Below are 72,089 nucleotides of genomic sequence, written 5' to 3'. Positions count from 1 at the left end.
TCCAGCGAGTCCTTCAGAATGCAGTAATGCCAAGACTTGCTCCTCCAATACAGTGAGCTGTGGGGGAGGAGGAGGGCGTCCACCGCCAGTCCTCTGTATTGTGAGTTGGTACCTTGCTGCCACGGAACGCACCTTCCGCCACAGGTCGTTCCACCTCTTCCTGATGTCGTCCCTTGTTCTTGGGTGCTTTCCCACTGCGTTCACCCTGTCCACGATTCTCTGCCGTAGCTCTATCTTCCTTGCAATGGATATCTGCTGTACCTGTGCTCCAAACAGCTGTGGCTCTACCCTGACTATTTCCTCCATCATGACCCTTAACTCCTCATCAGTGAAACCGGATGCCTTAGTGGGGACATGGGTGTTGTGTGGTGTGTGTTGGTGAGAGTGTGTTGAGTGATGTGGTGGGGTGTGTGATGTGGGATGCGTGAGGGATGTATGGGTGTATGTAGTATGTGTGTCAAGTTGTCTCTGTGCTCTTCGTGTCAATCTCCTGGCAGTTATTGTTGTTCGTGAAGGGTTGTGGGTAATGTGGGTGTGTGTTTTATGGTGCTGTGGGTGGGTGGGTGCAGTGGGTGTATGAGTGTCAGGTGTGTGTTTTTGGTATTGGCCAATGTAGTGTTGTTTTGATTTGGCTGTCCATTCTGAGTGCGACGGTATGTACCACCAATGGTTTACCACTGTTGAATGTCTGTTGTGGTGATTCACGGGTCATGATGTGGTGGGTGTTGTTTTGTTGGCATAACGGTATGGGTGTTGGTACTGTCAGTTTAACACTGTCCTTTGTGCTGGCGGATTTATGTGTGTGGCAGTATTCTGTCGGATTGGAGTGCGTGTGTCATAATATGAGGAACAGATATTCGCCACCGCAGCGGTATGTTGGGGCCGTCACCATGGCAGTAAGTGGGATTTACCGCCAATGTTAAAATGAGGGCATTATCTTTTGTACAGTCTTGTTGCGTAATTGGCTTGGCTCCATTTGGTAATTGCAATTCTGGTTTTAGAGACTGTTATTGTATTGCTGTTGATATCTGTAGCCTTTTTGTCCTCACTCCTGTTCAAAGTATTACATTTCAGATGGATGGTAAAGTTACAGACCAGGGAAGAAGATTAAAATGGGCGAAAGTTGTCCTGATGATCTGTTGAGGACCCTCATTATCAACAAAGGTAGAGAATTTGAAATTTGTCTGGGGATCAGCCTGATGGTACTGCCTTTTGGATTACATTTCAGGTGATACAAGCTGATGTTTTCCCCAGATTCATCCTTCCTTCCAAAAGACTTACCAGCAACAAACCCAAATGGTTTAATAAAGAATGTTCCCTCAGTCACAAGCTACTGCTGTCTGCACTGAAAGCTAACCCCAAACATTGTTGTTTCATTTCTTGCAGACGTAGAGCCTATGAGAAGATGATTAATGTAAAAAAAGGGAACTTAGAGGGATTGCCTGGGCCAACTTGGTGGAGGCGTCCAATAAGGCACACAGTGGCCAGTTTTGGGAGGTAGTGAATCACCCTCTTTTTAATGAAAATGGACTCCATGTCACTTCTTACCATATTACCCCAGAGGAATGGATTGAGCATTTTGAGGGTATCTACGGTGTTGAGCATGGTGAGCCTCCTGTTACGATTGTAGCATATGACCAGAATAGTTTAATCTTTTATGTCATAGAGGTTGAGTGAGCTACCTAAGGGATGACTAGCTACAAAGCCCCTGGCCTGGTTGGGATTCACACCAATCTGTGTAGGTTACTGTCCAGTTTATGGGCTCCGATTTTAACCAGAATATTTGATCTTACCATTCGGAAGGGATTGCCGCATTCTTGGTCAGAGTCCATTATCATTTCTCTTTACTAAAAGGGTCCTAGGGATCTCCCCAGCTGTTATTGGCTCATTTCACTGATATATATGGTTGTGAAGGTAATGGGCAGGGTAATCCTCAAGAGGGTTATGACTTGGGTGAAGGATAGGTCAATTTTATCAGATTTTCTGTATGGTTATCGTCCAGGCTTAGGCACATGCGATCAGTGTCTTGTTTTCTATATGCAGATCAACAAATACATTATAGCCAAATCGGGGTCATTTTTCGTTGCCTATATGGACTTATCCTCTGCTTTTGATAAGGCCAATAGGTCTAAATTATGGCAGATTCTTCTGGACATGGGTATGGATGCGGCCATAGTTGGCTTCTTTGCTGACCTGCATAGAGATATGCGGGTGGGAGTGTGTTATAATATGGATGGGACTTGTTTTGGATCTTTTAAATTAAAGATTGGAGTAAGGCAAAGTTTTATACTGGCTCCTTTTCTGTTCACGTTGTATGTGAACAACCTTGGGGCCAGGCTGCTGGACAAACCAGTGGATTGTCCGTGAATAGGTTCTCACCAGAATCCCCCACTATTCTATGTGGGCAACACTGTATGGTTGGAAAGGACAACCCCGGAGCGTCAGTCATTACTTGACGGTTTTGTAGAATATATGAATAATTTAGATCTTTCGACTAATTACAGCAACCCTGATGGTCCTGGGTCCTAAAAAGACTAGGCTAAGATCATTCCACATGCAAGGTAAGAGGCTGTCCAGAGTTCAGACTTACACCTTTTTGGGTGTTATTTTTCATGATCAAACCATGTGGGTGTCCTTGGTTTAAGCAAATAAGCTAGCCTTGCTAAAAACCATTGGTGCCCTATTCTTCTTTTCTACAAACACTTTGCAGTAAGCCACTTGGGGCCTTGTTGAAGATCCATCACGCAAATGTGTAGCTACTTATGGCAGTTATGTATGGGGTTACGCTAAAGTTAAGGAAATTCAAGTGGCTAAAAATGGTTCTGCAGGTGTCTACTAGCAGTTCATGTCTCTACATCGGCTTATATGGTTCATGAGGAATTAGGGATATAATTTTTATCAGACCTTATTGTCCTTCGACCCTTGATTAGGAGGTTGACCTGCTAGGTGCATGCTGAAAACCATTTGGAAAGGGAGATTATGAAGGATTGTTTTGATCAGGATGGATGGAGATTGATTAGTTGGTTGAGGTATATTAGGGACACTTTTGTGAAACTAGGATGGCCTGCTTTGATTGAGTCGTCTCCATCTATAATGAAAGCAGATACTGCGTGGAGCCGGGAAATTTTTTTGTTGTGGAGAAAAACTGAGAGGGAGGCAATTGAGCTTAAGAAATCTCTGGTTCGTGGTCGCGCCTTGCTTGTGACATGTCCCACTATTGAACCTTATCTGCTTAATTCTTCCTATCTCCATCATCGAGTTCTTCTAATTAGATTTAGATTTAACAAGTACCACCATTTGCTGTTGGCATACCCAAAACCTGTTTCATGGACCAATAAACTGGGTCCTTGTATGTGTGATAACAAGACTTGCTGTACTTTGTTTTCTTCTGTAGTTTTTAAGAGATCCCTCAAAGAATGTTTTTATTCCCATTATTCAAATCCATGCATTTTGTACAGGCGAGTCCTGCCCTTATATTTTTACAGTTACTCCTGGATGTTCATACAACTTATGCTGTTGCTTTTTTCCTAGCCTCCCTATTAAGGCTAAGGAAATTGCTGGATGCAGGGAAAGACCCTATCTGAATGCGTTTTATTTGTTACTTGCACAATGCGCTTTATTATATGACTGCTTTGGTTATTTAACTCGTTTTAATTGTTCTTTCAGAAGAAAAATTATTAAATGTCTGATGAATTACGTGTTATGTGGTCTGACCAGATTACTTGCATATACCATGCACGGGGTTGATAATGGAAGATTTGTTTGGGATCACACTACTTACTAACCGTCTTCTTAAGTCTTTTAATTATTTTATTGTTGTTTTTAATGCCGCAGTAATTCATGAACTGTATGTTTTATCTTGTTCACACTTTTATGGTCTTGTGTAGACCAAAGTATTTCTTGACTACAATTTATACGGAGAAAGAAAGGAATAACTTCAACAACCATAGGCCCTTCTTGGCCAAACACAAGCTATGCCTAATATCTTGGATCCCAAATGTTCTAGTTCTGTAATGTCTGAATTACACCCTATGGCCCTCATTCTGACCTTGGCGGGCGGCGGAGGCCGACCGCCAAAGTCCCGCCGTCAGGTTACCGTTCCGCGGTCGAAAGACCGCGGCGGTAATTCTGACTTTCCCGCTGGGCTGGCGGGCGGTCGCCTTCAGACCGCCAGCCAGCCCAGCGGGAAAGAGGCTTCCACGATGAAGCCGGCTCAGAATCGAGCCGGCGGAGTGGAAGCTGTGCGACGGGTGCAGTTGCACCCGTCGCGTATTTCACTGTCTGCGCAGCAGACAGTGAAATACATTTAGGGGCCCTCTTACGGGGGCCCCTGCAATGCCCATGCCAGTGGCATGGGCACTGCAGGGGCCCCCAGGGGCCCCGCGACCCCCCCTACTGCCATCCGGATCTCGGCGGTCCGACCGCCGGGATCTGGATGGCGGTAGGGGGGGTCGGAATCCCCGCGGCGGTGCAGCAAGCTGCGCCGCCGCGGAGGATTCAATGGGGCCGCGGTACACTGGCGGGACCCCGCCAGTGGTGCCGGTCCGACCGCGGCTTTACCGCCGCGGTCGGAATCCCCATTGGAGCACCGCCGGCCTGTCGGCGGTGCTCCCGCGGTCCTCCGCCCTGGCGGTCAAAGACCGCCAGGGTCAGAATGACCACCTATGTCACACCCAGGGGTTATGCATACCATCAATGTCATGCCCAGCGGTCCAAGCAAACACACATCTAACTTCTTTCAGATGCTAACAGTGTTTAGAAACCGTTATCACTGAGAAAACCTCTTTAGCCTAGTTAGATTGAAGTGTGGACCATATATCACACTCAGAGCCTATGCGCACCACCTGCATCACGCTTAGCGGTCCAAACAAAAGGCACCTGTTACAACAGAGGTGTTGTGCCTATCTCATACCCACGGCCTATGCGTCTCATCTGTGTCACGCCTAGTGTTCCAATTGATCATCAACTAAAAAAAAAACGGATTCAAATAATATTCACCTTCCGTGACGCTGATGATCAACAAAAGGTGATTTCCGTAAATTATGCAGGTTATTCTTTTGCCTAGTTTGCCACACACCAAATGCTAGGACTAAGGCTCTGATGTTATCTCTTACCCTTCGGATGACGGCTTCAGGGCAGACCTCTGCCCTACACATTCAGCAGAGTTTTGAATCAGTTGTAGCTTCTGCTCATCTTTATTCTGGGCAAATATGAATCTGTCAATGCGGGGTCTCCTTCCTTTAGTCACACTTGGGTTCGAGGAACCAATCAGCTCCGTTCTGGCTCACCAAAATGTTGCTTGAATGTGAATTTACCTTTAAAAAAAAGACAAGAGTCATCTGGCAAAACAGGAACAGTTACTTTAATTAGACATTACGGCCGGTAGAGCAGTTACAGAACCCCGGTCTGAGCACTGTCTCTCGATGTTCAGTAGATTGCAGTAGGTTTTTATACATTTCTCTGAGTACCATAAAGTGATAAAAACATTATTTTCTTGGTCAACAATGTAAACAGTTGTCAAGAAGTTGCAAATCGGGTCCAGATAACAAATCCAAGTGGGCCTCAACCTTGTGTGACACAATATTGGCCAGCAAGTATGTGACCAGAGGTGCGCATGGTTGCTGCATGTACTGTGTGTGCTCTGTTCTGTTTAGCTAAGTGTTCCTAACTACATGTAACATCTAAGTTTATGGTGTTTTGGGAATGCACCATCTGGCCCTCTGACCATGTGTGTTAATGGGGACAATATCCTGGGACCATTGTGCTGCACCTATCTGTTTTTCTGTTTGTGCGTTTGTCTGCCAGCTAAGTGTTACCCCACCTGTGACCTGTCAGCTAGTAACCTCAGGCCTAGGTCTCAGAGCCTGCCTGACCGCGTATCCACATGCCGGGGTTGACGGAGAGTTCACAACAGGGAAATATAATAAAGGTGATGCAATTACATTTGTGTATATGAATGTATTGTTATGGGCATCAATATTGATTACTCCAATATTAACAATGATCTTTTGCAAAAGACCAGGGTAGTATCCAAAATACTGCTTGTTAAAAAAGAACTAAGGGCCAGTTGTATGAAGAATTTGCTTTGCGAGTCCCTAATAGCGAATTTTAAGAAATCGCTATTAACGCATGCAAAATGTGATGTAACAAAATTGCGAGTTGGAAATAGCGATTTCTTAAAAATCGCTAATGCAATTTGCGATGTCTAAATACCGAATTGCAAACAAAATTGCGATTCGGTATTTGAAAATCGCAAATTGCGAAAACGGTCACCTGGCACAGCCTGATGACATCACAAGCAGGAAGTGAGTCAGCCCATGCTGTTTCCAGGTACCACACCCACAGGAGCAGTCAGAGAGTCACAGACCAGCCCCAAGGAGCAAGTGTGTGAGCAAGCCATGACCTAAACCCAACATGGCCAATGCTGGCAATGGGAAGGAGAAGGGAGAGAGGAAGAGGAAGCTGAAATCCAGTGAGCAAGAATTGGAGGTGCTCACTGAGGAGGTGGTCAGGAGCCATGACCGGCTCTTTTGGAAGAGCTCACTCCAGGTACCAGAGAGTGAGAAGCGGAAACTTTGGGCTGACATCCAGACCAAAATCTGCACAGTGGGGGTTTTGCAGCGCTCGGTGGAAGAGATACGCAAGAGGTGGTACGACCTGCGTTCCCGTGCCAAGGAGAGGGTGGCCAGCAGGCTAAAGTAGGCATGGAGAACAGGAGGCGGATCATCCACCCAGACACCCTCCACCCCTATGGAAGACCTGGTGGAGTCCACACTGCTTCCAGAAGCTGTCAGTAGGGTCACTGACATTGACACTTCCAGCACACCCAGCACCAGTAAAGGTAAGTCCAATAATGATATGCAACCCCATATGTGCATGTACAAATGCCCCTTAGGAAATAGCAAGTAGTGCAAAGCATTGTGAGAAGTAGTCCATTCCACATCTTACATGCGGCACAACAATGCCTTATGGGAGTGGTAGCCCACAACCCTGAGATGAAAATAGCACATAGATTGCAATGAAGTATAGCGACACACAGAAGAACAATACACACAGTTCATAGTGATACGATGTAAGTGTACATTTATTACCATTGTGCTACATTTGGTGATACATACATAAATGACATGCTGCACATTGTCGTTGCAGATGGCTCAGGCCCAGCAGCAGCAGAATGTGCCAATGTGGGGGATGCAGAAACACAGCCTCTGTCCGACTCTAACACCAGAAAGTCATTGTGTATAGCACCAATCAGACGCAGGGCAAGGGTGTTACCTCTAAACGATTTGAACCAGGGCTCCAATGACATGCCGGATGAAGGCCACACACCACCCCCAGAAGCTAGATCCACAGGAAGGCAGCAGTCCCTGCCCCAGCGTCACTCAACTCCCCCAGGAGGCCTCACGATGCAGGCACACAGCACACAGATGAAGGTGAGGGCCCATCATTCTTTGGTGGCCTTGAAGCGTCCATGCTCAAAGTGCAGTGCCTGCAATGCAAAAACATGAGGGCAATGCACAGGCAGTTGCAGTCACACAATGCCAATATGGGGGGCTGCACAGGCAGTTGGAGTCTCTGAATGCAAACATCTGCAAGCTGCATGAGGGACAGCAAACAGCTGCGGATAACACCAAGGAACTGACAAATGCCATTAAGAAACTCTGTACTGAGATCAGGCATGAGCATGTTAGCCACCACAGGCGCGATTGGCAATTCATGGGAATGTTCAATGGCTTTTGCAGATTTGTAAATCGTCTTGCTATATCAACTGCCCTGATATCACGGCGTGCTGTGGCCGCACAGGTGGAGGCAGCACATAGCAGTTGGGACGTTGCCCAGGGATTGGTGCAAATAACCAGCGAACTGGGAGTTGGGGATACTGAGGAGTCATCTAGCCTCAGCAGTCTTGCAGTCCCTGTGATGGATCCTAGGCGTCGCAGTGCCAGGCACAGTACTGCCTGTGAGCCTGATACAAGAGGTGCCGGCGAGGCCACTGAGCACTCAAGTGGAATGCATGGTCGTAAGAAGTGACATTGAGGGCTACAGGGGACTAACTTCACATGTAGCAATACAGTAAACTATGATGATAATAGTGTGACACTGTTAATGGCTCATGTCCGACTCATGTGTATTGTTTTGTCCTAGTGACATGTATGTTACCTGAAGTCAAGGTAATAAAGGTGCTAACTACCGGAATACATGTCAGTGAGGTGGTGTTGTCATTACTTACATCTGAAATGGTTGTGCGTGATGTCAGCACGCCTTTGCCTGCCTTCTGCTGCACTGGTCCTGTCTGCTGGCTGTAGGGGGGTATGGGATCATCATCCTCATCTGAGTCTGCCTCCGATATTTCCACAAGTATGCCCCTGGTGGTAGCTATATTGTGCAAGATCGCACATGTGGCCACTATTCTACAGGTCGTGTTCGGGCTGTACTGTAGTGCCCCTCCACTTTTGTGGCTGCACCGGAAGCGACTCTTCAGCAGGCCAAAGGTGCGCTCCACAACATTGCGGGTTGCCCTGTGTGCTGAATTGTATCTCCGCTCTGCTGGTGTTGCAGGATTTAGGTAGGGCGTCATCATGTAGGTGCGCACTGCGTAGGCAGTTTCCTGGACGGAACAGAGGGTATAATGAGTAGCTGTGCCATCTGACGTCACACTGCCATCAATGCAACATTGTAAAGTTGGAAATTACCTAGTAGATATCCTTCCCCAAAATCCCCATCTAGCAGTCTTGGGTGAATCCCGCTGTGGCGAAAGATATACGAATCATGTGTGCTCCCTGGGTACCTGGCCACAAGATCAGTTATGATGTAGGAGGCATTGCATATCACCTGTATGTTCAGTGAATGTTGGTATTTACGGTTGCGGTACACATACTCTGTATTTGATGGTGGACAGATTGCAACATGTGTCCCATCTATGGCACCTAGGACATGGGGGAACTGTGCTATCTGGTAGAAATCTATTTTTGTCTGCTGTATTTCCTGTGGGGTGTGGGGGAATCTGATTTACTGTTGTATCCTGCTCAGCATGGCATTTAGAAATGCATTGAAAAATCTAGAGAGGGCACTCTGTGATACCCCTCCAGCTGCTGCTATGACCCCTTGATAGCTCCCTGAGGCAAGTAGGTGCAGGGAGCATAATACCTGCACATGGGTGGGTATGCTATTGGTCCTGTGTGTTGTGCGCTGCAGTATGAGTTGTAGCTCAGCTATCAGGTCAAGTATCATGGCTGACCTCAACCTGTACTTATCAAAGATTTCCTCCTCAGTCTGGTCAAAGAGGGTAATGTGCACTCTGAAAATGCGCTCCTGTCTCCTCCTCCCTCTCCTCAAACCTGCCAAGATCCTCATTCTCCTCGCCATGACGTAGAGTGCAGCCATTGTGGAAAAGAGGCTGAGGCATTCTGGGCCTCTTCATATAGGTTGCACCTGGTTTCAATCCGTGGTAAATTGCATGTGCAAAAGGCCAATCTGTGAATATTCGCAATTTGCGATTTTTTGATGCATTGAATTGCAACATGGTTTTGCGTGTCGCAATCTGCGTAACGCAATTTGCGACAAGAAATACCGAATCTGTATTTGCGAGTTGCTATTCAGGCTCGCAATTTGCGATATGCAATTAGCGATTCGGTATTTCATGTCGCAAAGTGCGATACGCAGATTGCAACACGCAAAAACATGTTGCTTCACAAAAAATCGCAATTTGTGCGATTCCTTGGTTTTGGCCTGTGAATGCCTTCCATACATCGCAAAACACGTTTTTGCATTCACAAACGGCCGATTTCTGTGAATCGCACCGTTTGCGAATGCAAAAACGTATGATACATCTGGCCTAACTTTTTTTTTTTTATATTAGATGAGATATCACTTATATATATATTAATATAAAAATATAATAAATATTTAAAAATATATAAGCATTGCAACAGAAGTTAAAAAAATCCTTGGTAAAAATAATTAAAGACATTCTATCGGTAATAATGCGACTAGAGGTAATGAGAGAAGGTAAATGTAATGTAAGAAAAACATTTGAAGCCAGCAATATCAGGAAAGCACTGCCTGCACACACCCCTATCCCTGGCTTTGAGAGATGCATTAACAGTAACAAAGCATAATTATCGAAAGAGTTGCGCTAGAAAGAAAGAAGGACAACAGGCCCTACACGTTTCTACTCAACTGCTGGAGAGATGGTCCAATCAACATCAAAGAGGTTTCTGGTGCAAGACTCAGTAGGACTATATACCATGCATCCAACTCCAACAGACAGACTTCCCGAACACAAAAACATGAAGGATGCTGCTAAAGTCACACCAACTAGGTAGGAATGACCAGGGCAAGACATGAATAAAAGTGGTAGCACAATCTTTAACTATCAGCAATGAAAAAGGGGAACATAAATAACCCCAAAGAGAAATCTTCCTAGACTTCTTGACACAGTGCCCTGCACTGCACCCTACTTACCCAGAAGTCAAGCATAGTGCCTCAAACTCTTTCTTTCCAAAAGGATTCGCCCCACAGAGCTTACCATGCTATAGGTCTTGTGATATCTTTGTAGAGCAGACTAAGAAAAGAGGACATGGAATGGGTTCTGGCCTCCTTTATTACCATATCAGAAAGGGGGTGTTTAAAGAAGTGCACAGAGGTGTTTTAATCTACTAATATTGTTTAGTTGTGCTAGGTCACATGGTGCCTGCATAGAGGGTGGAAAGCGCATATAGTAAATCATAGTATGAGAAAATGTGTTGAAGTTGAGGAGGTAATACAAATCATTGTTACATTATTGTAATTCAAAATAGAATTTTAAAATATTGTATGAATAAATAATACATTTGTGGTATTTTTATATTTATATTCACATAAAATCATATTTATGCATATTTTCAGCTATTTAAAAAAATGTATTCAAATTTAACTGTAGTGTCCTATGAGGTTTTAATTGTATCCCCTACATGCATTATGTTCTATGGGAGGATGTTACAGTAGCTGGACCAACTACTGTTTCTTTAGAAGTAACTTACACTCAGATGTTGTGAATAGCAAAAAGTAGTAATCTTACTCAAAAGTATAAATTATTAAAAAGGTGTGTTACGTTTGTGAATCAGGCGCATTGTGCTTTTATTACTCATGTTGTTGAAATTACATTTGTGCAGTTTTCATATAATCTGCCTAAAAGCCTCAGGATCTCCAGTAAGAGGTGGCCAAATGATAAACCTCAAAACCCTCTATAAGAAAATGCCTTTTTTGAGTGGCCATTCCACCACTATTTGCTGAATTTTATTGCTGATGTGTGTTTTTTAAACACTGGGGACTGCTATCAGGTGCCTATTGTATGTGCCTCGAACCCTAAAATATGTGGTATTGGCCAATCACTGATTGGCACATTTAATTAACCTATAAATTGTACTGTGTGTACCAAGGGCGTGTAAGTTAAATGTGATTAGTGGAATGCAGCCCTTATTGTAGCTCCACTGAAGTGACAAGTGAGAACATGACTCTAGGCCTGCCGCTGCCACCTAGCTGTGGAGCTGTAAAACTGCAAATTCGACCTGGCAAAGTAAACCTTCCTTTTTAGTACTTATAAGTCACGTTTTAGGTAGGCCCTAAGTGCCAATAAGGCAGGATGCATGGTATTTAAAATGAAGGACATCTTTACTTAAGATTTACAGTGGCAGTGAAATACGCCCCAAACTCATTTTTTACTGTGGCAAAGGCTGGCTCTCCCATACAAAAGCACTGAGTTACATTATAACACTTTATAATGCATTACTTCAGTTTGTAAATAGCTAGAATCGAATATACGTCGGAACAACGCATGCTGGAAACACCCAAGCCTGAACAACGCGGTCAGAACAACAACCACATTTTTACCCTGAATGCCTTAACAATGATTTTTCTTTGAATAGGCATGCCTGGTAAAGGCATGCGTGGAACGGCATGCATGGTTCCAGCATGCAACCCCCCTGACTCCCGCTCCTAAAACCTAAGACTACCCCGACCCCCACCCCGGCCCTAAAACCTAAACTATCCCAACGCCCGCCCCTAAAAGTACTGTGACACCCTCACCCCGCCCCTAAAACCTAAAACTCCCCAACCTCCCACCCCATCCCTAAAAACTAAAATGACCCCGACCCCCCACCCTGCCCCTAAAACCTAAAACTACCGACCCCCCACCCCGCCTCTAAAACTTAAACTACCCCAACCCCTCACCTCCCACCTTAAAACTACCCCAACCCCCCAACCTGCCATCAAAACCTAAAATTGCCCCGACCCCTGACCCTCACCCTTAAAAACTAAAATTACCGCAACACCCCACCCCTGCCACAAAAAAACGAAAACTACCCTGACCCCCCACCCCAGGCCTTAAAAATGAAAACTACCCCCCAACCATACCCCAGACTCACTTACCTGACCACGTTCTCTCTGATACTGAGTCTGTTTTCCTCTGCCTTAACCACGCATGTTCGTTGTTCAGGACACGTGAGGTTAAGGCAGAGAAAAACAGGGTAGTTGTTCTGCTTTCGTGGACAATGCACGTTGTTGTTCAGCTGTCGTTGTTCAGGCTGTTTCCCGCTAGAATCCTGATTCAAGGACTCAAATTAATAGAAATTTTGAGTTCCAATCCAATGGTCAAGCTAGATTTTAAATTACTAATTTCAAAATACCACTTTCAGAAAGTTGCCACTTTCAAACATAAAGGGGGTCATTACGAGCTTGGCGGGTGGCTACCGCCGCCCGCCAAGTGGTAACCGCCGAGCGGCTGCCAATGTGGCCCCACTCCCGCAGACCCCATTACGACATCCCCGCTGGGCCGCCGGGCGCAAAACAAGTTTACGCCCGCCGGCCCAGCGGGGATGAGGCCGCAACATAGGAGCCGGCTCCTAATGGATCCGGCGGTGTTGAGGCCGTGCAACGGGTGCAGTAGCACCCGTCGTGCTTTTCACTATGCAGACAGTGAAAAGCTGTCCGGGGCCCTGTTAGGGGGCCCCAGGACACCCCTTACCACCAGCCTCTTCCTGGCGGTGCAAACCGCCAGAAACAGGCTGGCGGTAGGGGGTCATAATCCCCAGGGCAGCGCTGCTTGATTATCACCGCCGGGGCAAAAACAGCAGGAAACCGCCGGGCCCCGGCGGTGCGACCGCAGCGCTACTGCCGCAGTCGTAATACTGGTCTCCGTACCGCCAGCCTGTACACTCCAAGGGCTAGTTGGATAGCTTCCTGTTCAGCTCCATGAACGCAAAAGCTGCAAGAATCCCAAACCTCTGCTGAGCCTAGCTGTTCAGTTCCAACTGGATTCCAACTGGATTTGCCCAGGACCATGCTGGTAGCTTCTGGGAGATTGAGTTCTAAACCCCAAATGTTGGCCAAAAGGTTGTGGACCCTTGGCTAGTGCTAGTGTGTACTCCCCTTTAAAAGCTGTAAGACTAGTAAATTAGAAACAGGAGCTGCCAAGCGGATCACCAGAGCTGCAGCCACCAATGTCAAATTGTCAGTCAGATTAAACTTGCTGGTTTGTCCCCCTGAAAAGTTTCTAAGTCCGAGCATTGAGGACTTTACGGGAACCAATGACAAGCAGCAATCCAAAGGTGACAACACCTTCATGGGCCTGACTTTGAACTTCACCTGATTGGAGCTTTGTTGCCTTCAATGTTGAGACCCTCATACTTCTTATGAGAGCCAGGTTTACCATTGAAGTCCTCTGCTTCAGGCAGCACCATTGACTAGTTCTTCTCAGGATCCAGCTGGCACCCCACCACCGACAACATTGTTGATGAGAAGTTTACTCTAAAAAAAACGACTAAGTCATAAGTTAAACTTTCCACCGGGATGAACCTGGACTCTGTCTATAATCCAAACTCCATTGCAGCCAGCCTTAACTTTTGACTTAGACCCAGTCTAGCATGAACAGATAGCCACAGTTGGTGCTTTGTGATTTTTGGCATTCAAATGATTTAACTATTTGAAAAATAATTTCTTCAGTTTCCTCCATCCATTATATTGTTGTTTTCGTGTGTATTTGTTCATTACAATTTCATCTATTTTCATATATTGAAGTGGGAGTTTTATTGTGTTGTGTTTTCCACTTATGGACTGTTTTGGTACTGAGAAATGCTATATACATTTTTCATAAATTAAACCTGTCTGCTCTATGCCTCAGCTACCAAGAGTTGAATCATTTTTAGGGTCGAGCCTGCGCTAGCATGCACTTGCACATGCGTATCTCTTGCAAGACGCTGTAGTAGTTAGAAAAGGGCTCGGAGCCCCATCAATGTCACGTCAGTGTCTTTCATTGGTTCGTGGGCTTGCCTTTTAAAACCTGCTTGCTTTCATTAGTGGAAGGCATGCATACGTCATGTCTTTTCCGGTGGTTAGCCCTCCTCGAGCGCAGCGACCAAGTACTGAAAACCTACAAGGCTTGCTGTTTTCCATCCGATTTGTGGACTACTTTTTCTCTTTTTGCACAGCGCGATCTCACTTGGCTGAAGTCAAGCGCTTTGCATGACATCGACCCTGTTACATAGTTAATTGCACTTTTACCAGTTACGAAGATAATTGCACTTTTGCCAATAGGTTTCACTACAAGTGAACTGTAGCAGCGCGATCAGGGCTCTTTTTTTTCCATTTAATGAGGCAAGAAAAGTCAGGTTAGAAGTTTACAACTGCTAATACCACTAACTCGGAGAAATGCAAGACCCGTTGCATTGCAAATGCTTGTGATAACTTGGTGAAATCCAAGGATAGCCGAGGCGCATGCAGATCATTGAAGGGGAGAAAGACCATGTACCACAGTACTGCGAGCACCCTCAGCAGTTTGCAGGGGTAGTTTGCATGGTGGCGATTTTGGATGAGGGACGAAATATAAAACATCAACAGCCAGTATGGTCACGTCAGAACTGTATATAATGCACAGGGCACATTACATGGGGGCTTTTGCACACCATTTTTAGGGTCGAGCGCGCACAAGCGCTCTGGACAATGTTGTAATCTCTCTGTGGGCTTCTAACCACACCCATCACTTTCATTAGTTTGACATTTGCCTTTTAAACATCGATTGATTCCATTTGTGAAAGGCGTGCATAGGTCATGCCTTTTCAGGTGTTTAGCCCTCCTCGAGCACACCGGTAAACTACTGAAAACATACGAGGCTGTGTGTTTTCAGATGGTTTCTGGACTACTTTATATTTTCATTTCCTGCTCACCGTGATCTCGCTGGGCAGAAGTCAAGCACTTTGCATGACATCGACCCTGTTACATTTTGCACTTTTGCTGGTAACATGGATAATTGAACTTTTGCCGATAAGTTTCACTGCGAGCAAACTACTGTTTCCTTTTCTGTGTCTCCTTCACGCTCATGGCGACCATCGGCTCGCATATGTGAAACTGTTTTACTTTTAATTATTAGTTTATGTGGCAAGAAAAGTCCGGTTAGGAGTTTACAACACTAATAACTCTAGCGCGAGAAAACGTGAGACCCGTTGCATTGCAAATGCTTGTTATATTATTGAGACCTAACTGGACCTATTAAAGAGTAGTGTCATTATTACTTGAAAAGGACTACCAACCACTTCAATTAATAATCCAATCTCTCACACCTATTTCGAACAAGAGGTATCTTCTTATCTGTGTAGCCAATTCCTAAACTGTGTCTGCCTGTTTATGGAATCTATATGACATGTTTTGTTCTTTGAGTAACCCTTATACCCTTTGAGGGAGGAACAGATGTGTCTAGAAGGGAGGTGAATTTAATTTCCTTTTCTGCGGCCTACAAGAAACTTGATTTGGGATGAGTTATTTAGGTGGGAAGCTGAGCTTTCATTTGGAAACCTGTAACCTTAGGCACTGTGGGATGGTTGATTATATGACTCATCTGTAGGAACTGGGTCAAATCGAAATGAAAGTTAGGCAGAAAATATGGAAGCAATTTAGTTGTATTCACTTACAGACTTTATCCAATCACATCTGAGATCGATCATTTGAAATTACCATAATCAGGCTTTAGTGGGACAGCAGAACAGAACAAAATTATGCTTTGAGAATACCCATTCAACTGGTAAAATAATATGGATAGGTGTCTCCAATGTAAGCCTGAATCTTGGAACCTGTAAGCTGCTCCATAGCTAGAGAAATTAGCCCCTTGCCGACCCATAGGAACAAACAACTAAGTCCTCTGAGACTCTATGTAACAACTTTGTGGAGTTCTACGACAAGAAAGTGAAAGTCAAAGACATAAACTTCTTCCTCCTGGCAACTTTCAACAATAAAGCAGAGGTAAATCTATCTTGCAAGGCACTGCTGCTATGGTCCTACTTTTCCCCAGTCACAGAATCAGGATAAAAACCCTAACACCATTCCTGGCTCCATCAGTAAATCCCACACCAAACACCTACCTCTCCATGAACAACTCTTGTTAACTCTGCACTTAAACTGGATTCATTCCCTGTCAAATAATGGATCGGATCTCCCTTCTAAGATAACAATCATTGGATTCAAAGACTTGAACAACTTCTGTCAAGTCTATACCCTTCCATTCATAGGTAAGGGGATCGAAAGCTGCACAGTCCTGCAGTAGTCATCCCACATCCACTTAAACAACCTCTTTGATGATCTCCAATCAAGCTTCCATCAACCTGAGCATTAAATAGAATTAATGTTAAGTAAATTACCATGGAAATTCTAACTTGTTTATTTGTAATGTAGTTTTGATGTTGTAGATGATGTACTGCTTGCGGTTTTAATTGCGGAAGGTTGTGTTGCATTTCCCAAACTGCCAAACGTCATTTGTTTTTCATCATATAGCAACATGTTTCTTTTTAGGAATTAGATTGTTTGACTTCGTAGGAGCTCAGCCAAAGTTCACATCAAGAATGTGGTCTCTATCTCCCATAGTATAACACTGCAAAATCAAACACTGTGTGTGCTGTTAACTTGGTGAATGGTAGTAAACTGCATTGTTTGACTCTCAAATTGTTTAACTTTCCAATAACGTGTTAGACTTTTCATCCTTGGCGTGGACACCCTTAACTTTTTGCCTCTGTTTCCAGGTTGTTGATGTGTACTGGACTCTGTTTTTGCTGTTTTAGTTACTCTGGGCACTTTACCACTGCTAACCAGTGTTAAAGTGAAAGTGCTCCTATACAAAAGGTGTAAGTAATTGGTTCATCCATGATTGGCATACCTGATTTACTAGTAAGTCCCTAGTACAGTGCACTAGAGGTGCCCAGGCCCTGTATATCAAATGCTACTAGTGGGCCTGCAGCACTGGTTGTGCCACCCACATTAGTAGCTCTGTAACCATGGCCCAGACCTGCCACTGCAGTGTCTGTGTGTGCAGTTTTAAACTGTAACTTCGACTTGTCAAGTGTACCCACTTACTAGGCCTAAACCTTCCCTTTTCTTACATGTAAGACACCCCTAAGGTAGGCCCTAGGTAGCCCCAAGGGCAGGTGCAGTGTATGGTTAGGGTAGGACACATAGTAATGTGTTTTATATGTCCTGACAGTGAAATTCTGCTAAACTTGTTTTTCACTGTTGCAAGGCCTGTCCCTCTCATAGGTTAACATGGGGGCTACCTTTAAATATGATTAAAGTGTAGATTCCCTTTGGAGCGGATAGACATGTGGAGTTTGGGATCTCTGAGCTCACAATTTAAAAATACATCTATTAGTAAAGGTGATTTTAAGATTGTGTGTTTGAAAATGCCACTTTTAGAAAGTGGGCATTTTCTTGCTGAAACCATTTCTGTGACTCTGCCTTTTTGTGGATTCCCTGTCTGGGTCAGTTTGACAGTTGGGCTAGTTGCACCTCTCACTATACAGTGACACAAAGGGAGCTGGGGTGTAGTCTGCATTTCCTGATGAGCCATCTGTGCTAGGAAGGCGGGAAGAGTGGCCACTTACACCTGAAAGGGCTGTGCCTGCCCTCACACAATGCAGTCTCCAACCACCTGGTGTATGTCTGGGGCCTGGCCTGGGCAAGGCAGGGTTTCACAAATGAGAGACTTTCCTTTGAAGTAAGCCTACTTCAAAGGGCAAAATGGGTATAAGAAGGGCACCCAAAACCACAGACTTTAGAACACTTCTGGAAACCAAGAGGAACCTTGAAGAGAAGAGTGAAGAGCTGAGGAAGAAGAGCTGCCCTGCCTGTGCCTGTCATTGTGGAGCTATCCTGCAGTTGCTGCTTCTGCCTGTGCTAGAGGACAAAGACTGGACTTTGTGTGCCTTCCTTCTTGTGAAGAACTCTTCAAGGACTTGATTTAGAGCTTGCCTCCTGTTGTTTGAAGTCTCAGGGACAGCAAAGACTTCTCTTTGCCAGCACCTGAGCCTCTGCTGAGACTCCTACTCTACCAAGTGGGGCCCATCCAGTTCCTGGGACCCCGAAAGGAGAAGATGGCAGCCCAAGAGTAGGAAATCCAGGCACCGACCGGCGTGCGGGGAAAAGATCAAAGCAGCTCCGATCCACAGGTAAAAAATCAATGCTCTGCCCGCTTTGAGGCTGAAAATTGACGCTCGCCTGCAGCGTGGATGGAAGATCGATGCACGTGGTGGAGAAACGACACGCAGCATCGCTGACGGAGGCTGGTGGGATCACAACCAGCACTGGTGGTTTTCGGATCATCGTGTGGCAGAATTTCCGACGCAAACATCGACTAGAGTGAAGGTCCTTGCTTGGACACAGGGTAACCTGACTGAAGTTTAAATGGCAGACTGAGATGGAAATTTAGCTCGATGCAAGCAGACCTCCAATAGCTTGGGTGGTGGTGGCACTCCATACTGATAGTTACCTTCCAGAGTGAGGGAATATGTGATTATAAGGGCAGTCACAATGAAGGTAGACCCCACAAATTAAATCTGTCTCAGAGATAATTTGATACATAGGCGCTTGAAGTAGGGAAGCGGGGAGTGCTGCAGCACCCCCAAAATATCTGTGCTAGAGTTCTGAAGGTGAATGAGCAATAAAGATGCCTTTAAAGTTTGTTTTTATCTTTTCACGTTTGCTGTGCTTTCAAAGACAGGGATCAAATGTCAGGCTGCATTTTCTGAAAATTTCAACTTATTCTTTCAACACCAAAATTGATGTTTACTTTTATTTCTCTGACTTGAAAGTGAGAGGATTTTGTAAAATGAACTATGCAACAATCTTGCGAGTGTGAAAGGAAAGGAAATTTAAATATCTATAAATAAACTATACATATATTTCAAAATATCGGTAGTTTGGAAAGGACACATGAAGAGATTTATTTGTAATTCTCAAGTGTAAAGCAAACAAAGATTTTAGTAGGATCACAACAAATCAAAACATTTTATTTGATGATATCCATATGACAAATATTCACTGAACCCCGATTCCCACAAACGTTTGTTTTGTGTTACATAGTTTCCTCATTGAAAGTGTATGTCTTTGTGAATTTAGAGGAAATTTCATTGGCAAATGTGCTGTCTGTATATAGCAGTTCGATGCCACACCATATATTACTAATATATTTGCAACAATGTTCTCCAAAATACACCACTAGCTACATAATGTACCCTTACCATAAGTATGCATGGCTTATTGTTACACTTTGTGTGACGCTTGGATTTTTCACACTTCCTATGAGTTCATTGATGTACCGATGATGGCAGCAGCCCCACTCTGAAAATTGCTCCAGCACCACTGCTTCTATAGTGAAGATTGTCTTCCTATCATATTTTGGTAAATGAAGGTGGCACTCGCCTCAAAGAAAAAGGAGAGTATGTGATGTCAGGACTGGAGATGAGAAGTGATGTGTAACATATGGTAATGACCTGCCTCATGTGTAACATTCCTGGACAAGAGGTTTCTCATGCCTGTACAGCAGGAAGTAGAATAAGTTTGTGCACATATGTCTGGTCTCTGTACATCTTATGGGAAAAGAAACACTGAAGGTTCACTATTTTAGGCGGCAGAAGGCAAGCCCTGACATAAAAACATTTTTAGACAATGACGCAGGCAACTTTACAAATGTATTCACTACCTCAGAGCTAATCCTCACACGACTCACTCTCCAAGACAGCCCAAATGTGTGGTTTAAATGGATAAACTGACAGTCATTACCCAACGGACATTAGCATCCTTATTAATGTGAAGATAGGCTCACAGAATAAGAAGCTACAGCTTTACTGCAGGGTGGCACCTTCAGAGATCAGACATTTTGCATGTGGAAGTATGGTGGTGTCAAATACACCTCACTGCCTGGTGCCATGTCATGTCAAACTGCCTAATCAAAAAAAAAGTATGTATGTACCATGTGATTCTGAAACACAGCAGCATCTCTTGGTTTGATCCACTTTTGATGCCTGTGCAACAATGCAGAAAATAACCCTTACACACTAATGTGGTTATGTGGAAATCAGTTGGATGAAATCAGATGTCCAAAACAAAATCAGGCAGATATGTGCATCAATGTCATGATTGCACCCTCAGCTCTTTGCTAGAGACTTGTACTTTTCAATATGAGGAAAAATATTGAATTGTAAAATCAGCAAACAATGAGTACATTAAAAGAGGTGTTTAGTCCAACACCATTGTAATTGTAATTGTATCTATATAGCACTTACTACCCCTGACAAGGCGTCAACGTGCTTTTTGACGAGTATCACGCTACTCCAGATCCCAAAAGGATCAGTGGTAGATTAGTATAGGGAAATATGAGTTAATTTGGGCAGTGGACTTGTGCGTCTGTTAGTTGAACTGAATGGAATAATGGAAGAATAGAAGATTGAAGAATCTAGAAAGTTTTAACTGGGAGATCATAGTAGTAAGATGAGGATTGGGATGAGTAAAAGGAGAGATGGGGGAGGGAAGAGTCTGTGGAAAGGGATTAGGGAGATCATAGTAGTAAAATGAGGTTTGGGATGAGTCAAAGGAGAGATACATGAGAGAAGAATGTAGTAGGGTTGTATGGGAGATCATAGTAATAAAATGTGGTTTGGGGTGAACCGGGGGGTAGAGGAGGGAAGAGTCTATGAAGGGTTAATTTGGAGATCATAGTAGTAGAATGAGGTTTGGGATGAATCAGAGTGGAGATAGAGGATAGATTGAGAAAGGTATAGGTTGGGACAGAGTGATTTTTTTTTCTCTTGTGCTCTTGGCACACTGTCCGTGCATGAATGAGTGAGGATAGAGGCACCAAAGACATGTATGTGGCTTGGCAGCTGCCTCACTCACCTGATTTTGAGGTCTGGGCCCTCATCTTCCAAACAGGTAGCCACATCGTAGGGTCAGTGATTACACACTAGCCTTCCCAGCACCTTCAATGTAATTTAATAATTGTTTCATGAAGACCCAGGTCTTCAGCACTGTAATTTGTCCTGAATATAGTGCAGCTCCAAAGTTATATTTCCACAAGCAATCTAGCACCCTCCCAAGATAGGTGGCTGGGTGCAACAAAGAACTCTGTCTTCATGCAGTACAGGTCACCCCTGCAAACCCAGGCACTTCTCAAGAATGTTCAGCCACAGTCCCCCTCACAGACCTCTCCACCATCCCAAGACTGAAGAGGCATGCATGGGTAGACAGACTGAAGTTTACAACCTGGGAAGAGCACCCCCTAACGCCCTTCTGGGGTTGAACCACAGTACACCACTCCTCATTTGTGCTGTCTGTGCTTACAGCAGTCCAGTTCTTTAACTGAGATGAAAAAGATGGGGGGTCTCTCAAGAGAGCCTGGCCTAGGAAGTGTAACTAGAAATTATTTCCAAGAGGTTTGGCTGATGTAATTAGGAGCACAGCATCGAATATGTAAATGTAAATCCTGTGCATGACCTGGTATGCCCAAGGCTTGTCTCTGTGAGGTTTCCGTTACAGCATCAAGACATAGAACACAAGAGAGATCTACTCCGAAAGCAAACCAAACCTCTTGTTTTTGCAAATGATTGTTAGCAGTATCCAGTTAATTAGTAACAACAATAAATTTGTTCTGACTATTTAGAATTGAAATAATTTCAACCTTCAGTGGGTGGATAAACCAGTTCCCGCAATTTCCAATGGGTGGATAAACCACACTGTCCCCGCAACATCGAGTGGGTGGATAAACCACTGTTTGCACAGCATGCAGTGAGTGGATAAACTACACTTCCCCGCAACATCCAGTGGATGGATAAGCCAGTGTCCCTCCAACCTCCAGTTGGTGGATAAATCACACAAAGATAACCACACTGGCCCCCCCCAACCTCCTGTTTGAAGATAAACCACAGTGACCCTGCAACTTCCAGCGCATGTATAAGCCACACTGTGCTTGAAACCTCCAGTGGGTGGATAAACCACATTGTTCTTCAACATCCAGGGGGTGGAAAAATCACACTATCTCCACAAGCTTCTGTGAGTGGATGAGCCACAGTGTCCCTCCAAACTTCAGTCGGTGGATAAACCACACAAAGTTAACTACACTGCCCTCACCAACCTCCTGTTTGAAGATAAACCACATTGTCCCCGAAATAGCCAGTGCATGGATAAACCACTGTCCCTCCAACATAAACTGGCTGGATAAGTCACATTGTGCCTGTAACCTCTGGTAGGTAGATAAACCACACTGTCCCTGTAACATCGAGAGAATGGATAAACCACACTGCCCTTGCAACCACCCATTTGAGATTAAAGCACACTGTCCTGTGTTCGGCCTCCAATGTGATGATAAACCAGCAACCACCTATCTGTTGGGCTTCCTGTGTTTGGTTACCCTATCATCTACACCCTACCTCTGGAAATTCAAGTCTTACTGCCCTGGCTTCAAAAATAAAAACCCCGGACAGGGCTGAACTGTCCATATGGGACACAGAGAAACCCCTGGAAGGCTCAGGACACCTGGTGAAGGGGCAGAATAATCAGCCTGGTAAACACCCAGGTGGCCTGCATTTAATATTCAATTGTGTACATACATCAAACTCCGGTCGGAGAGCACTCCCGTCTCAAGTCACAAGGACTGCATTGGTGTTCCATTCGGTCCTCATGAGATGGGAGTACTCTCCGAACAGAACTCGACATCTGTGCACATCTGAACTTGGATTCTTGATTTAACATGATCACATTATGTTAGCTCTGATGAAGCCTTATGGTGTATTAACCCTGTAAGATGAAACGTGTGTTGGCTAGTGTGTTGAGAAAAACGTCTAAGAGCTACTGGCTATTGTATGAAAATAAATTACATCAGAAGACTGAACACAAGGGAGTACTATATCAATGATTTTGGAGTGTTTGAGTTCTTCTTCTATGTTATGGACATTGTTCCTATCGAAAAAGACTTGGTGGCTTTTCCTCTTGGTGCACCCGTAGTATATTGTGACTAATCAACCTCATTGTTTTGTTTGCTAATGGAGCCTGACTGTGTGTGTGAAAATTACCCATCCACCATTGGTTTTGAAATTAACTTCTTTGGGCCAGTCCAGACCAGCTGTTGCCAGGCACAGACTTCTGAATCCATACTTGCAGCAACCTTAGATGACCAGGACTGGCATACAGGTTATCTGTCTGCAGCCATGGCACCACAGACCATGCTGATCCCTTGAAAAGGCTCTGTGAGATGGGCATCCCAGGACAGCATCTGGCCTAGAGCACATCGTACGTCTCTGGAATAATAGAGGTGGTGCTGCACTGCAGTGGCCAGCGGTGCACCTCAGAATTCAGCATTCGAGCTGCTCTTTTAACTTTTTGTGTCAATCGGTGCAGCTTCTGAAAGTTGGAGAGGAGACCCAGACAAAAAGTGACTAAATAACAGCCTTTTTTTCTCCCTTCCTGTTGTGTCAGACTCCTTTCCTCCTGACACAGTTGTGCTGTTAGGAAGATTTGATTCATCCAGACAAGCTCAGCCATGCTGGAACCCATGCATTGCTGTGAGCCTCACCACAGTGGTTCTCAACCTTTTGACTTCTGTGGACCTCCACTTTATCATTACTGAAACCTGGGGACCCCCACTGAATTATTATTGGAATCCAGGGCCCCACTTCTGAGTCACTACTAGAAGGCGGAGACACCGGCCTAAGCATTGTTGATGACCTGAACCGCAAAATAATACACAAAAAATACAGAAACAAGCCTTCATCAAACACATACACAGATTATAACACATTTATTTTATTTATTTTGCAAGCAAATATAAATAAAAAAATAAAACATTTAATTTTAGTAGGAAAGTTGGAGCTTTTCTAAATGTAATTGAAGCCACACATTGTCCATACTATAGTCTGTTTGAAGCATCTCCACTGCTCCCATGAATCACTCTGAGGATACTCATTTAATTTTGACTCTCCAATTTAAGATTACTTGACATGTGCAGTACGTTTTACAATTTTCAATTGCACTTTTAGACACTTTATTTATATACACTTTATAAATTTGTTAATATTATTCAATTTTCTAAGCCGTCGCGGATCCCCTGAGGTGGTTTTTTGGACCCCCAGGGGTCCCCGGACCACAGGTTGGTAACCACTGCTCTACCACCTTTACTTAGAATCGAAGTTTTTCATTATGCTGGGGGGATGTGGTCTAGCAGCTTGAGCCATAGACCCAGGTGTGAAATCCAGCCTTGGTGCTAGACTCAATATAATGCGAAGTTCTGGACAAATCATTTAATCTGCCTGCGCCTAAATGTTTTGGCAATGTACGTAGGTAATCCCCACTTGATTAATACAACCTTGCAGAGCATCTCCCAACCACTCATAAGTACTGCACTCAGCTGCTTCACAGCTCGCTTCATGCTGTATAAATACCAATGTATACATCTGCAGTTGAGGCACAAATTCGGTTCAAGATGTTTTCCACGTACTAGAAACGAGGTCCAGAATCTACAGCTTCTTCATGGCTCACAGCTCCACCCTGCTCTAGCTAAAATCTTAGGATCACATGACTCTTTGCTCTACCCCTGCCTCACTTCCTCACTGCCTTTGTCCAGGTCTCTGCACGGTGTGTGTCCAGGAGGCGCGCTTGGAGTGTGCAAACCTAGCTACTTAAAGCAGTGGAGCACTGAAGAGAGTTCTGTACAGAAAAGGTGTCTAGGGTATTAAAAGGGGGAGAGAGTGTATAACAGGAGAGGTACAGAAGGCGTGAAGTAGGCTAACAGGTCGGCATCACCAGGGACAGGAATTAACTCTCTAGGACAAACCTCTTTGCCACATGGGTCCCTTCGTTTTCCCCTGCTGGATAGTGCAGGTATTTTCACTGTGCATTGGGAAACTACTAATTGGTGTCGGAAGGGGCAGCCCTTTTTCTAAGATTAATAGCTGTGACCTTTTGAAGGCTCTGAACTGACCACTCACTTTAGAGAGATTTAGCCATAAGCAGTGCTTTAAATGGAAAAATAGAATTGCAGGTACTCTGTAATAGAGTACCTGCTTGTTTCTGAGAAGTGCCGGTACTATCCAATTAAAAGTATTACGTTTTTCCTGAGATGTGCCGGTACTCTCCCTCCCAAAATAAAAAAGTGCCGGTACTCAGTACCGGTGAGTACCGGCCCATTTAAAGCACTGGCCATAAGTAAGAACTTGTAGTAAACTAGGGACTGGCCGAGGTCAGCCACTTCGGCTGTTTGCTGCGTCAGAGGGTGTTTCATACCAAAACTTCGGATTTACACTGGGACACTTTATATCGTGGAGTCTGCTGGCTGCCACTGTACTAAGATGAAGCATTTGGGGGTCTTGTGAGTCTCACTAGCCAGGAGAGTGATGAAGCAGAAAATGAAGGTTTTACATTTATTAACACGTAAACGTAGTGTGAAATAATCATGTGTGACTTTAACCGAACTAATAAAGATTGTACGGGGACAAAATGTGCCCTCAGAGTAGTTTGCCAACATTTATAAGCGTGCTTTATATAACGTGGTGTATTAGAATTGCACTAATCCGACATAATCGTAAACGTGTGCTATGATTTGCTTGTTTGAAATGTTTTAGCTTAGCATTACTTTAATGCAGGCTTCGGCCTAGTGGCCTGGTCTCACGGTTTAGATGCTCGTATTTTTCCACTGTGCTAATAAACGTGTATTTTTGCTTGAAGCTGTACTTTTCCACAGAGACCGTTCACATGCTTATCTTAAGGTTTCGTGCCAGCCTGGCATATTTTCTCTTTACTCCAAGGTCGATCTGCAGGTGCGGACAATGGAAGCTCTGAAAGTGAGTTAATTGGCATAAAATGTTGCAACTTGCGTGCCCATCTCCAAGGATAATGTATGCTTAAGTAAAAGCTTGAGAACTGTCGTTTTTGATTGGACAATTTGAAGCTAACCTATGAACCCTCCAATGGAGACCCTACTGGATTCGAACTGTTGTCTATAAAACCCAGGTGCACGAGAGGAAAGTATCTCCTTTACTGGACATCCCGCCATTTTGTAGACTTTGCAGCTATTATGGCCCACTTTGCTGCGACGCCATTTTGAGAGACTTTGATGCTTTCTCTAATCGAGAGAAAGAGACCTTAGATGATTCTTGCCCTAGAGACTTTAACTTTGATTTGTCCCTTTGCATGAAGTAATAGTTTTACCTTGCCGCCGTGAGGCAATTGCCCCGTCCACCCCTGCCCCTTTGCCCCGTCCTATGCTGATCGAAACGGTACCCATGCTGATCGAGAAACCGTACCTGTGAGACGAAGACTTCCTTGAATGCTGATCGTAATTGGTAAATATGAAAGGAAATTGTAAAATTGCATTGTGTTTCTTTTAGGTAACCAACTGCTGATTTTGATAAGAGCCCTAGTTAGGAGTTTTTCTAAATTAATGTTGCTAAATTGTTTTTGCATGAAGTCCCACATGCCGATGCTAATTTGAGGTTAGACGAGGATTCCTTATGTCGCACGATGCAATTTGAGATCTTGTTATGCTGACTAAATGTATGCAATTAGTTAGTTACAGATTATCGTATTAGTGATTTGCATTGCTATTATCGAATGCCTTGTGATTCAAATGCTACATAGACTGCACTTGTTTCGACGCTATGGACAGCTATTAATGTTCATATATGTTTATCATTTGGTGTTGAGACACATCTATATTGTGCTAGCTTTGTTAATATAGGGAAATAAATTCACTAACTTTGCAATAAACTGGTGTGGTTATTCCTGACTGAAAGGTCAGGGTTCGCCGAAAATGTATTCTGGATTAATTGTTAAGTGTTATGTTGATGAAGGTATTGCTTATGTTCGTTATTGATAATTGATTTTAATGAAATCGATAGATTAAGAGTACGGAGAGTCCCACTTAGTCAAAAGATTCATCGGCCTAAAGAGCGTCCGAATACAGGTAAATTATTAGTACGGACCGCTCTATCAGTAGATGGTAGCAGAGGACGGTTACGTCTTTTGGGACCTTGTACTCTTAAAGTACATGGTGTTGAATTAACGGTTACGCATTTTTGAGACCCCACTCGAGAAGTTGAATTAGATTTTTCTTGAGTAAAACAGATTGACAAAATGATGATGGGCTAGGTCCACCGCGACTTTCCCGGGATCTCGGAGCTTGCGAATGGAGAGAATGGGGGGGTGGAATCGGCGTTGGCGGTACTAGTGATGGTATGAGTGAAGTTAGGGTTTTGCGCTTGCACAGCTTATTGCCGCAGGGTGTGTGAAAAGGTTGCGAGGAATTTTTTTCTTTTAGAGGATAGCGGAGGTGCGACTCCGAGTGTAGAAGTAGAGAAGTCGTCGAACTTCATAGAAATAGCGGAGGTGCGGCTCCGAGTGTGAGAGTAGGGAAGTCGTCGAACTTCATGTGCGTGTGGCGCTTCGTGCATAAAAAGGTCCACATGGTTGTTGTTGTTGAGACGGGCCCTGCAAGGTCAAGAGACTCCGGAGTATGTTGATCCATGTTGTGGTCTGGGTGGTTTAGTAGGTTGATCGGGCGTGGTCAACGAGTCGGTACGTGTGTTAGGGAGTGAAAGAAACTTCGACTTCGGGCTTTGACAAGATTCTAAGTGCACTAGAATAGATCATTGACAAGTTGAGAGTAGGTCTGCGGGTCAGATTTGCTTGCGAACGTGGGGACCGAGAAAGACGGAATAGCGGCCGAGGCTAGTGAAAAGTCCCTAAGGTCCTGAAGCGATTGTGTTACCCTTCCTGTAGTAAACCGACAGATCTGTTTTATTTTTGGTAGCTCGCGATACATGCAAGAAGTTGTTACGAGAGGAGCTGAGTGAAGGAGGATTAGCCGCGAGGCTTTGTCAGCCGCAGTGTGTGTGAGTGTGACGTCACTAGGAGCCGCGCTGGGATAGGTTGGTTGCAGAGAAGGGTCGTGCACGGATTGGACGCAGTCCGTGGGGCTCGATTGGAAGGGGAAAGGAAAGCGAAGAGTATTCCGGGAATTAAAGGCACCTATTGATTACAAACTTTGTGAAATAAAAGACGAGAAAATGAAATTCTTTAAAGCATTCAGGAGCGCGATGAAGGGGGAGTCTTACATTAAAGCGAGCGTAGGAGAGGAGACGCCACCCGAGGGTACACCAGCTTACATTGTAATGGAAGAGAAGGGGGTAGCTCCGTGTCTATGGCTAAAGCAATGGCACAAACTGACAGAGAAACATGGGAGTGTAGCCTTCCCGATACATGGGACATTCAATATAAGGATCCTAGAGAATTTGAGATTCACGATGTACGACATGAAGGTGCCTCCAAGGCCAGCCCAGTTTGAGGCTCTAGCAATTTGGGAACTAATGGCTAGACAGCAACAGCAAAAGAAGTTCGAGACCAGAATGAGAAAGGTAGAAAAGACACTAGCGGACGCTAGGTGGGATAATACACAGAAGGTGTGGAGGTCAGATGTATTGCAGGGGATAAAATTGTTTCCCGCAATTACTAAGGAAGAAGAGGAGACAGGTAAGAAAGCTACCTGTAAGACGGACAGGAAGTGTTCCAAGGATAGAGAGGACGAGGAGAAGTTGAGAAGAGAAGAGGAGTTAGAGGATGAGGAGTTAATAATGCAATTGCTGAACGACCGTCCACCACCTTATGCGGAGAATGGACAAGGTCCAAGTACCAGTTCTGCCCCTCCGGCACCGGTACAGAACAGTGAAACCCAGAGTTCAGGAGCGTCATCGGGATCTAAGGACCCGAGTTTATTGTTCACCCCGCAGATACCGCAGGTTAGGAGAATATATCCAGATGTGCCCATGCTGAAACCAGCAGAAAATTATCAGCCGCAGATGCCAGGGTACTACAGCAGTGACAACAGTGCAGGAATGATTATAGATCCAACCGTAAGGGGAGGACAGAATGGTCACAACCAGACATTGACACAAGCTGAATCAACTCAGTTTTTGATGCCTCAAAAGCAGATGCAGGGAGGAAACGCACATGCTCAGATGACGGGGAATCAGATGGGCATGCCGACAATGATGACCCATGGTATGGGAATGAACATGCCTCAGAACATGGGAAACGGACAAAACCCAGATGCGATATCACTACCCATTACTGTAGGTCCACCGGTACCTTTGTACAGTCAGCCTAACTTAGGTATGAGCGGTCAGGGATCAATGCTGCAGAACGGGACAGAAAGGAGGTGCATAGAAAACACTCCAGGGATAACTCCGATAGCGGCTCAGCCAAATGGATCTGGGTCCTTGATGGAGTTTAGTCCCATATGTGCTCAGTCAACACTGGTGAGGTCGAGCCCCCCACTGATAATACCTCTAACATCGAACACTGAAAAGTTGCCGCAACCATCAATGGCAGTCGATGTGAATGCTACGCTGATGGGGTTGAATGCGCAACAGCTGACACAGTGGTTCAACAGTCTGAATTCTACACAAAGCTCAGCCAGTGGGAAGGGACAAGATTATATGAATAGGGTCAGGTTGAACATGGAAGCACAAGAATTGGTGGAAGGGACTATGGGTGTGAATAGGTTAGAGTCCTACTCGGAAGAAGAACTGAGGTATCTATGTCCCAGGATTACGAAGGAAGTGAACAAGGTACATAAAAGTTTGCAGGAAGTAGCTGACAGAAACGGGGTTGACATAGACAAGATGAAACACTTGAGCAGAAGCTACAGGTTGGATTTTGGGACCACCGATTTTGAACACATGAGGTCAGCAGGCATGAAGGCACACCTTAGAGAATTGCTGCAGAGTGCACAAGTGTGGAGGTGTTTAGACAAGTGGGAAAGCAGATGGGTAAAGAGGAAGGAAAAGAGGAGGGACAGTGCTACAGAGCATAATGAGAAAAGACCACAAAGCAGCGAGACAGTAACCATGTTACCAATGAGGGAGACAGCAGGGGGAAAATTAATACATGTACCATGGCACAGAAGCGATATTCAGTCTTTTACGGACGATTTTCCCAAACTGAGGGAGAAGCCGATTGAATGGTATCAGCAGACTGACAGGTTTGTGAAGCTTGCAAAATGTCTCTGGGAAGACCTGAATACTCTCTTTGAGATTGTGGTTCCGGCAGATTTGTGGGAGGATTGCAAAAGAGCTGTAGGTTGGCCGACAAGTGAACCAGAGAGAGACAGGGAGACGGGTGCACCATCACCTATGGTGATGAGCCTGTACTATAAGGTGATTGAGCATTTGAAGACGAAGGTAGCCGCGAAAAATGTGGATTGGCAGAAGATCGATCGAACTGCCCAAGAGGCTAAAGAGTCGATTCATAGTTACTATGAGAGGTTGTTGAAGGCGTTCAAGAACTACAGTGGCACGGAGACAATAGAGGCGAAGGACATGCTTCATTTTGTGTTTAGATTTGTGGAAGGGCTGAGGCCAGAGATAAGTCAGATGATAAAGTCACATTTGATTTGCTGGCAGTCTAAACCGATTGACGAAGTGTTGAATTATGCGAAATACTGTAGCGACGAAATTGAAGTGAAACAGAAGAAGCTGAAAGAGAAGGTGATGATGATGCAGCTTAAGGCAGCTCAGACAGGTCTACAAGGTTTGCAAGGTCTGCAAGGGTTGCAAGGGTTCCAACAGCAGGTACCGCAACCGCAGCCGCAGTTGCAGGGAAATATGGCGTTTCAGCCACAGGCAAGAGGCAGAGGCAGAGGAGGTTTTGTGAATAATGGTCCGGATTTGAACACTGTTGTGACGGGTGTGCAGGCAATGAAGAAGGTGATGCCGTGTCACGTGTGCGGAATTGTCGGTCATTGGAAACGCGAGTGCCCGATGGTGGTGCAGGAAGGTGCAGGTGCAGGTGCAGGTGTTGGTCAGCAAAACTATAATGTCAATGCATTTCAGACAATGAGGGGACCGAAAATGAGAGGTCCGAGCCCAAATTTTCAGACCGTAAATCAATTGCAGGGATTACAACCTATGCAGCCGCAACAGATGCCCCGTATGCAGATGACGCAAATGCAGCCAATGCAACAGCAGTTACCTATGGTACCTAATCAGCAAATGCAAATACCCTTGGCACCAATGAGTCAGCAGCAAGTGATGGTTCCTCCACAGGTCTCGGGTCAGGTAATGAGTACAAATGGCACCGTACAACAGTTCCCACTACACAGTGAGAGTGGAATAAACAATGTATGGGAGAGTGAAAGTTCAGAAGAAGAAGGAGATTGTGTGCTTGCAGCATCCTTGGAAGTTGATCAAAGGGGTCCGTACGTAGAGGGAAGAGTAATGGGTCATCGTGTCTCATTCTTGGTTGACACGGGAGCCACACGTTCAACTGTTAAGAGCAGTGAAGTACCAAATTTGCCACTCTCAGGGAGGACAGTTCAAGTGGTGGGAGTAGCAAACAGACATCTGACGAACCCAATAACAGATCCGGTACCAGTCAGCATCGGTAACTATCAAGGGGTACATCAGTTTGTGGTATGTGACTCAAGCCCGATAGCACTATTAGGGAGAGACCTATTGTGCAAATTGGGTTGTTCGATCATGTGTTCGAATGAAGGAATAACAATACAGACGAGCAGTGATGGGGAAGAAGAGGACAGTGTAGAGGGGGATGAGATGGAAACTGTAGATGAAGAGTGCCCTCTGATTTGTCTTTTCCCGATGATAACCGAAGAAGATATTCCAGCCGAATTGCGGGAGACAGTCGGAAGGGAGGTGTGGGACATGACAGGGAAAGAGGTGGGATTGATGAAAGGAGTGGAACCAGTGAAAGTGACTGTAAAGCCCAATGCAATCTTTCCCCAGACCCCACAATACCACATGGCACAAGACACCCTCATGAAAGTTGCTCAACTTATTGACGAATTTGTAAAACAGGGGGTACTGAAAGAAGTGTTAAGCAGTCCATGTAATTCACCAATAATGGGACTAATAAAGCCGAGTGGAAAGGTCCGACTCGTGCAGGACTTGAGGAAAATAAATGACATTATAGTCAAATGCTGCCCAGTAGTACCGAACCCAGCTGTGATAATGTTCCAGATCCCTTGCGATGCCGAGTGGTTCTCAGTCATCGACTTGTCACAAGCATTCTTCTCGGTGCCTCTTCATGAGGACAGCCAATTCCTCTTTTGTTTCAAATTCTTAGACAGGGTGTACAGTTGGTGTCGAATTCCTCAAGGGTTTTCTGAGTCACCGTCAATATTCAATCAGATCTTAAAGAAAGACCTGGAAGCATTAGAATTGCCATTCGAGTCAACCCTAGTACAGTACATTGATGACTTACTGGTTGCATCAAAGACAGAAAGTGGCTGCACAGCCGATACCATTGCTCTGTTGAATCATTTAGGGAGGAATGGACATAAAGGCCCTCATTCTAACCCCAGCGGTCTCAGACCGCCGGGGCCAGGGTCGGTGGGAGCACCGCCGACAGACCGGCGGTGCCCCGCAGGGCATTCTGACCGCGGCGGTTTGGCCGCGGTCAGAAAGGGTAAACTGGCGGTCTCCCGCCGGTTTACCGCTGCCCTTAGAATCCCCCATGGCGGCGCAGCTTGCTGCGCCGCCATGGGGGATTCTGACACCCCCTACCGCCATCCTGTTCCTGGCGGTTCGCCCGCCAGGAACAGGATGGCGGTAGGGGGTGCCGCGGGGCCCCTGGGGGCCCCTGCCGTGCCCATGCCAATGGCATGGGCACGGCAGGGGCCCCCGTAAGAGGGCCCCACAAAGTATTTCAGTGTCTGCCTAGCAGACACTGAAATACGCGACGGGTGCAACTGCACCCGTCGCACCTTCCCACTCCGCCGGCTCAATTCTGAGCCGGCATCTTAGTAGGAAGGTTGATTTGCCCTGGGCTGGCGGGCGGCCTTTTGGCGGCCGCCCGCCAGCCCAGGGCAAATCCCAAAATACCCTCAGCGGTCTTTCGACCGCGAAGCGGTATTTTGGTGGGGGAACTTCGGCGGGCGGCCTCCGCCGCCCGCCGAAGTTAGAATCACCCCCAAAGTGTCTCCTTCCAAATTACAGTTCTGTCAGAAGAAAGTGAAATACTTGGGTCACCAGATAGAGAAAGGGTCACGGAGAATAATGAAGGAAAGAATAACCAGCGTACTTCAAATGAGTCCACCAAAGACAAGGAGGGAGGTGAGGAAGTTTTTGGGAATGGTGGGCTACTGTCGCCAGTGGATTCCCAACTTCTCAACTCTAGCGAAGCCTTTACTGAAATTGACCCAGAAGGATGCCTTAGATCAAATTGAGCTGAAAGGAGATGAGATGGATGCTTTTGTTGAACTGAAAGAATGCATGTGCAGGGCTCCAGCTTTAGGTATGCCTGATTACACAAAGCCTTTCACATTGTTTTGCCACGAACGTGATGCATGTTCTTTGTCTGTCTTGACTCAAGCCCATGGTGGCGTAAACAGACCAGTAGCATATTTTTCAGCTACTTTGGATCCGGTCGCAGCAGCACTCCCAGGGTGTTTGCGCGCCGTAGCAGCAGTTGGTATCAGCTTCACTCAGAGTGAAGGAATAGTGATGGGACACCCAGTAACAGTCATGGTCCCTCACTCAGTTGAGATACTTTTGACCCGCTCCCGAACGCAGCACATGACTGGAGCAAGACTCAGAAGGTATGAAACGATAATTCTGGGCTCACTGAATGTGCAACTGAAAAGGTGCACTACGTTGAATCCAGCAACCTTGCTCCCTGGAGAAAATGCCGAAATTGAGAACGCTGAAGACGTCGAGCACGACTGTCTTCAGGTGACTGAATTTTGCACAAAACCCCGTCCGGACATTAAGGATACTAAGCTTGATGAAAATGACCAGATTCTTTTTGTTGATGGTTCATGTCTAAGAGACGGGATGGGGATTTTGAAAGCAGGATATGCTGTATGTACTGTAACAGGGGTCTTAGAAGCGGGATGGCTTCAAGGAGTCTATTCTGCACAAGTAGCAGAACTTGTAGCCCTTACAAGAGCATGTCAACTGTCTGCATTGATGAAAGTCACCATTTACACTGATAGTCAATACGGGTTTGGGATTGTGCATGACTTTGGACAACTATGGTCACAGAGAGGTTTCCTGACTTCTTCAGGATCCCCAGTGAAGAACGGGGAGAGGATAAGGGAATTGTTACACGCCATTCAAGTGCCAGCCGAAGTTGCAGTGGTAAAGTGCAGTGCTCACACGAAAGGACAGGACTATGTTTCTCTGGGAAATGCATATGCGGATCAAGTCGCGAGATTTTGTGCCTTGAACTGTATATTACTTAGGGACGAATGGAATTCAATAAGTGAGCCAGAACTAGAACCAGCTGAAGCATTTGCCTTGAAAGTCGTAGATACAATAGATGAATTAAAAGCATTACAAAATAATGTCAGGGAGGATGAAAGAGATTCCTGGATTAAATCACAATGTATGAAGAGACCAGACGAGTTATGGGTTTCAAATGAGGGAAAATTTGTTTTGCCAAACAGTCTCTTATCACAGCTTGCGCGGTTCTATCATGGGCAAGCTCACCTAGGGAGAGATGCCATGATAAGATTGTTCAAAACTGATTGATTTAACCCCAGATTTCGTCAAGCTGCAGAAGCAGTTTGCCATCGTTGTGTCACTTGCCAGCAGATGAACCCCGGAAAGGGAACAGTTGTGAACGCGAGCCACATTGGTAGGGCAAGCAGGCCTTTTAGTCGTATGCAGATGGACTTCATTGAGATGCCTGTGCATGGAGGTCTGAAGTATGTGTTGGTGATTGTGTGCATTTTTAGTCATTGGATTGAGGCATACCCAACACGTAGAAATGACAGCCTTACAGTTGCAAAGCTATTGCTGAGAGAGTTGATACCACGTTTCGGATTCCCGATCTCTTTAGAATCAGATAGGGGAAGTCACTTCAATAACGAGGTGATAAAGTTACTTTGCGAAGCGCTGAACATTGAGCAAAAGCTGCACTGTAGCTATCGCCCTGAGGCCTCAGGACTGGTGGAGCAGATGAATGGTACACTGAAATCAAGAATGGCGAAAATATGTGCATCGACAAACTTGAAATGGCCTGACGCATTGCCCTTAGTGCTAATGTCAATGAGAAACACCCCTGATAGAAAGACTGGATTGTCTCTGCACGAAATTCTCATGGGCAGGGCTATGAGACTTCCTGCAGTTCCCGCAAACGCGCTTTTGAATATTACAGATGATATGGTGTTAGACTACTGCAAGGGTCTGGCTGACATGGTTCGCTCTTTCTCTCACCAGGTGGAAGCGACCACCTTGCCACCGATCCAAGTTCCAGGACACGCACTGAAAGCAGGTGACTGGGTCGTGGTAAAGAAGCACGTGAGAAAGTCGTGTCTGGAACCCCGTTGGAAAGGCCCTTTCCAAGTGATCCTGACGACAACTACCGCTGTGAAGTGTGCGGGGGTTCCCAACTGGATTCACGCCAGTCACACAAAGAAGGTGTTGTGTCCCACAGATGAGGAAGTTGAAGCGCTAAAACTGCCAGTGCCTGACAAAACAGTGCTGAGTGCTGAGACAGAGCAAAACCGAACTGAAAGCGAACAGGCAGAAACGGGAGAGAAAGAGATATTCTCTGAGGACGAAGAGACCAACTCGCTTGGGGGAGACCAAGGAGAAAGTTCAGACAGCGACGAAGCAGCTGAAGGTGACAAAGAACCTGAAGCAGCTGAGGGTAGTAAAGAGCCTGAAGCAGCTGAAGGTGACAAAGAACCTGAAGCAGCTGAAAGTGATAAAGAGCCTGACGAAAGTAACGGTGACGAAGGGCTCGAAAAAGGTGAAAAAGCAGGAGAGCCTGATCAGAGGAGGGCTTTCCCAGAAGCAGACGATACAGAAAAAGAAAAAGAGAACGTGATTGATTCCCCGGAAGGAGGGGACGAGGCAGAACAGAACGAAAAGGTTCAAGCTTCCACAGAAAAGATCGCAGGTCCATCAAATGGACACGGTGCAAAGAGGAGACTAAAGGCCTGATTCTAACTTTGGAGGACGGTGTTAAACCGTCCCAAAAGTGGCGGATATACCACCTACCGTATTACGAGTTCCATAGGATATAATGGACTCGTAATACGGTAGGTGGTATATCCGCCACTTTTGAGACGGTTTAACACCGTCCTCCAAAGTTAGAATCAGGCCCTAAGTATTTCACCAATAAAAGAAAGGGGTAAAGAAAGTTTGAACGACGGAGAAAGGCCAAAAGTGAAAGAGAAAAGAAAGGAAGTGACTGTTGTGGAACAATCCTCAAGTGAAGAAAAGGACTAGACAAAAGAGGAAAGTACCAGCGAGGCAGAATCGAAATGAGAAGCAAAATTGAAAAGGAAAAGGATACCAAACAGGAGATATTCCGGTCCTGAATGGGCATATGCAGTCAATGACGATTGGACTGACGAGTTTGTATCTCTAAGCATCGAGAACGAAGAAGAAGAAGAGATACCAATAGAAAAGAAAAGTTTTATGGACTCTGTCGATTGAAAGAGTAATAAATGATATCGCTTGCTACAATCTAACGTGAAACAAACAACCAGCTGAGACATATTGCTAAACCGGATGAGACTTGCTGAACTGATAAAGACTGAGTTATTGCCGAATTGAGACAAATGCTGCTAACCGATAAGTGACTTGGCCTCTTGAAGAAGACGGTGTGAACATTGCGCTCGTTCAGCTTTGTAACTGAATTGCTAAATAGTTTCTTTTATAAGTGCTTCTAGCTCTCTGATTCTATACAGATCATGACGCAAAACAATAGAAAGAAATATTGTAAATATGTGTGTATAGGCTTGATAATTGCATGTGTACTAATAATAATGGCAATTGTGCTTGGAATACATGGTAAGACTGAGAATGAGAGAATTGATGCTTCTACTCTTGCTCCTGTTACTGTCACCGAACTAACTGCATTGAAAAGACTAGCATTGGATGAGAGACTCTTGCACGATAAGAAAGAGCTTTCGTATAACGTTTTCTATCGCTTACTAACAGAATATGTTGAGACTATGGATGCGAAAGATTGTTATGTATGTACACAGATACCGACCTCAGTAAAGGAAGGGGTGACTTATCACCACATGCCTCTTACATACGGGATTACATGTAGTATAGTAATGTCTAGGTTTTATGGTCAAACTAACATACAGTATTTTTACTCGAATTATGATGTTACCTTTGCATATGTTCCTATAATAGCGCAGCTAAGCCAGATTGCTAAAGATTGGGATGCTAAAATAATGAGGGAATTTTTCGAGCCAATGCAACCTTTTGAAACGGCTCACGCTCATAGGGAAAACCTTACCTGCTCGCTCTCTGCAATAGAAATACGCTTTTTAGATCGCACAGATGATAGAAGGGCACAAATGAAGGCGAAATTAGAAAAAGAGCTACATAAGAGGAGTTCAGTAGATAATTATGATTTTGCTGCAATAAAGACACAAGGGAAAATAGCTTTAGATGCTTGGCATGTAGGGAAATTTTGTATATATCGAGGTGAATCTTATTATGACAACATTTTTGTAGGAGCGAGTGAGTGTAAACATACGTTTATCTTTAAGGCCAAATGGACATTCATGATGGACGGACTTGACCCTGTCATTCCAGGTGTATATTACATTTGTGGGTATAATGCCTATTATCGTCTCCCAAAGGGATGGTGGGGGAGATGTTATTTGGGTATAGTGTTCCCAAAGGTTTATCAGCTGGATGACCTATCGATGATTCAAAAGACATCTGGATCCCATCGTATCCAGAAAAGAGAGACTGCAGCTGCTGTGGTAGGAGATATATTTGGAGCAATGATTCCTTCATTGGGAGTTGTGCTGAATTCCATCAAAATAAGAAAGTTGTCTACTATAGTGGATAACATGTTGACGAAGTTTTCAGGTGCTATAATCCTGATAGATGCTGAACTTGCAGCGGAAAGAGCTATGACTCTTCAAAATAGGCTTGCTTTAGACATTCTTTTAGCGAAGTATGGTGGCATTTGCAAAATGCTTGGTGCACGACACTGTTGTACTTATATTCCTGACAATAGTGTGAAAATTAAAACTATGCTTGCTAATCTAACAAAAGAAAGTGCAGATTTGAAGGAACTGAAAGAACCAGGAGTGTGGGAGAAGGTTGGAAAAGGACTTGCTTCAGTGGGACATTGGATTGGGGGAATTTGGAATGGAATACTGCTAAAAATAATAGAGGGAATTTTGATAGTTATAATTTGCATATTTGGAATTTGGGGAATAAAAAGGGGAATAATGATGATTATGGAAAGAATTAAGAGAAGAAAAGAAGAGAAAATTATGAAAAGAATGGCAGAAGAATACAAAGCGCAAACTAGGGGAATTAAAAGGAAAAGAGAACTGACAGAATTTTAATGGAATAAAATTTGTGGGCATGGTTTGGTGTGATGACAAGTAGTCATCAGAGGAGGGATTGATGAAGCAGAAAATGAAGGTTTTACATTTATTAACACGTAAACGTAGTGTGAAATAATCATGTGTGACTTTAACCGAACTAATAAAGATTGTACGGGGACAAAATGTGCCCTCAGAGTAGTTTGCCAACATTTATAAGCGTGCTTTATATATCGTGGTGTATTAGAATTGCACTAATCCGACATAATCGTAAACGTGTGCTATGATTTGCTTGTTTGAAATGTTTTAGCTTAGCATTACTTTAATGCAGGCTTCGGCCTAGTGGCCTGGTCTCACGGTTTAGATGCTCGTGTTTTTGCTTGAAGCTGTACTTTTCCACAGAGACCGTTCACATGCTTATCTTAAGGTTTCGTGCCAGCCTGGCTTATTTTCTCTTTACTCCAAGGTCGATCTGCAGGTGCGGACAATGGAAGCTCTGAAAGTGAGTTAATTGGCATAAAATGTTGCAACTTGCGTACCCATCTCCAAGGATAATGTATGCTTAAGTAAAAGCTTGAGAACTGTTGTTTTTGATTGGACAATTTGAAGCTAACCTATGAACCCTCCAATGGAGACCCTACTGGATTCGAACTGTTGTCTATAAAACCCAGGTGCATGAGAGGAAAGTATCTCCTTTACTGGACATCCCGCCATTTTGTAGACTTTGCAGCTATTATGGCCCACTTTGCTGCGACGCCATTTTGAGAGACTTTGATGCTTTCTCTAATCGAGAGAAAGAGACCTTAGATGATTCTTGCCCTAGAGACTTTAACTTTGATTTGTCCCTTTGCATGAAGTAATAGTTTTACCTTGCCGCCGTGAGGCAATTGCCCCGTCCACCCCTGCCCCTTTGCCCCGTCCTATGCTGATCGAAACGGTACCCATGCTGATCGAGAAACGGTACCTGTGAGACGAAGACTTCCTTGAATGCTGATCGTAATTGGTAAATATGAAAGGAAATTGTAAAATTGCATTGTGTTTCTTTTAGGTAACCAACTGCTGATTTTGATAAGAGCCCTAGTTAGGAGTTTTTCTAAATTAATGTTGCTAAATTGTTTTTGCATGAAGTCCCACATGCCGATGCTAATTTGAGGTTAGACGAGGATTCCTTATGTCGCACGATGCAATTTGAGATCTTGTTATGCTGACTAAATGTATGCAATTAGTTCGTTACAGATTATTGTATTAGTGATTTGCATTGCTATTATCGAATGCCTTGTGATTCAAATGCTACATAGACTGCACTTGTTTCGACGCTATGGACAGCTATTAATGTTCATATATGTTTATCATTTGGTGTTGAGACACATCTATATTGTGCTAGCTTTGTTAATATAGGGAAATAAATTCACTAACTTTGCAATAAACTGGTGTGGTTATTCCTGACTGAAAGGTCAGGGTTCGCCGAAAATGTATTCTGGATTAATTGTTAAGTGTTATGTTGATCAAGGTATTGCTTATGTTCGTTATTGATAATTGATTTTAATGAAATCGATCGATTAAGAGTACGGAGAGTCCCACTTAGTCAAAAGATTCATCGGCCTAAAGAGCGTCCGAATACAGGTAAATTATTAGTACGGACCGCTCTATCAAGAGCCAGCCCTGTGAGTGCTTCCAAGAGAGGCAACACATGCCTGGAGGATAGCCAGACCACTGACATACATAATACAGACCAGGCCAGCAGATGCGAGACTCCTGAACTATGGGTGGCAGCTTTGTCCACCCAAAAGAGAGGCTCAGGGTTAACTGATCTGGTGATCCTTAGGAACACTAAAAGGGCCCTTAAAGCGAGTCTTTTTAGCAAAAGTGACCAGCCATAACTGATCTTGCCCTGATCTCTGCGAAGATTTTTGATTGGAACTGGAAAATTGGTGACAAAGTCAACACTTTCTCGCTGTGAGGTGGTAGCTAATAAGAGAACTCTGCAGTTAAAGGCGAGAACATTGGTTTCAACAAAAAGAACGGAACTTGTATCTGAGAAAGCTGGGTGCACAGTCTACTGCCTTATATAGACTCGGAAGGACCAGAAGAGACCATGCTTGCTGTGGGGACACTCTGGAGTCTGGAAGCTGAGCCTGCCTACAGAAGACCACACACTCTCAAGAAGGCAATAGCCAGGAGCTGGGGAGCCTGTGCCCCTGTGGCAGGAAGCGTGCAGTGGCCACACGCAGGAACCTTCCTTGACTCCCCCTGCAAGACAGAGAGGTGTGGCGTGGACCTGTTCCTTTGAAACCCTATGCATGCTATCAATTGTGCTGATTAAATAGGAAAACAACTCAAAGAAAAACATTTTTGGGTGGACATGCTCAGGCCGAAAAAGTCATCAAAAGGGAAAGATACCATTTGACCACCATTGATTAATCATAGCAGGTCTGACTAGTGGTAACATTTTCACTAAACTTGTACCAGAACCAACATTTCAGCACATTCTCAACATGTGCATGCTACAGTGCAAATGGATACGTTTTGGTGTCTCCGTTAATGGTAACTGTTTTCCTAAACTCCATCCATGAAATACTGATAGACAAACAACCGTACAAACGTAAGAGACGTTAATAAGATCAAAGACTGCCTTGTATTCACGGCAAGCATACAGGACTGCCATACCAGCTCAGTGGCAGAAAGACAGTGGACTAACTCTAAATAGGGACGATGCTTAAATGAAAAATGTACACTCATATTTTAGATATGTATATTCAGCAAAGAATGGGGCTCCCCACAGTTAAAGCCTTTATTGCTGTTTAGTAAGTATCACAACATACGTATTCAATTGCAGTATAAATCACCTTTCATTGTCAATAATCCGTGTTAGCAATGACTGTGTTATATTTGTGTTGGAGTGGATTCATGCCATGATGTTCTGTTATTGGTAACACGGACACCTTATTGTTTACATTTATGAAATCGCAAAAGTAAGGAAAAGTCATACTCACTTTGTGAATGAGTCCTTTGCAAATGATCAAACAAAAGCACAGCACCCCACAAAAACTTCAAACTAAGAAAATGCTCTTGTTTCATCTCTTGTCTGTAAAACAAAGAGAACATTTATCGTAAAGCATAAGGAGACATAAAAAGACAGAAATTCGATAAAACGATCCACTAATTAAAATTTAAGAATTCCTTCTGCGACATGCATATAATACAGGACACACAGTTACCAAACACCTGGAGAGATTGTCTAAAGTGAAGGTGGATTGTATATTTAACCAGTCCCTCAAAAATGTTCAATCTAATTTTCAATGTACTTTTAGTTCTTTCAGAAAGCAAGTCAGTGCCTAAAACACTAACAAATGAGTCCTTAACATAAAAGAAAGCATCTCAAATAAAATGGAATTTTGTCAGGGCTAAAAATAAATTTACAATTAATAATATAAACTTTAGGGGTTTAAAGATACCCTTTAAGGGGTCCCTTACAGGATGGTGGGGTGAGAGAACCTTTATATAGCAGCAGTTCTCGTTTCCTGCCAAATTTGAGATTTCCCCACCTCACTTAGGGCCAGATGTAGGAAACCGTTTGCATGGTGCAAACTGCGAAAATCGCAGTTTGCGCCATGCAAACAGCCTAACGCGATGCTCATTCACAAATTGCGAGTCGGTAACGACTCGCAATTTGTGAATGCGACTCGCAAATAGGAAGGGGTGTTCCCTTTCTATTTGCGACTCGCATCGCAATACAGAATTGCTTTGTGACCGCGAATGCGGTCGCAAAGCAATTCGCAGTTACCACCAGTGTCACACTGGTGGTAACTCATTCACAAAAGGGAAGGGGTCCCCATGGGAATGTGAATGTGGGCAAAAAGGTTTTTTCAGAGCAGGCAGTGGTCCAGTGGACCACTGCCTACACTGAAAAAACGAAACCAAATGGTTTCGTAATTTTTTTCATTTTGCAACTCGTTTTCCTTTAAGGAAAACGGGCTGCAAAATAAATAAAAAAACTGCTTTATTGAAAAAGCAGCCACAGATATGGAGGTCTGCTGACTTCAGCAGGCCCCCATCCCTGTGAGTGCGGGGACTCGCTATGGGGTCGCAAAAAGCGACCCACCTCATTAATATTAATGAGGTGGGTCTTTGCGACCCCATAGCGAGTCGCAGACAGTGTCTGAGACACCGTTCTGCATCCGATTTTGCGAATCGGAAATTGCTACATCTGGCCCACAGAGCGGGCGAATCACTAATTAACAGCCAGTGGCTCCTCCTCGCGCTTCGCCATTGGACAACAAAAGGGCTGCGATCTGATCGCCACAACTTTGCCACCTTTCATGTATCGGGGGACCACCTGATTTAAGTGTTGCTGTCCTCCCAGTGCATATTTTTCCATGTCGTGCCCACTACATGACCGATGTTGATCTTGGTAATAAAGCAAGCAGTGGCTCACATGTGAAGGGTGAAAAACCCGTGTGCCACGCCATTTGTTTTCTAATAAACTCTCACTTTGTGAGTTTGTTTTAAAAAAATAAGTAATGAAACCGGAGTGGGGCAAAATATGGTACACAGTGCAGAAGCAAACGTTTTATGTTCTGTCATTGGTCTTAAAAAAACATTGATCCACTTACTCAATGATGACTTGATTTTTTAAATGCTACTTGGTAAATACAGGAGTACTGGTGTATAACTGTAGTACCTAGCACAGGAGAAGAAGTTAAGTTTGTGGCACAGGTCAGCTCACTCACAGTGTTTGCCTTTGTGGGTGATTTTTTTTCTTCATTTTTATGGAAAGGTAGTCAAAGTTTGGTGGTACGGTACAACAGTGTGAACCCGGTGTGGGAAGAGATGAGATGACACCTAGCAAAATAGAATTCACGCTTCAAAAGGACATCTATACATGCTCCTTGCTGTCATGAAGTGCTAGAATATGGTGTTGAAAGGTTTAAAATTAGTATTGGTTGAAAATGACGAGAGCAGGTGAGTTGTGTGTACATTGTTCTGGGCACATCGCATTAAACTGTACAACCGAAGGGGGCAACATTCCGTCTGATACAATGCGGGTAGTGGGCACAAACGTGAAGGTGAATGAAGCATGGAAGGTTAAAAAAAGCAGCAAAGAATACCATGACTTTTGATTAGCTGGTAGAAAGTAAGGAATAGTTTAGTAAATGGCCATGTTAATAATGAAAAGAGACAAATATTGGAAGTAGAAATTGTAAATGAAACACCAAAAAAGAGTAATGGGCAGGTGTGAGCAATTTAAATGGGTATTATAGTGCTCGAATGTGTGTTGAAATATGTCATGAAGATCTAGGGCCGCACAAATATGGTTGTTCTAAGGAGAAAAGGGGGATTGACATTTTGATCGTATTTTTTAATATCAAAATGTAAGTTTTAATGGCAACTTAGAATTCGACAGGATTCAGTGAAATTTCGTGAGTATGTGTTGGCATTGAGGGTATGTTTGTGCCAGGAGCAAATGTAGCTATGTGTGTGTGCTTGAGACAGAAGAATGTGCTGGGTTTGATTTCTATAGAATTGTGCAGCTTATATTATTCAAGTAGGATGTGGGCTTCAGTCCATTTTCCTTAGTGCTTTCCCTCAGGAAAGTTTCTTCTTACTTCCTACAAAATATCCACTATGTAGCCCAGTGTATATGCCTAAAATTGTGCACTTTTACGCAAAAGCATGAAACTAGGTGTAAGTGTTGTTTATACACAGATTACCATTTTGTGTTTTGTAGGCGCTGGCAGTTAGCACCACGAGCTGCCATCCTGGAAAATGGCTGCTGAAATATTTTTTCAATTGGAACTGCATAATGGATATCACTCCTTGTTAGATCCCCTTTCAGAGGGCTACCTGGCATGCAGGGGCTACTAGGCCCAACTGTGGTGTGGTTGAGGGCTTTTACTTCTGATGATCTGATGTCCAGCCTACTATGGATCATGAACAACTGAACCAAGCACTTCTTCTACCCTTGACTCTCAGTGGTAGCTGTGGTTGAGCAGTCAAGGCTCCCTCTGGAGGGGATGTAGATACAGGTCATTGAACACGACTCATAACTCAGAGTGCAAACAGTACGAACAATACATCAATGTTTAGTCCAATACTTGCTTTTCTATAAAAAAATATGCATTTTATTTCTAACTCTATGCATGCAACTGTATAAGACATTCTGAAGCAACTATACAAACCCCCTTGAGGTCAGTGCTTTACTAATTTTCAGGCAAATTCCTGTCTCACCCTTCTTCGTGTAATGTGTTCTGGGGGTATTCCCCAGTCAATGGTGGCGGCATCTAGGGAATGCAAACCATTAGGCTGTACTCCAGAGCTCCCTCCAGAGCTCCCCCTTTAGTGCTCCAGAAATTAGTCAAAGTGTCTGTGGACCTGCACTGTTACCAGCAAGTCTCTTGGGGACCCAAGGCCCAGTTTGGTTTTACTCGCTCCTGCAGTATGGCAGTGTTCAGTGGTGCAGTGAATGCCCTCTCCTTAAGAGCTCATGAGCTTGAATACTTTATGGCAAAGTCAGGCCACTCTGAATGCATGCAACAGCACCAGGCAGCACAGTCTCTTTCTGTTGAGCTGCACTGGCGGTTTGCTCCCGCTCGGCAAAGACAAAGGTAAGTTGTTCTTCTCTCTAGCAGAGGGGAGTGCTGATGTGATCCTCCGCCTCTCAACCAGAGTTCCATTGATGGCATTACGTCCTCAGCAGCGTCCTGGTGATCCTCAGGGATTCTGTCAGGTGAAGACATCACAGCATAAAGGCTTGACTTGCTGGTCACTGTAGTATTTCTGTAGGTAGGTACTGGCAGCCCCTCCTGGCATATGGGTGTGCCACAGTACTCACAATTTGGACCCAGACTCATTCAGCTTTCAGTATGTCTCCCCCTCCTGGCACACAGGCCAAGCCCTGAGCTACTGGCCCAAAATCAATTCACTGGTGACCACCTCTGGCATACGGGGTCACCGCAGTGGGGCGGTACAAGCCTGGTGCTTCCCACACTGCACAACTGGAACAGTTCAGGACATGACGACCTTTTCCTGGCATACAGAATTCACAGAACTGATACTGCAAATGGGCTATGACCCAGTCAGTGCACAGCCTCCTCTATGGGAATCTTCGTGCAGGGATCGCCACTGGACCTCACTCCTTTCAACACTCTCCTTTCCCTCACAGAGCACACTGGTCTTGGCAAGCAGGCAAGCTTCCTTCCTGGGGTGCTCCAGGATCCAGGAGAGGGGGTCTTGGTGTCCTAGGTGACGTGCCCTCAACCAGCAGGGAGTCTAGCAGGCCTTTGTCACCATTCCTGCCCACAGACAGAAGTCTTGCAAATCTTCCCCTCTTCATACAGCCAATCTGGCTGCTTGCATATGAAAAATTTCATTCAGGATCCAAAACTTTGAAGTTTCATGTTGGGGTTCTGTTTCTTTGGAAGTGGACATCTTCCCTTTTCTTCTTTTCTCTGAAAGGATGTCTGTCACAGGAGGCGTATACAATTCATGGGAGTGACCAGAGTTCACACCTGGAAGTCAGCCACAGTGACATGTGCATCAAAAGGTTAACCCCGGGCTCTCAGGCCTACTTTTTATGAATACCTTAATAGCCCCATTTCCCTTCCTAAGATGTGTTCATGTTCCTACCTTGTGATCTATCACTAAATCAAAGAGCAACCTTTTTAAGTTTAAAGGAAGAATCCTTTTCTCCCTTTCTACAGAGCATCCCATCCAGCCCACAGGAATGCAGCAATACAAAAATCTGCTGTGGGATTCCTCTACTCCTTATGTCTTCACCAGGCAGGCCTGGGCCACCCTAGATGGAACCCAGGGTCCTCCATGTAATGTACAATTGCAGAGACATTGGAACTCAGTGTGCATTCACAGCACACTTACTGCGCAGCACTATTACTTCAATGCTTTGTAGCATTACAGGCACAAATACATTTTAGCACACCCATTCAGTCAAAGTGCACTTTTCAGCACTTTAGCCTTTCTGCATTGTACCTGAGTGTGCAATTTTAAATCACACACACACTGCCAGCACACACACTCACCATGTGCACTGCACAACCCTTCACCCTTCATGTATTGTATTTCACGTAATCACACATTTGCTCATCACATGCTTTCCTTGCCCTGCACACCACTAGATATCTCATGAAGTGGAAACCAACACACATATATACATTCAGTACATGCCCTAACCATACATTTACTGTACAATACTGCTCTACCCCTGTACTGTACGCTTCACAGGCGCACATACAACAAGCATAGAGTCATTACTCCTGCACGGCAGAGTACTTCCATATCTACCTGATGTAGGGCATGGATGAGTTAATCATATAGTAGCAGAATTCTTGAAAAGGTGATCAAGCCTGTAGGCCTCACTCTAGTGATACAGGATAAAAATTACCTGTTTACTATTACTGGTGACTACATGGTATGCTGTCACTACCATGATTGTGCTGCTTAACTCCTGGTGAAAGCAGTAGACTTCCACCAATTTGAAGGTAGCATTGTGGGCACCCTCCGAAGTGCAACAACATTGCAATCCATGAGACAGACCTAGGTCATGGTGCAAACACATGGTCCATGCTCACCTATGACAAGAATTCAGCATTAGGGATCCAGACAACTGTACAGTTGGACACTCAGAAGAGGTGTACATGCCTCTTACCATGCAGAGAACTTTTCTGTCCCAATACTTCTATTTTTTCATTTGTTCAGTAGTCAGTTATAAACAAAACACATGTAACATTTTCCAAACCAGCCTCTTTTGTATCTCAAAATCATGCTAAAGTACCAATGTAAGAAATGTATTGCCTTTCTGGGGTCTAATTTTCTATATAAAAAAAATCTGAAACGGATCATGATTTGTGGTTTAATTACAGCATTTCAGCCTGTGATGTTCGCACAAAAGGCTCTTGAAAATAAAACTAGTTGGGGTTTACCTGCTCTCCGGGTTTTAACACACTTCACCAACCTAGAAAAAAGAGCTGGGGGAGTTGCAATTATTTTCAAAGAAAAATAGGAGCTGGTGATCTTGCAAGCAGAGAAAGTACAGGGGGCAGAGTCAGTTGGCTTCACTATAAAAACAAGAAAGGAAACAGGCGTTACAGTTTTTGATGCTGTAGGCCACCTGGGCCTGTAAATAACTTTTTATTGTCTTTCAAGACATTGATCACAAACCTTGCCCTATCACATGCTAACCTCTTTGTACTGGAAAATTTTAATATTTGGGCAAAGGACTCCTCCTGTATACAGGATAGAGAAATTGTAACCACATGCAAGATTCTAGGACTGAAAGAACGGAAGAATGGCCCCACTCACTCAGGAGGACACACTTAGATTTGATATTTGCCCCCACAAACTTAATTAGCATAATAAATGTAAGCCCTCTAAGTTGGTCAGCGCTTTTGAGCTGCAGGACTCTATAAAGAATATCTTAGATGAGATTATACCAGAAAACAATGTGACTCAACCTGGAAGACCATCTGAAAAGGGCATTGTAGGAAATTCGAAAGACAATGGCAGGCAGCATATCTAGAACATGATAAAGTACAATTAAATACAGCTCTGAAGAATTACAAAAGTGAAATCAGGAAAGCTAAAGAAGACTACTACACTAAAATAAGAACAAAAGCAACTGACCAATCAAAAAAGAAATAGAGGTAAAGTGTGATAAATAATTTAGCAAAGCTAGATTGTACTAAACAATCTGTAAAACCCCTCACAGGAACTCTGTGATAAGCTCTCAGAAAATGTTAACAACAAAATACAATTACTTTTAGCAGACATTAACAATGCTGTGCAAGAACCAACCTATGATGTAGGGGATGGCAGAATCATGTCTACCAGAAATAACCAGAATAAAATTAGAAAGAAAATAACCTATAAAAGAGAAGGAATTTAGCATTGCGTATCTCCTCTAGCTCCCTGCTGGACCCTCTGCCTCCATTTGTATAGAAAGATAGAGAAGAGAAATTACTACCAGGTCTGTTAAACATTTTTAGTCAATCTTTGAGGACCAGCATAGTACCAGATGTATGGAAAAAAATCTCTGGTTACTCTGCTACTGAAAAAGCCATTAACGGATCTACATGATTTGAGTAATTACCATCTGATACATCAACTTCCATATCCAACTAAAATAGTGGAGAAATACATGAGCAAAGTGTGAATAATGTTTTGGGGAAAAGCATAGCATCTTGGAGTCTGAACAAAATGGACGAGCTGAGAATGGTGGCTGACAGAGGCCAAATGGCAGTATTGATATTATTAGATCTATCCACTGCATTTGAAACAGTCAACGACCAGATACTGCTACAGAGACTTGAAGAGATAGGAGCTGAAGGAACATGTCTACAATGGATTGATGCATTCCTGTCAAACAGGCATCAAGTGATTTCTATCCACCCTTTCCAATCAAAGTTCAGGAAAATGGAACATGGGGTATCCCAGGGCTCTGCCTTGAGCCCCATTTTTATTACACATATTATTGCCCATTGCTAAACCTGATTAGATCCTTTGGGATCTCTTTTCTGAATTATGCTGATGACACACAGCTAATTGTATCCTTTGAGTATAGTAGTTACTTTATAGATAATTTTCACAGTTTATACAAGAAATTGCTAGTTTGCTAAAAAGGACAGTTTAAACTTAATTTATGTTAAAACTGAGTTTTTATGCTCCTCTCCTTCTAATACCCCTGAATCAATCCCAAGGATCTTGTAGACGTGGGCTAGCACCGGGAATTTGCATTCATCTCAGGTGGTGCAAAATTTGGGAGTGTATTTAAATGAAAATCTCTCCCCGAACACATACATTAATAAAAAGCAGCTACCTGTTTTGGCCTCCTGAGAAAGCTGAGGAAAATTGTCCCACTACTGCTTCAGCTAGCAAGAAGATTGGTAGTACAAAGCTCAATTTTTGAAAAGGTTATACTACTGCAATGCACTTCTCTAGGGAACCAGGATTATCTAATCAACAGATTGTACAAGGTACAAAATTTCGCACCATAACTTGCCTTGAATAAAACAAGAAATGACACAGAGCAGTAAATGGAACTGAACCTTTTGTATAGTACACACAGCAGTAAATGGAACTGAACCGGTACAGTTACAAAATTAATTTTGTTACTGCAAACTGAGAAGGAACCTACGTTCTGCTTCAGCAAATCTGATTTACATACAAAAATTCTGGAAAGTTAGAGTGAGGGGGGCATTTAAGATTGAAGCAGCCCAGATGTGGAACAAGATACCTACCGAACTTAGAGCCAATAAAAACATGAATAGCTTTCCAATAAGGGACCAGGATGAGAGGGATTGAGGGTGGGTTCAAGCTGATAGAGGGCCACTGTGCGATGTAGACTGAACCCGGCAAAGATGCTACCACACCAAGATACCTGTCATGGTGAGCCCTGCACTCCACAAATGTTTGTTTGTTTGTTGCTTACTTTATGAAATCGGGGCTCAATCAATTGAACGATGACAATGGAATTAAAGCCACCCTTCTCCTGTCGAAAGCTCATTTTTACTGAATAGTGCAATGTGTGTGACAGTCAGTAAGAGGTAAATTATTCTATTCAGTGTTGGAGCACAAAAAGAGAGGACGAGTATTCTTCTCAGTCTACTGTTGCACAGTGTTAAAAATTGGGTCTCTGGTTGGCTGTCAGTTTGCGGTCTGTCCAAGCAGAGACCCTCACTCTAGTCAGGGCAATGGAGATACACAATTACATAACCCCTGCTCCTCCACTTGGTAGCTTGGCACAAGCAGTCAGGCTTATCGCAAAGGCAATGTGTAAAGTATTTGTACCAACACACGAAATAATACAGTGAAAACACTACAAAATGGACACCACACTAGTTTAGAAAAATAGGTAATACTTAAATCAAACAAGACCAAAACGACAAAAATCCAACATGCACTAGTCAAGATATGAATTTTTAAAAGAATAAGGGCCTCATTTCAACCTCGACGGTCTTTTTCCAAGACCGCCGAGGTACCGCTGTGCTGAAGACCACCAGTGCAGGCGGTTTTCGGCGCAGCGAATTAAGACAGCTGGCAGCCCTCCATCCTTTTCTGGATGGAGAGCCGTCAGCAGCCATACTGGCGGTCGGCGGGGAAGTGGAGGCTGCTCCACCTCCACCGCCCCGCCATCAGAACACCGCCCACCGAATCCCAACCCAGGATTCGGTGTGGCAGTGTTCTGATGACGGGGAGCTGGTGACGGAGCAGGTCCCATGGATCCCTTCCCCTCCCGGAGGATCACCGGACAAGGTAAGGTGATCGTCCGTTAGGGGAGGGAGTGGGGGGGTGTTGTGTGTTGTGTGCGTGAATGGGGGTGTGCGTGTGAGTATGTAGAGGGGGTGTGTGAGTGCGTGTATGCATGCAGGGGGTGTGTTGTGCGTTTTGAAAATGTGTGCGGGTCGGTCTGTTTGCCCGGTGTTTGTATGTGTGCGGGTATGTGTTGTTGTAGTGTATGCGGGCGTGTAGGGGTGTGTGTAAGTTAATGTTGAAGGTGGGGTGGGGAGGGGGTGTGTGTAAAGTAATGTTGGAGGTGGGGGTGGGGGGGTCCTGCCACCTTTGGTGGGTGGCAGGGGGTGGGGAGGATTCGGGGGTGGGGGATACCCCTATCAGTGCCAGGGAAAGAATTCCCTGGCACTGATAGTGCCTACCACCATGGATTTTGTGCTGGTTCCAAACCACCCGAAATCCATGGCGGTATGCAGGTTCCTGAAGTCTCCAGCCCAGCAGTCGTCACTGCCCTGGTGGTCGGAGTGGAGAAGTAGCTGATGACCATGGCGGTAATTCCATTTTTTTTCTGCCGGCCTGTTGGTGGTATTACCGCCACTTCTCCCACGCCCGCCAGGGTCATAATGAGGGCCTAATAGTCTTACTCCATAGAAAACAATGGAAACGTTGACTTTACACAAAGTACATGGTTTGCGTCAAAAATAAAGCCGCACAGGGGCAAGCGTGCATCGGTAAAGTCAGCAGTGCGTCAATTCCTTACTCGCAATTGAGGCTGTGCTTCGTTTCTCCTCCGGTCAGGTAGGTGATGCTTCATTTTTCTCCCTCACAAGAGAGCGATGCGTCGATTTCCGGACAGGGCTCCTCGGATCTGCGCAGGGTCATGATGACTTGATGACCAGCGACGATTCGTGTGAAATCCTGTCTCACAGTGTTGGAAAACTGTTCTACGTGGGGTTTGCATTGTTATCAGCATCCGCAAGCATGTGTTGCGTAGTTTCTCCAGCTGTGATGCGTTGATCTCCTCACCGCAATGCAGGTGGAGCGTTGATCTCAGCCGCAAAATGGGTGGCGCAACATTTATCAGCCGCATTGCCAATGGTGCGTCAAAACCTTCCAGGCACGGTGTTCTTTGCTTATATTTCAGCTATTGTTCTGCCAACTTCACCTTTCAAGGGCCCAGGGACTGGATAGGGCACCACTTGGCAGGGCAGGAGTCTCAGAAGAGAGTCCAGGTGTTGGCAGAGGAAGACTTTGATCGCCCTGAGACTTCAAAACAGGAGGCAAGCTCAGTTCAAGCCCTTGGAGATTCTTCTTAGGCAGGAATGCATACCAAAGACCAGTCTTTGTCCCATTTCACAGGTAGAAGCAGCAACTGCAGGATAGCCCAACAAAGCATAGTCACAGGGAGGGGCAGCACTCCTCCTCAGTGCTTCAGCTCTTCTCCTTGGCAGAAGTTCCTCTTGGTTCTAGAAGCGATCTATTTTTCAGGGGTTTTGGATCCAATACGTATACCCCTTTCTGCCTTTGAAATAGGCCTACTTCAAAGGAAAGTCTCTGTTGTTCACAAGATCCTGCCTTGCCCAGGCCTGGCCCCAGACACACACCAGGGGGTTGGATACTGCATTGTGAGAGGGCAGGCACAGCCCATTCAATTGTAAGTGACCACCCTTCCCTCCACTCTAGTATAGATGGCTCATCAGGCTATGCAGGCTACACCCCAGCTCCCTTTGTCTCACTGTCTAGCGGGGACTCATAAACAGCCCAACTGTCAAACTGACCCAGGCAGGCAATCCACAAACAGGCAGAATCATAGAGTGGTTCAAACAAGAAAAAGCCTACTTTCTAAAAGTGGCATTGTTAAACTGAGAATTTAAAAAACAACTTTACCAAAAGATGCATTTTTAAATTGTGAGTTCAGAGACACCAAACTCCATATTTCTATCTGCATCTGCTCCCAGAGGTAAATTGCACTTAAAGGTTATTTAAAGGCAGCCCCCATGTTAACCTGTGGGAGAGATAGGACTTGCAACAGTGAAAACCAAATTTGGCAGCATTTCACTGTCAGGAGATGTAAATCACTTCAGTACATGTCCAACCTTTAACATACATTGCACCCGACCCATGGGGCTACCTAGGGCTTACCTTAGGATGCCTTACATGTATAAAAAGGGAAGGTTTGGGCATGGCAAGTGGGTACATTTGCCAGGTTGAACTGGCAGTTTAAAACTGCACACACAGACACTGCAGTGGTAAATCTGAGCCATGTTTACAGGGCTACTCATGTGGGTGGCACAACCAGTGCTCAGGCCCACTAGTAGCATTTCATTTACAGGCCCTGGGCACCTCTAGGGCACTTTACTAGGGACTTACTAGTAAATCAAATATGCCAATCATGGAAACGCCCATTACACATACAATTTACACAGGGCACACTTGCACTTTAGCACTGGTCAGCAGTGGTAAAGTGCCCAGAGTAATAAAAAAACAGCAAAAACAGATTCCAGCACAGTCAACACATGGGAAGCAGAAGCAAAAAAGACAGGGGAGACAACGTCAAGGATGCCAGCTCTACACACATGTATGAAAAAGTGAATGTAATGCCCTGTCTACAAGTTGATTTACAAGAGGAACTAAAATGTTTCTTTTTTGATTATAAAGAATCTGAGGTGCAGAAAAAAGCACCTGTTGTATCAACTTTTAAGGTGAATACCTGTATAAGGCAGTGCCCTTTGAATCTGCAAGATGGAAGTCTAAATGCCAAACTTAGGCCTGATTGCTAGGGATGTAATATAACATACTGGTTGCTGTACATGCTTGTATCATAAAAAATTGCAAACAAACTAAAGATGAGGAGGATTATTCACTAAGTTTGATTTTCAAGAGTACATTTGCAGAGCTTACAGCTTTCATTCAATTCATTCTAGAATGTCAAAAAAATACATGTGCTTTTAAACTTTATGAGCTTCTGTGGCTCTACAGAGGAATAACTGAGCAGCTTGGAGGAAAGTCATCCAGTGTTTATTCCACAAGGCAACACATTCTAGCTATTTTCCTTATACTTGCACCATGTACACAAGGCAGGGATATAAATAAAGTTGTAAACAAAGAAGTCAGGCACTGCGAGACAAAACTGTGCTCTTGATGATGAGATGGAAGCGGTTATATTGGCACAAGCAGTAGAGATCATTCCATGAGATTTTGTGCAATACAAGCACCCACTGTTTTCTGGATCCTTTAAAGAAGAATTCCAAGAGAAAACCAGAGCGCAACTAACCATATTTATTATTGCTGAGAAGCAGATTAAGGTGGTCATTATGATAATGGTGGTAACTGTTAAAGTGGCGGTAATACCACCAACAGGCTGGTGATAATTGCCGCCAGATTATGACCATGGTGGTGATAACTCCGATAGACATCAATGTACCACACCAACCCCCAGGGTGTTAACACCACTGACCACGGTGACAACCATCAACAGCTATGCGGAAGACAAGGTATCGCCCACCATATTATGACATAGCAATCTGCCACAATTTCTAGGGCGGTACCAACGCCTTCAAAATCCTGGTGGAAAAAGAACACAGAAGACGAAAGACTCGCCATCAGAGACACAGAGAAGATCAACGCTGCCATGGAACCGGAACTCTAAGTCTTCCCGATGCTCCTCTATGCCATGCTCCATCTGGAACACCAACACCGATGAAGACGACGATGGTGAGTACAGCCGCCTAGCACACGAGGGAGGAAGGGAGGAAAAGGAGAGTACACAAATGCGCACAACACACACCATCCACACACACACCATACACACAACCAGCTGCAGAGGAAAGCCAATCTCACAGGACCCACGTCATAATAATGCAAGGACAACATTTAGCTAGCACTGATATTGTAATTTGATGCCAAAAGCCACCATATTGTCCATGTGATTAGAGAAATTTGAGTAAATGTTCAGAAAGGGCCAATGGCCAGTCCAAAGTACAAAAGGCCCACATGGCCACAGGGCACAGTCCAAGCCCCAACTTGTTCCCTGACGGAATCCGCACTACACTGTGCAGGGACATCATGTTGGAAATGGCCAGGCACCTCAGGGGGAAGAGGGGTTAGGGGAACCTCAGCTGAAGTGGGGGACTTACCCACTGGTTCTGGAGGGGGCTCCATGCCCATTAGCCTTTGCTGGAGAGTGCAAGGTCACAGTCTCTGCAGTGGGAAACTTGTCTACTGGTTCTGGAGGGGGGTCCTTGTACAACAGTCCCTGGAGGGTGGGCTACATGCCTTCTGCTGCAGGTGAGGGCTGCTGTGTCCCAGCTGGAGGTGAGGGTTCCTTGCCCACTGATGTTGGAGGGGGCCTCTTGCCTCTCTTAGTTGGTGGAGTGGGAACCTTCCCTTTCTTGGGTGGTGGAGTGAGATCCTTCCCTCTCTTGGGTGGTGGAGTGGGATCCTTCCCTTTCTTGGGTGGTGGAGTGTGATCCCTCCCTTTCTTGAGTGGTGGAGTGGGATTGTTCCCTCTCTTGGGTGGTGGAGTGGGATCCTTTCCTTTCTTGGGTGGTGGAGTGGGACCCTTCACTCCCTTGAGTGGTGAAGTGGGATTCTTTCCTTTCTTCGGTGGTGGAGTGGGATCCTTCCCTTTCTTGCCTCCATGACTAGGAGGTGACTCCACTGTCCCCGTGGACTGTTTGCTGAGTTGCTGGGCCATTGTGACCCTGCTCTTACGAGCAGGGCGGGGGGTGGCGGGGGACGGAAGAGGTCAAGTTGGGCAAGGAAAAGCTTCTTAGTGATGGTTGGACGGGATGAGGGAGGAGGGATGGGAGTGAAGGTTGAGGGGTGGTTGTTGGAGGTGTATGCCTACTGGACTTGGGTGCAGGTGAATGGGCAGTGTGCTGATGTGAGGTGGATGGCTGTTGGGAGTTTGAGTGCATTCGTCTATGTCTCTTGGGGGGGCAGACAAGGTGGGAGAGGACACAGGGGACGCGTGGATGGATGTCGTGTAGGTGTCTGCAAGTGAGGTGTGTGCTGCTTGGTGTGATGATGGTGGTGGTGGCTGTTGATGCAGTGCATGCAGGTGTGAGTGCGGATGTGACTGTGAGGGAGGAGGAGGAAGATGAGGAGAAGGAGACAGTGTAGGCAATGGATGTTGTGTGTGCAACTGTCTGTTGTTTGTGTGAGTGCTTGTGGCCTGAAGTGTGCTACCTGTGTTTGTCTGTGCCACTCTTGTTTGATGTTTTGTTTGCATGCTTGTCTGTATGTGTGCATGGGATGGGTTGGGGTTGAAGAGACTGGGAAGTGGTAGTTGGAGGGGGGATAGTAGGAACAGGGAAAATGGATGCCATCAGAGAGAAGGTCAGAACCTGGAACGATCTCTGTTGGGCCGCCAATCCACTGTAAATGCCCTCTAGGAATGCATTGCAACGCTGCATCTGGGATGCCAGCCCTTGAAAGGCATTCACAATGGTTGACTGCCCTACAAAGATGGATTTCAGGAGGTCAATAGCCTCCTCACTGAGGGCAGCAGGGCTGGCTGGGGCAGGGCCTGAGGTGCCTGGAGCGAAAGAGAGGGTGAGCGGGCATGGGCAACTCAGTGAGGGGCTACTGGGAGGGCAGTGCTGGTACAGGGAGTGGCAGCTGTACCTGTAGCTGGGGAGGTCCCAGAGGTGTCCACCACCACCAGGATGCTTCCATCAGAGGGGGAATCAGAGTCAGTGTTGTCACCTCCTGTGTCTGCCGTGGTGCTCCCCTCGCCCTCCGTCCCACTGGTTCCCCCGGAGTCAGTGGACTCTGCCTCCTGGGTCCTGTTGGATGTAGCTCCCTCTGTCGAAGGTGCCCCTGCTCCTCTGCCAGATGATGCTAATGTACACATGGACAGGATGACAGAGGAATAGGGGAGAGAGAGAAAGGGAGCACAGGATCAATTACAGCACCAACATCACAGATGGCATGGACGTTACTGTCACACACAGGGATCAGAATTGAGTACTTTGCATTGCACTGGCATCCCATTGGCTAGGCAAGATGAGAGCCAACCAACACCAACTGCACCCCTCCTGGGAGCCACTAAGCCCTGTCCAACATAGAATGCAACCTAGCTAGTTTACCAGATTTTGCAATACACCCATTACCCTTGATCTGGATCATGCTGTAATGTCTGAGCTGTCATTAAGGGGCACCCACTAACTGACACCCACCACCAGGATCCCATGCCACCTACCAATTATAGTTGTAACGCCCACTGTACTCACCCCCTTGTGGTTGCTGTGATGCCCTCAAGAGCCCATCCAGCTCTGGGTAGGCCACTGCCAGTATGCAAGCCATTGGGGGGGGTCAGGTTCCAATGGGCAACCCGCCCTCGTTTAGAGGCCATCCCCAGCTGGGCCTCCACGGTCTTCCGGGCCCCGCATCTCAGGTCCTCCCACCTTTTCCTACAGTGGGTGCTCTACCTGCTGTAGACCCCCAGGGTCTGCACATCCTTGACGATAGCACGCCACAATCCCTTCTTCTGATGGGTGCTGACCTGCATAGGAAACACAGACAGGAGGACACCATTACACATACAATCCAGCCTGCCACACATATGGCCCACAAATCCCATTTCCATCTCCATTGGCACACACATCACCCAGCGCCCACCATGTACACTACCACCAGACATACCAACCCCCCAAATGACATGATGCTTGCACACACATCTCCATGCAAACTTGTCACATGTATTGTGCCCAAGGTGTACTCACCTGTTGGTCTGGAGGCCCATACAGCTGTTCATACTGGGGTAGGACCCCATCCACCAAGCGCTCCAACTCCTCTGAAGTGAAGGAAGGGGCCCTTTCCCCAGTCACACGGGCCATGGCAGGATCCAGACAAAGGTCACAGCAGTAGACGCAGTGTAGATGGTGTTCTGTTAAAAGTCAAGTGAGGATTTAGATATATAATGGTGGCCATGTCCGCAGCGGTGTACACTGTCACTGCTGATCCCCATTGTCCACTGTACTCCATAGAGCCCCATATTAGCCAATGAGGAATTGCACGGCAGTGCAAGACCCCCTTCCACCATGATGCCCAATGTTGGCAGAGTTACCTCACTTCCACCTGTCTCTAGATACAGGACAGGCGGTCACTATTTAGTGGTGGTGGACTACATTCAGATAATCCATAACTGCGAAATTGCTGCAATTTGCACAATCATTGACATTCCCATTGTCCCATCACATCAATGCTCAATGTTCACTGAGGTGGTGGTTCCATTGTTCAAATTGTGACAGCTCTTGTGTCCCTTAGATACCTACCACTCCAGATGAACAGGAGGAGGAGACAAGTCCCTGTGTACAGACCCCTTGTGGACTTGGCTACACTGGAGGACAGGCACATAAGGCTCACCTGTAGACTGGACAGGGCCACAATCACAGAGCTGTGTGGCCAATTGGAGCCTGATCTGAAATCAGCTATCCGTCATCCGACTGGGATCCCCCCTCTTGTGCAGGTTCTATCAGTGCTCCATTTCCTGGCAACTGGTTCTTTCCAAGTGACAGTGGGCTTGGCAGCAGGAATGTCACAGCCAATGTTCTCAATCATGCTGGCAAGGGTTTTGTCTGCGTTGGTCAAACATGTGAAACTACATTGCTTTCCCCCAGGTTGAAGATTTGGCCACTGTGAAGGTAGGGTTCTCTGCAATGGGACATATACTCAATATTATTGCGGCGATTGATGGTACACATATTGCGTTCGTTCCCCTCCCCTCCAGAATGAACAGGTGTTGAGGAATCAGAAGAGTTTCCATTCACTCAATGTGCAAATGGTGTGCCTGGCGGACCAGTACATCTCCCACGTCACTGCCAAGTATCATGGGTCGGTGCATGACACCTTCGTCCTGAGGAATAGCAGCGTCCCAAATGTGATGGCACAACTACAGATACACAGGGTGTAGCTAATTGGTGACCCTGACTCCCCACCCAATGCATGTCAGTGTATGCCATCTGGTGTTAACACCATACCATTGTGAAGGCTAATGTTTGACCCTCAATTCTTGCAGGTGACTCTGGCTACCCAAACCTATTGTGGCCCCCGACCCCTGTGAGGAATGCCAGGACAGGGGCTGAGAATCGTTATGATGGTGCACATGGGCGAACCAGGAGAATTATTGAAAGGACCGTCGACCTACTGAAGGCCAGGTTCAGATGCCTCCATCTGACAGGTGGATCCCTGTGCTACTCACCCGAGAAGGTCTTCTAGTTAGTAGTGGCATGCTGTGTGTTGCACATCCTGGCCCTCAGACGACATGTGCCTTATCTGCATGCAGGAGGAGGAGAATGGAAATGCCCCTGTGGCAAAAGTGGACCCTGAGGACTGTGAGGATGCGGAGGCAGAGGATGAGGATGTGGACAACAGAACATCAGTTATGCGCCATTACTTCCAATGACATACAGGTGAGACAGTGGAACTGACAATTCCTCTGAATATTGATGTTTTCTGTGTGGCTGTAGCAGGATGGCATTCACTTCCTTTGCATCTGAACTTACTGTCACCTATGGTTTCTCATTTTGAAGATGTTTGTGATATGGCAACTGTGTACTGATGTGATGACTACAGACAGCTGCAGGTCATTTATTTTATGCTATCACAGTGTTCAGATCATTTGGATAAGATGTGACTGTTTCCATAGATGCACATTTTCATCACTTAAAAAACTATCACTCATGTTGTATTCAAGGGTATTTATTTTAGTGCAAATAATTGACAGAAAAGTGCAATGGAATGGGCTGATGTTAGAAGAAAGTCCAGGGTATTGTTCAAGTCTGTTTGTAGCACAGGTCCAGTGTCCAAGGGTCCATAGTAAGGGGAGCAAAGGGAGTTCAAAATGGACAAGGTGACAGGATGGGACAGAAGGGGGACATCCAGGAGGGTCTCATTTCCTGGTGGTGGTCTTGGTCTTGGCAAGTGAGTCTGCCTTCTGTCTGGGTTGCAGGGAACGTTTGCGGGGGGTCCACATTCTGCAGGTGGAGGGGTGCTGGTGGCATGTGGGACCTGACCACTAGCTTCAGAGGAAGTAGAGGGTTGGTCAATAGACTGGCTATTACAAGGGGCCTGCTGATGTACTGTTGAGTCCCTCATGAAGTTGGCCATATCTGCCAGCACCCCTGCTATGGAGACCATGGTGGTGTTGAGGGCCTGTAAATCCTCCCTGATCTTCTGATGGTGTTCATCCTGCAGCCGTTTGTTCTCCTGCATGTTGGTAAGGATCTGTCCCATCTTGTCCTGGGATTGTTGGTAAGCCCCCGGGACATTAGTGAGTGCCTCTTGGAGAATCGGTTCCCTGGGCCTGTCGTCCTCCTGGCTCACAGCAGTCTTCCCAGTGTCCTTGTTCCCCTGTGCCTCTGTCCCCTGAACAGTCTGTCCACTGCCACTGACCCCAGGTCCCTGATTGTCTTGGGGGTGAGGTGTGGACTGGGGTCCCTGTACAGGTGGGCACACTGCTGATTGGATTGATGTGTCCTGGGGACAGAGGTGTGGGGATGTTGGGTGGGTGCTGTGGTGTTCGATACTGATGGTGGAGGCTCTGTGGGGGACTGTGAGTGGGCTGGGATGGCCGACTAATCAGTGGTCCCTGATGGGCCTGGTAGTTCATCCAGATCCTGAAGTCCAAAGTTACTGTCATCACTGGGGGCATCTTCTGTTGGGGTATGGATAGTCATGGCACCTCCTCGCTGCTGACATTGGCAGGGGCACCTGTGCGGATGTAAGTGATGTATTATGCTTCATGTCTGTGACATATTGTACATCCCTAGCTTTCCCTCTATTGTTACCCTGCCACCTTTGTTTCTGTATGGTGATGTATTGTGGGATTGTTAGTTCTCCATGCTGTGCATGCTTTGGTGATGAGTGTACATGCAGGGGTGGGACGGCTGTCCATGCATTGATATAGCATGCAGGGCTTGGCATTGGGGTTAGTCAGATGTGTAGGTGCAGTGTGTGGGATGGAGTGGAGTGATGGGAGTGAGGGTGAGGGGATGTGATGGCACGCAGGTATGGGGGGAGATAATTAGTCAAAATTGACTAACCAGTGTCCAGTCCTCCGGCTACTCCAGTGAGTCCCTCAGGATACAGTATTGCCAAGTCTTGCTCCTCCCATGCTGTGAGCTGTGGGGGAGTTGCTGGGGGTCCACCGCCAGTCCTCTGGATGGCAAACTGGTGCTTTGCTCCTATGGAACGTGCCTTCCCCCGTAGGTCGTTATACCTCTTCCTGATGTCATCCCTTGTTCTTGGATGCTGTCCCACGGCGTTCACACTGTCCATGATTCGCCGCCATAGAGCCATCTTCCTGGCAATGGATATTTGCTGTACCTGTGCTCCAAACAGCAGTGGCTCTACCCTGACTATTTCCTCCACGATGACCCTTAACTCCTCATCAGTGAAACGGGGTTGCCTTATTGGGGACATGGGTGTTGTGTGGTGTGTGTTGTGCAGGGGGTATTGAGTGATGTGGTGGGGTGTGGGATGTGTGACGGATGGATGGGTGTTTGTGGTGTGTATGTATAGTTGTCTGAGTGGTCTTCGTGTTAGTCTTGTGGTGATTATTGGTGTTCGTAAAGGGTAATGTGGATGTGTGTTTTATAGTGCTGTGGGTGAGTGTGTGTGGTGTGTGTATCAGTGTCAGGTGTGGGATTTTCGTTTAGGCCAATGTTGTGTTGTTTTGCATTTGGGTGGCCATTCTGAGCACGCCAGTGTATACTGCCAATGGTTTACCGCCATTGAATGTCCGTGGTGATTTGTGGGTCATAATTTGGTGGGTGTTGTTTTGTTTGCGTAATGGTATGGGTGTTCGTAACAACACTTTATCACTGACCTTTGGGTTGGCAAATTTGTGTACGCTGCAGTATTCTGTCAATTTGGTGTGTGTGTGTCATGCTATGGCGAACGGATATTCGCCACCGCAGTGGTTTGTTGGCAGCCATCACTGCGGTGGTAAGCGGCTGTTACCGCCAATGTCATAATGAGGGCCTAAGTCCTCTGAAAGTTTTAAGACGCACTTCAGCCCAGGAGACACAGTTTCAATAATTCATTTTTTAGGCTTTTAAATCAGCTCAAAACAGAATTCCAAGACCTAATGAACTTCCTTTTGATTTTGGCATGTCAGTGTCAAACAATAGTGTTTCAAGCTTCTCAGATAAACTAGGGAAACTGAATGTGACTAATTTTCATGATTTTGGTATTGTAACCTCTCCAAATTTAAAGGGTGGAGTCTTTACAACCTCTGCTCCAAATTTTTAGTTTGGTGTCTTTACAACCTCTGCTGTCACAAGAGGTGATGAAGGAGTGGTATAACCAGAAGGCCACTCTGGTAGAATTTTCACCTGGCGACAAAGTATGGGTGATGGAGCCATAGAGCCTAGGGCTCTCCAGGACCGCTGGACTGGCCCATTTGAAGTGAAGCCGCGAAAGGGGGAGGCAACTTATCTAGTGGACCCCAAGACCCCTAGTAACCCCTTAAGGGTTCTTCACCACAAAGGCTGAAGCCTCATTTTGAGAGGTCTGACTTCAGTCTGCTCCTTGTGACAGATGAGGGCATGGAAGAGGAGAGTGAGCCTCTCCCGACCTCCTCTCTGTCAAAGAAAGTGATGAGTCAGTGGGTCTGTCTCCCTGACTCCCTGCCTCCAGAACAGAGAGGATACTGCTATGAGTTATTGGAACAGTTCTCTTCCCTGTTTTCCCTCACTCCTGGACTCACCTACTTGTGTGTCCAAGATATTGACACAGAAGACAGTCCCCCTGTAAAGAACAAAATTTACAGGTTGTCAGATAAGGTGAAGGCCAGCATCAAGGAGGAAGTCACCAAGATGCTGGCCCTAGGGGTTATTGAGAAGTCCAGTAGTCCCTGGGCCAGCCCTGTAGTGCAGGTACCCAAGGCTGCTGCACCCAGTGACAAGCCAGAACTCTGGTTCTGTGTGGACTACCGGGGTCTCAGCTCAGTCACACGGACTGGTGCTCACCCCATCCCCCGAGCTGATGAGCTCGTAGACAGACTAGGCACTGCCAAATTCCTGAGTACTTTTGATCTCACATCAGGGTACTGGCAGATCGCCATGACTGAGGAGGCTAAAGAGAGATCTGCATTTTCCACACCTGAGGGCCATTACCAATTCTGGGTGATGTACTTTGGTTTGAAAAACGCCCCCCTACCTTTCAACGGTTGGTTAACGGGGTCCTACCTGGCAAGAATGCCTTCTGGGCAGCCTACATAGATGACATTGCCGTCTATAGTTCCAGCTGGGTGGAACACCTGCTCCACCTTAAGGAGGTGCTTCAGGCCCTGCAACAGGCAGGCCTGACCAGCAAGGCCAGTAAGTGCCAGATTGGGCAGGGTTCCGTGGTGTACTTGGTACACCTAGTAGGTGGTGGTAAGGTGCAGCCCCTCCAGGTCAAGATTGAAGCTATCAAGGCCCGGCAACCACCTAGAACCCAAACCGAGATGAGGGCCTTCTTGGGCCTCACTGGTTATTAGTGTAGGTTCGTCTTGGAACCTTTGTGTCACCCTTGACAGAACTCACATTAAAAAAGCAACCTAGGTTAGTGAATTGGACAGAGGCTTGTGCATGGCCCCTGTGCTCAAGGCACCTGACTACTCCTAGGTATTTATTGTGCAGACAGACGCTTCAGAGAATGGCATAGGGGCAGTATTAGCACAGCTACATGAGGAGGGCCTAGACCAACCATTAGTCTTTATTAGCAGAAGACTATTACCACAGGAACAGAGGTGGAGAGCTTTTGAGAGAGTATTTGCTGTGGTCTGGGCACTGAAGAAGCTGGGACCCTACCAGTTTGGGACTCACTTCCGGGTTCAGGCAGACCATAGGCCACTCAGATTGCTCATGTAGATGAGGGGCGAGAATCCTAAACTCTTGTGGTGGTCCATTTCCCTACAGGGGATAGACTTTACGGTAGATCATCACCCCGGGATTGACCACGCTAACGCTGATGGTCTATCCAGATACTTCTGCCTTAGCGATGAGAGCTCCCAGGAGGTTGGGTAGCTCTCCCCACTTTCACCTGGGGGGGACACATGTTAGACCTGACAACCTTAGGGTGGTCACCCCTAACTTTTTGCCTCCCTCCCTCCACTTTTTGTACACTGTTTCTGCTGGTTTTAGGACTCTGCGTACTTTACCACTGCTAACCAGTGCTAAAGTGCATATGCTCTCTCCCTTAAAACATGTTGACATTGGTTTATACCCAATTGGTTTATTTAATTTACTTGTAAGACCCCAGTAAAGTGCACCACATGTGCCCAGGGTCTGTAGATTAAATGCTACTAGTGGGCCTGCAGCACTGATGGTGCCACCCACATAAGTAGCCTCTTAACCATGCCTCAGGCCTGCCAGTGCAAGGCCTGTGTGTGCAATTTTACTGCTACTTCAACTTGGCATTTAAAAGTACTTGCCAAGCCTTAAACTCCCCTTTTTCTACATATAAGTCACCCCTAAGGTAGGCCCTGGGTAACCCATGGGGCAGGGTGCTACGTAGATAAAAGGAAGGACATATACCTGTGCAGTTTATATGTCCTGGTAGTGTAAAACGACTAAATTCATTTTTACACTGCTGTGTGGCCTGCTCCTTTCATAGGCCAACATTAGGGCTACCCTCATATACTGTTTTAGTGGTAGATTCTGATCTGCAAGGAGTAACAAGGTCATATTTAGTATGGCCAGAATTGTAATACAAAATCCTGTTGACGGGTGAAGTCGGATTTAATATTACTATTTTAGAAAGGCCACTTTTAGAAAGTGAGCATTTCTCTGCACTAAATTCTCCTGTGCCTTACAATCCACGTCTGGGTAGGTTTAGTTGACAGCTCCCTTGTGCATTCACTCAGATAGCCCTAAACACAGGATCCTCAGTCACACTTGCACACATCTGCATATTGAATGGGTCTTCCTGGGCTGGGAGGGTGGAGGGCCTGCCCTCACACAAAGGACTGCCACACCCCCTACTGGGACTCTGGCAGACAGGATTGAGCTGAAAGGGAACTTGGTGCATTTCTTAGAGACTCTTTGAAGTCACCCCCACTTCAAAGGCACAACTTAGTATAAAACAGGGCCTCTGCCCTACCTCATCAGACACTTGCTGGAGAAGAAACCTGAACCAGAAACTACCTCCTGCCAAGAAGAACGGCCTGGCTGCTCAAAGGACTCACCTGTCTGCTTTTCTACAAAGGACTGCTGCCTTGCTGTTGGCCTGCTGCCTTGCTGTACTCTTGCCTGGCTGTAAAAGTGCTCTCCAAGGGCTTGGATAGAGCTTGCCTCCTGTTCCCTGAAGTCTCAGGACCAAAAAGACTTCACTCTTCCTCTTGGACGCTCCGTGCGCCGAACTTTTCGACGCGCAGCTTGTTCCGCGGCAAGAAAAACGCCGCACACCGACGCTGATCAACGCGACGCCTTCGGGACGACCGAAACTTTGACGCACTGCCTCGCAAGGACAACGCCGCCCGACTTCCCGGGAGAAATCGACGCGACGCCTGCCGTGAGATCAAAACTTTGACGCACGGCCTCGCAAGGACAACGCCGCCCGACTCCGCAGGAGAAATCGACGCGACGCCTGCCGTGAGATCAAAACTTTGACGCACGGCCTCGCAAGGACAACGCCGCCCGACTCCGCAGGAGAAATCGACGCGACGCCTGCCGTGAGATCAAAACTTTGACGCACGGCCTCGCAAGGACAACGCCGCCCGACTCCGCAGGAGAAATCGACGCGACGCCTGCCGTGAGATCGAAACTTCGACGCGCAGCCCCGCAGAACGACGCGCAGCCGGAAAACAAGCAGGAAAATCCACGCACAGACCCGGGACATCTGGTAATCCCCGCGACCCACAGAAAGAGACTGTCCGCGCGCCAGAAAACGACACCCGACTTCCCCGCGTGGAAAATAACGACGCAAGTCCGTGTGTGCTGGGGAGAAATCGACGCACACACCCTTTTTCCACGCACCTCTTCCTTTGTGGCCCTCTGAGGAGATTTTCCACCAGAAACCAGGTACTTTGTGTTTGAAAGAGACTCTGTTTACTTTCTAAAGACTTAAGACACTTTATATCACTTTTCAGTGATATCTTTACAAATTCATATTGCAACTTTGATTGTTTTGACCTGAAGATACCCAGATAAATATTATATATTTTTCTAAATACTGTGTGGTGTATTTTTGTGGTGTTATGCTATGGTGTTGTATGATTTATTGCACAAATGCTTTACACATTGCCTTCTAAGTTAAGCCTGACTGCTCGTGCCAAGCTACCGGAGGGTGAGCACAGGCTGATTTTGGATTGTGTGTGACTTACCCTGACTAGAGTGAGGGTTCTTGCTTGGACAGAGGGCAACCTAACTGCCAACCAAAAACCCCATTTCTAACACAGCCCGTCTCCCCAAAGAGGAAATGAACGCAGTGCCAGCGTTGTCACTAGAAATTCAACGCATAGCCCACTGGATTGAAGCCAAGCTGAACCGGAATGATGCAGCCCGACTTCCTGCGAGAAGAATCGACACAGTGCCTGCCGTGCGGCATAAATTTCCATGCATCGCCCACTGGATCGACGCAGTGCCTGTGACTTCGTCCTGCACACCCAGGATTTCAAAGCATCGTTCCCGGGGCACCCGAAAACCCTGCAATCTGAAGAGGATCTCAGTCTCCGCACCGGGAATCGACCCAAAGCCTGCCCCGCCTGAAAACTCACCGACGCATCGTCTCTGTGCACTGGAAAAATCAATGCACACCTCCCCGTTTTCCACGCATCTCCTCCTCTGCGGCCCCTTGCGGAGAATTTGAACGCAAACCAGGTACTTTGTGCTTGCAAGAGACATTTGTTGCTTTTTAAAGAATAAAGACTTATTTTATCATTTCCTACAGTGATAATTCAAAGTGTACTTATCAAATCTTAATCGTTGTGACCTGCATTTAATCAGATAAACATTATATACACTGTGTGTTGTATCTTTGTGGTGTTATACTGTGTTATTGCATGATCTATTGCATAAATACTTTACACATTGCCTTCTAAGTTAAGCCTGACTGCTCAGTGCCAAGCTCCCACAGGGTGGGCACAGGATAATTTGGATTGAGTGTGACTTACCCTGACTGGAGTGAGGGTCCTTGCTTGAACAGGTGGTAACCTGCCAACCAAAGACCCCATTTCTAACAATAACATTGATCACAGTCCCAGTGCAACAATGGCAGGAAAATAATTCCATTGAACTGAACATTTCTCACCTGCCCTTATAATACTAAAATCTGTGATAGAAGGCAAATCATCAAAATTAGGAAAAGTTCTTCCAAGAAGGCGATGAAAGCTCCTGTAAGCTGTTCATTAGTACAATCAGTTGCTGTTATCAAGCTGATCTTTCCTCCAAAACTCCCTGCTCTGATGTGAAAGCATTGCTGATGTGTACAGTTGGAGCAGGCATATTTCTAAGCTGCCTTAAAATAAAGATAGTGATGAAAAAAGAAATATTTATGTAAAATGGTCTGCTTTCCATTCTAATCAGAATTAATTGAAACAGACACACCATCTAAAAAAATTCTCACCTCTCCTTATTTCAAGATGATTTCAAGCATGTTCCTTTTTGCAATCACAATTCAGCCGGTTACTGTGAAAATGATCTGAGCCTTCAGGGATCTCAGCGCCTTGCCCTACTTCCCATCCAACTAGTCAGTCCGATAGTGATAACTTTTAATCTCACAACAGAAAGTATTGGGAGCTTATGGTACTAGGTGTCACCTCAGGATTATCATTCATTCTAGAGCTGTTGGTTGGAGTGGAAAGTCCTGCAACTTTGAAGGGTTAACATGCAGTCCAAACAAATAATGACACTGGTCTAGGGTGTCAGTTACGGTACTGAGGTCAGCCACTATGTCATGGACATAAAGGAGCAGGTCATAAACATATGAAGATGTGTTATGGTCTTCCCTCACCCAGGGATTACCCAAGTCTGTCCCTGTGCTCTAAGATTGATAGTCAATGGCTCCGTTGCCAAGGCAAACAGAATGGGGTACAGTGGACACCCCTGTCTCATGCTCCAGGCCACAACGTAACTATACAAGATTTGTTTCTTGGTTTTTGCCCTGGCAGTGGGTGAAGTTTAAAGAAGTCGGAACCAGGCAATCAGTTGTCTTCCAAGGCCAAAGGCACTAAGGATGCATGTAGGGTACAACCATTTCAAAGTGTTGAATGGTTGTGTGAGATCTTGGATTATGCATGCCGAGTCAGACAAGTCAGTAGGGGTCTTGTCCAAAATTTGGTAGAGTCAACTGATGTGTTACAATGTGGGATGAAGCCATTTTGGTCTGCATGCCTGGACACTGGAAGCAAAGGGAGGAGTCTCCCAGCTAAGTTACCTCTGTGTAGCGTCACCGAATGTTGCATTCAGGATGGAGAGTAGCCATTGGGCGTAAATATGTTATGGTGCAGTGCACTTTATGAAAGGATAGAGCAGTAGGTTGGACTGGGACAATACGGTCCTCAGCTTTAATGCCATAATTCCTATTAAAACAAAACTCCAGGTCAGATACCCAGGAATGCCCATGAACAGAAGCAACTTGCAAACCACAGCTTCAGGGCAGAAATCCTCAGTGAGACAGTTGCTTGGGGAAGGCTGCCTGGTAAGCGCCAAAACTGTGAGTGCAGCCCTGAAATTCAGCAAGAATCAAGGTGAGAGTGTGTGGAGAGGAGCTAGAATCAGCAGTCTTTTTTGCCACACCCCCTTGCATCATGGGTATCAAATCTAAATGCAAGTCAAGGCGAGCAGCCCCCAGGAGGCTCAATCTCATAGTCCAACCTTGTAGTTATCAGGGATGGGAGCATACAAGACAGCATTCATTGCCTAAAACGGCAGCAGGGGTTAAAGTCAGAGCACCATGCTGAATGATTGTGTCTGCCATTTGTGGTGTTATCAGTGGGAGCCTCAGTGTATCATCACTGGAGCTGGAGCTCCATGGGCCCTATCTAAGTCCTCTAAAGGAAAGGGCAGAGCCAGGGTTCAAAGCATGACCTCTGTTTCCATTGCTACAGATCTGCCGTCTCTAATCTGGTCAGTGGAAAGGAATGCCCAGCAGGAGCTACAGGGGTGTCATCTCTCATTTGGTTTGTAAATGTCACCCTGCAGGGGCTTGGATACAGCTCCCCCATTAGTCGCACCCTAATATTCCTCTTCCAAGTTTCAGGTATCTTACGAGCTAGTAAAGAAGTAGGTGTGACAAGAGGCCATGATTGTCTATTTACCTAGAAAGAGAATGTCATGCATGGTGCTCAGGTCCCTAAGGATGTTCTTGAAACCCATGAAAGAGGCCCTTTGATTTTGCACAGCCAGTGTGTAATTGGGGAAGATCACAATTTTCGATTGTCTAAGAGTCAGAAGGTCTAACCTTTTGGAAAATAGGTTTGCAGTCCGATAGTTAAGGAGTCTAGCTTCTATCAGTTACTATCAACCTGGGGACCCCAGGCACATGTTTCTTGGCTTGCACTTAATGCGCCCTCTCAACTGGAAAACATCAGGATTAGGCCTTACAGGGACACCTCTTGTTGGACCCACCACCACCTCTAGATATAATTCTGTGCATCTGAGCCTTTTGAGTACTCTGGGAGGCCCACTAATCTGAAATTGTTATGCCTGGCTCACTCTTCTCCATTTTCAGTATGTCCTTCATAATATCTATGAGGTCCCGCAGAGCTTTGGTAGCATCCAAAGTTTGTGGTAGAAGTTATTTAGTTGTCTCTTCCGCAATCTACACCTTGTCATGCAGTTTTCATTGGTGTTCATGCAGGATATTTATGCCCAGAACCAGGGTGTTGATTTTCATCTCTAGTGCAGCCCTGATTTCCTCTATGGCAAGAAGAATTTGATCAAGCTTCTCAGGTTCCCACACTCCAGTCCTGGGTGGTGACCCAGTAGAGAGGAGTACTGGGGTAGAATTGTCAATGTCAAGTGAGCTTGTGTGAGAAAACGGCTGATTGCAGAGGCTCCCTAACATTTTGCCCCCATTTTTTGCTTTTTGCTTGAATTTTCCTGTCTCTGATGGTGCCTTGGGCACTGCTAACCAGTCCCAAGGCCTATGCTCTATCTAAAATGAGTATGCAAATTAGGCTATTTATAATTGGCTATCTCAAGCTACGTATGCGTCCCTAGTATATGGTAGGTCATGTAGGTGTAGGGACCCAGCTTAGGTGGTGCACCCATAGGTGCACCGCTGAGGTGCCCCAGGTCATTTTAATGGCAGGCCACCTTGCTGTCTGCTTTTAAATGAAAGTGATATGCAAATTCAACTTTGGAATTAAAAGTACTTCCAAAGTGTTACACTATCTTATTTTTACATATACATCACCCCTAAGGTGTGCCCTAAGTGCCCCTAGGGTTGAGTGCCATGTAACTATAGGCAGGGACCTAATAGCATAGTTTTGTAAGCCCTGATGAAGTAAAATAGAAAAATGTGTTTCCCCTCACTATAGTGAATAGCCTTCATAGGCTAAAATGATGAGACATTATTTTAATTAACAAAGTGTCTATAAGAGACAGATACCTTAAGTTTGGTATCAAATTAATTGTTTTATTAAATCCCACAATTTATCATTGTTGGATTTGATATAACTAGTTCAGGTAAAGAGTTTTAAAACTCTACTTAAAAGTTGCCAACTTCAGCTCTGTAGTGCCCTTCTCTGATTGGCCAGTGTTGGAAAATGGGTTATTGGTAGGGCAGGTAGGTACCTACACCTAGCAACAAGCCACTAACCTCCACATAGGTACAGTTAGGTCTCAGTAAATTAATCCCAGCTCTACCCTTGGTAGCTTGGCATCGAGCGTCAAGGCTTAACTTAGGAGACAAAGTGTAAAGCATTCAAATATCACAAAACAGTAATTAAATAAAACACAGGAAACAGTTTAAAAATCCAAAACCAATTTATAAAAATAGCTTATATTTTTATCTTTAAAATGACACAAAAACGATTAAAATCGGTTCAGGGGAACCGGAGATATGAATTTTTAAAGTATTATTATTTTCTAGCGCTTAGAAACAAAAAGCGCCAATCGGGTCATCTGGTTGCACCAGGACCGGGGCAAAGTCAAACTTTCAGGCCGACCGCGATGGAGCCCTGCTCGGCTACGAGTCGCGGGAGGCCTCGGTTAAAAAGTTACCTTCTGACTTAGGGGGTTATTCTAACTTTGGAGGAGGTGTTAATCCGTCCCAAAAGTGACGGAAAAGTGACGGATTTACCACCAGCCGTATTACGAGTCCATTATATCCTATGGAACTCGTAATACGGCTGGTGGTATATCCGTCACTTTACTGTCACTTTTGGGACGGATTAACACTCCTCCAAAGTTAGAATAACCCCCTTAGTCTCTTTTTTGATGTTTTTCTTCCCCGGGACGAACCTGCCAGTTGGATCCGACCTCCTGGAGCCCTTGTCCGGATACGCGAAGTCGGTTTCCTCAGTGGTGATTTTTACCTTCGGACTTAGTCGTTTTTTCGAGATGAAAATCCTTCGACCGGGGTAAACCTGGATCTTGATCCGACGTCCGTGGAGCCCTTCTCGGATACGATGGCTGGAAGGTCCCGGTCAACTTTTTACGTTCGGACTTAGTCTCTTTTTTGGATGTTTTTCTTTACCGGGACGAACCACGAAGTCAGGCCGGGTCGCGGTTGAGGCAAGCCGGCTAGAATTTCCGCGTCGGGTCGGTCACTTTATGGAGCTTTTTTTCAAAAATTCTCCAATATTTTCCAAACTTCTGGGGCTTCACCCAGATGTTCTTTCAAGGTTCTTTTGGGGTCCACAGCTCACCCCAAGGGTCCAGAAGTTCTGTGATGGTCCTTGGGGGTGCGGACTTCAACTCCCAGAATGCACCTGGCGCAAACTCCTTTTTGGCCACTGGGCAGTGGTCAGCTGGTCGCTTCTTTCAGGAGTTGGTGCAGGGGACTCTGGTTAGCAATTTTTCACCTGTAGCAAACAGGGAGTCCCTCCTTGAACCAGTTGAAGCCAGGCAAAGTCCTTCTTGTGGTGAAGCCCAAGTGTGCAGCTGGTGCAGTCCTTCTGAGTGCAGGGTCCAGGTGCAGGCCAGGGGTCCAGCAGGGCAGTCCTTCTTCTTCTTTAGTTCCTTTCTTGTTGAATTCTGGAGGGGATCTGAGGCGTGGGTGCAGGTCTGCCAGTTTTATCCTTGCTCCTGGGTGAAAAGCAGGGGGGCCCTGGTTCTCCAATCAGGGACAGGGTCGTCCCCCT

Source organism: Pleurodeles waltl, chromosome 3_1, assembly GCF_031143425.1.
Source record: "Pleurodeles waltl isolate 20211129_DDA chromosome 3_1, aPleWal1.hap1.20221129, whole genome shotgun sequence".
In the NCBI taxonomy this organism is placed as follows: Eukaryota; Metazoa; Chordata; class Amphibia; order Caudata; family Salamandridae; genus Pleurodeles; species Pleurodeles waltl.
This window is presented reverse-complemented; position numbering follows the sequence as displayed.